Source organism: Rhineura floridana, chromosome 3 (genome assembly GCF_030035675.1).
Source record: "Rhineura floridana isolate rRhiFlo1 chromosome 3, rRhiFlo1.hap2, whole genome shotgun sequence".
NCBI lineage: Eukaryota > Metazoa > Chordata > Lepidosauria > Squamata > Rhineuridae > Rhineura > Rhineura floridana.
The window spans coordinates 64,782,686-64,854,774 of record NC_084482.1 but is presented as its reverse complement, the minus strand read 5'-3'; the positions used below and the strand labels follow the sequence as shown (position 1 = coordinate 64,854,774).

General features: G+C 43.7%; 1 long non-coding RNA gene across 2 annotated transcripts; it reads left to right on the top strand.

Annotated features, from left to right (window-relative positions):
- The first annotated feature begins 16,805 nt into the window (after positions 1 to 16,805).
- On the top strand, positions 16,806 to 44,292 carry LOC133382157 (uncharacterized). Of its 2 annotated transcripts, XR_009761816.1 has the most exons (4): positions 16,806 to 16,911; positions 21,081 to 21,142; positions 23,462 to 23,707; positions 43,603 to 44,292. It is a non-coding gene; the product is annotated as an uncharacterized LOC133382157 (long non-coding RNA). The 2 variants fall into 2 exon arrangements; XR_009761815.1 differs by lacking the exon at positions 23,462 to 23,707.
- Positions 44,293 to 72,089: the final 27,797 nt, after the last annotated feature.

Genomic DNA, 72,089 nt, shown 5'->3' with positions numbered 1-72,089 from the left:
AGTACAGAGTATGGCTTTTTTTTTTTTTGCCCATGGCAGCCTTTTTATGCTAGGACCCATGACACTTTTATCAAGATAGGAGTACCAGCACTAGTAAGTATTTTTTATGTGAGAGCATTCAAACATTAGGTACAACCTTCTGCATTTTTTATTATTTGTAAGATATAATGTGGTAGTAAGAAAGACCTTTTTTGGCTCTGGAAAAAGACACATATCTTATTTATTTATTTATTTATTTAGTTAGTTAGTTAGTTAGTTAGTTCAGGGAAGCAAACAAAAACACTAAAAACACTCTAAAACATCTTAAAAACAAAAGACTTTAAAATATTAAAACATCTTTAAAAACATATTAAAACAAAATATCTTTAAAAACATATTTTTTTAAAAGCTTTTAAAACATCTTAAAAAGTAATTCCAACACAGACTCAGATTGGGAGAAGTTCTCTGCTTAAAAGGCTTGTTGAAAGAGGAAGGTCTTCAGTAGGCACTGAAAAAATAATAAAGATGGCGCCTGCCCAATATTTAAGGGCAGAGAATTCCAAAGGGTAGCTGCCTCTACACTAAAGGTCTCTTGTGCAGAACGGACCTCCTGATAAGATGGTATCTGCAGGAGGCCCTCACTTTCAGATTGCAGTGACCAACTGGGAATATAAGGGGTAAGATGATCTTTCAGGTATCCTGGTCCCAAGCTGCAAAGGGCGTTGTGCACCAAAACCAGAACCTTGAGCTTGGCCTGGTAGCTAATGGGCAGCCAGTGCAATACTTTCAGCAGAGGGTAACATGTTGGTGATACCCTGCCCCAGTGAGCAGTCGCATTTTGTACCAGCTGCAGCTTCCAGACCATCTTAACAGTAAAATACTGAGCTGAAAGCCTCTTTGTATCTTAGAAGGAAAGTATCCCTTTGATTTAACTGATCACCTTTGAAAATAATGGAGAGGCAGGGGAACTGTTGCCCATAGAAGAGATGGAGAATTGGTGGTCCTCCAGATATTTTCAACTAGAACTCCCATCATCCCTGGTCTTTGTCCATGCTGGCTGGGGCTGATGAAAACTGGAGTCCAACAACATTTGGAGGACCACATGTTCCCCATTGCTGCAGTATGGTCCCAGGACAGGGGCAGTCTATAAAGAAGGCCTAGCTGAGTGAGCCTCCTTGGGGGACATTCAGGACATCCTTCACAATGAGGAACTTTTGAGAAGTATGCTGGAGCAAATAGTTCCTTCTCTACTTGCAACATTTGTAAGGTGTCTCTGCTTTACAAGTGGTGTCAGCCCATTTCCCCTCAAAACATATATCTTTCTCATAGAAAATGACACAAAGGGAAACTGCGCGCATATAACCTCTTAGTAAGATTGAGGCAGTGGATCTTCTCCCTCCCACCCCACCCCCATTGACAGAAATATGATAAACATGCAATTACTTGAATTTATCCTTAAATATCCCATTTAAGGTAGATTTACATGCTTATGAAATTTCCCTGACTTGAATCCCGGTGCTGAGAGAGCAATCCATGTTAACAATGGCTGCAAATAGATGAGAGATGATATAATCTATTGGAAATTTCCTTCATTATCCCCCTAATCAAGCCCTCTATTGGGCTCCTTTCAAAAGGCTGCTGGAGAAAAAGAAAATGTTCAAGTAAACCGATGCTGGAGATAATTAATTAACTTGCCATCATCATCGCTCACAGGCAGACTCAATTTAAAAAAGAAGATGTGTCCTTCTCAATTACTAAGCAGCAGTTTACCATTGTGCTGAGAACAGCTTGCAAAATCTGATGGGATAAATCACTTCACTAAACTTCAGGCTTTGTATTCATCAATGTCTAGGTTTCTGAGTGTTTCCCCTTGCTTGCATTTCCCCTAGATTTTAGGTTAATGGTCATGATATTTTAAGAACCGACTTTTAAAAATAAAAATAAAGAACCATTACATCACAGAAGTACAGTTCAAGGGTAGATATGCAAGGGCTGAGTGCCTCAAAAACCAATACAGTTTTTCCCCTACCTTGTATCTAGTGTAGAGCAAAGCTGCTTTCACACCTGGCTAGCCATCCAGCTCCTCCTGCTGTGGATGGCACAGCTGCTACCTTTCTTCAGCATATTGTGTCACTCACCGTATGCTACTTTCCGATTCCTCCTGTTTATGAGCCACTATGTATGTAGGCAATCCATGGGCATGCCCGCCCCGCCACTCCGCCCCACACCATGAAGTCTACCCTCCCAACAGCTCAGCTGATACTGAGTGCTCCCATTAGAGCCATAGTACAGTACTGCAATTGGGCTCCTCCCTCCCTCCCTCCCAATCCACCACCCAACAGTGAGTCCATGAAGGCTATTATAATTTCTTTATAGGTACTTCTAGGGATTGCCTTCTGTGAATCAAGCTGTTTAATAAGGACTCCGTCTTAAAAGGTGTCAAGTAAAGCATTGTCCCTTGTGTGTTGCCTGAAGGAGGTTGGTTACGAATAAAACATACTTATTTACTTTAAGAACAATTGAAAACAGAAGCTTACAGTCTTTAGATGTCTCTGGGCTTGCTTGTTCTCTGCTGAATCCAAGTCCTTGCCCTGGACTCCTGCCTCCCATCCATGTAGGGCCAAACTAAAGTGTGATATTACATGTATGACTGTATTGTACATGTTTAGGATTCCACACACACACTAAATAACATCAATAAGGTCCAGCAATCAGGGGGAGTTAATCTTTTCCCTCCTGCCATGCATGGTCCAGTTGTCACAACCCCCCTCCCCAACTGCTGGCCGGGAAGCTTGCATTAGTGCCAATAGAAGTTTCCACTCCCGGGATTCATAACAGCTTCTGGGGGTAGTATCCATTGGGACTTCAATGGGTGGGGTGGGGGCTAATCTCTCTCCCATGCACCACAGTCCCAAACCTGATCAGGCCCTATATCCTGCTGTGATTTGGGAGGGAGGGGACTACATATGTTAAAATGCATTTTGCATTCATGTCTAGTTTGGCCTTGAGAGTGTGTAATTCACTACTCTGAAAGAATTAATCCTTTCATATAACTATGCTACATCCCTCGGAAGTTTTCACCAGGGTATAGCTTGAAATCTGTGGCTTGAAATCAAGCATCCAGGTCTTCTCTGTGGCAGTTAGGTTATCCTACAGTTAAACATGGATATAAACTTCAGTGAAATCAAAAGATAATTATGGGTTCCACACTGTACTCAGAATCACAAGCTCCATTGAGTCCTGTCAGTTCCTACCATTGCCACATTCACCCATAATGCTGTGCCAAAAACTGTGGGTCACTAATTGACACTGTTTAGGACACATTTCACTCAGCAAAAGTGCTTGTGGAGAGAGTGAGGAGCGGCGAGGTAAGGGGGGCTGGGCAGGGTGCAAGGTCTAGGAGAGTTCTAAGGGCCAGATAGAGAGGCTTGGAGGGCCACATTTGAGCCCGGGCCAGAGGATCCTCATCCCTGAGGTACACAGAGGTGATAGCTCAGTGTTACATCTGAAACTGGGGTGGTGGCTTGTTTCACCCTGAAAAAACCCTCACTTGCTAGCCAGACTGACACTATGCTTTGCTGCTCACTTTGAAATCATGGGTTAGTTAGGGTGAAACTAACCATGATCTGGAGCTTGGATGGTTTGTTTACCTGCTTGTGTGAAGGGAGGAACAAAGCAGGAAGGTTTGGGCTGCATGTGGCAGCACATAGCTTATGCACAGTATGTTCTATTAAGCCAAGATTTATAGCTAAGTAGTGTTTTGTGCAAACGTGGTTGATGTTTCAAATGGTTTTACATTCCTAGGGTTTTTGTCAAACACAAGAAGTTCTGTTTTCACACAGTTTGTTGCTCTTAAGTATTAAGTATCTTAACTACACTCAAAGCTAAAGCAAGGAAATATTGAAAGCTTTGGCATTACAGCTTGGTGTGGTTTCCTCCCTTTCCCTGGCTGCTTCTTTCTGCAAAAACAGACTGTTCTCCCCCACAAGAAAATGGCTCTTTTCTCCTGCCTGGCTTTAATGATAAATAATATCTAATGTTATCAGAATGCTCCAGGCTAACATCTAATAACTCAGAATCTTATCTAGTTCCCTAGAGCTAAAGTCAAAATTCATATCAAAATTGTGTTTGATGAACTTCCCTTCTTTCTTTGGGAAATATCCATAAGCAATTTACTATTTTCCTGTCAGTTAATGCCTGCAAATTACCTTTGGCTTATGAGCAGGATTTATCCATTTCAGATTGAGCTCTATCTTTGGTAGATACGGTTATTGTTGTTTTTAGTCACACACAAATGTCTTATAATCTGGTATAAAAATCCAGACACTCAGTACAGCAGTACCTGTGGCCTCCAGATGTTGTTTGACTCCAACTCTCATTAGCCAGCAGGGTCAGGGATGATGTTGGGAGATGTCTAGCAACATAGGTGGGGAGGGGAAGGCCTCACCCCTGCAAATGGACCCTGGCATTGCTCCACACCATCACAGGAAATTTTATTTATTTAATTTATCTAAAATGTTTAGATACCACTGTTCATCAAAAATTGATTCCAGAGTGTTTCACGTTAATAAAATATAAAATTGTGGGTTATTGTTTCCAGGTAAGCACATGATCCAGACAGAGAATGGACAAGTAGTTGGGAGGGGGCTACCTGACAGCAGTGTGCCAGGCAGGGGCTCTATCCTGGCATTGCAATGGCATCAGTTTTGCAAGCCGTAAAGATTATCCTGAGATCGTGGGGTTCATGCATGGTGGATCCAGCCATGAGGCTAAGCAGGGCTGGGTAAATGTAAGCCAGGACCAAACAAAAGGGATCAAGTGGTGTTGGGAAGCCTGGGGCAAATCAGGATTGGGGGCTCCTACACCTTTAACACTTGTGTGAAAGAGGGAATTTCAGCAAGTGAAGCTGGCTTGGCAACCTACACCTGCTGAAACTGCCTCTTCTATAGAACTCTGAAAGGTGCAGGAGCCTTGTCCTCTTTTGCATCTAGCTACTCTAAGCAGAGCAGAGGACTCTTGGATTTATTTATTTAGGGTTATGCCAGCTTGGGGGTGGTGGTGGTAGAGAAGAATGTTCTATAGGGGCTTGAGAACATGCCTCCAAACAGTGGTTTAGCTAGGGCTGGACCTTGGGGCTAAGTCCAGAGCTCCACAGCCCAGGGGGTCACGTAAATGACTACTCAGAGACCAGTACCTGGGCTGGCATGGGCACACTGGAGTTGATCCTGGTCACTGCAGCATCCTTTCTTATTTTAAGAAAACATTTTCTAGTCACGAGGCAGCCAGTCCTAGAAGTACATGGTTACATATGCCTATTTTGTTATTTTCACTTTTAAAATATATTATTCTTTTCAAGGACAGCATTGTGTATGTGTAAATGTGTCTAACATCAGGGCAGCAGAAGCAAAGTCCATTTTATTCCTATAATGATGATTTAAGTATTTCTTTTAATTAGAGTTGGTATATTGTTTTGTATATCTTTTGGTTTAACATATCAGGAATGTAGAAGCTGTTGAAAGGCATGGACTGACTGTGAGGGGAGAACAGAAACATTAACTGTATGCTTTCACAACTGAAGTAATACACATGACTGTCTAAACATGGTTTACAGTTACCTAACTGCACCGCTGCTTCCAAAGCAACACTTGAGCACCCTTTTTGTAGTCGTAGTGGTTAAGGAGTTGGACTACGACCTGGGAGACCAGGATTCGAATCCCCACACAGCCATGAAACTCACTGGGTGATCTTGGGCCAGTCACTGCCTCTCAGCCTCATGAAAATCCTATTCATAGGGCCGCCATAAGTCGGAATCGACTTGAAGGCAGTACATTTACATTTTTTTCTATGCAATGCAAAGAGGCTGACACTGTCAAAGCTGCAGGAAAAGCATCCATTCATAATTTCCTAGCTGAAGCCTTACCCTGAGCTTGATCACATAACTGAAAACCATTGTAGGACTTTTTGTGAGATATTTTATATTATGGCCCCAACACTGTCCAACAGGGAGACTATTGCCCTCCTTCAAGATGCATACCTGGAGGCCAATGGATTCTTCCCCCTGAACTAAACAGTGCTAGATCAGACAAGTTTGAAATGAAAGAGCCAGTGTTAAGTGCCATAGGTGGTATTTAATGTTAGTCTTAAGACATGACTAACTTTGCTTCATTAATTTCAATGGGTCTATTCTGAGTAGGACTTAAAATAGAATACAACCCCATGAGTCTATGTTCCCATAATATTGTGTTTCTTTGATTGTCCCTATAAGTAATCCAAAAATTATTTATCAGCTATATAAACTTATTTATGTGAATATGTACATGTTGTTATAGTTCTGTACTATCCCTGATCGTAAGTGTTCAGCAAACCTTTCAGATGGCTGTATTGTGAATCAGTCATCTCATTGTTTTGTTTCACATACAGCCAGGTTGGTTCTCAGTGTGTGAGATGAGGTAGAAAACTTTTCCCCACACAAATCTCACCATGGGAAGAAAATTGATCAGCTTTCACAACAGAGAAATAAGATGACCATTCTGTAGCTATGATATCAGCTGCAATGTACATTGTATTTATTGCACAGGCAGAGCTGTTGTGCCTTTCGACTCATTCTTTAAGTACAGCAAACTGCAGCAGAACTGGGAAAGCCTTCTGAGCGGGGTTGAGCAAGGGAGCCAGAGGCAAAGAAGGACAAGGGCTCCTGTATCTTTAATAAATGTGCATAAGAGGAAAGTACAGGAGCTGCTCCTCCCACCCCAACCTGCTTGATGAGCTATCACCTGCCAAACTGCCTCTTCTACACAACTATGAAAGGCACAGGAGTCTTATTCTCTGTCATATCTGGGCACCTTATGGGGGTACATATTGGGAGAGTGGCATCTAGAATAAGGGAAAAGACTGATGGCTAGTTCACAAAAACACCTGTGTATGTATACTTGTCTTTGGAAATGCTCCTAGGGCCACCCAGAGTATGTATCACTTGAACCAGATCTACACTACTACACAGCCATATCTTGTATGTGTGTGGAGAAGAAATTCAATTCAGTTTGCATTTAAAGGTGAATCTACCAAATTTGCACTTTCCAAAAAACACACAAACTGAAACACAGCTCTCCTTTGAAATTTGCACTTCTCCAATTTTTGCAGTGCATTTCTCTAACCAAATAATGTATACAATAATGTGCTAAAGTGTGCATATAAATGCACATATTAGTGAAAATAACACCAGAAAATGAACACAAGAAGAGCCTGATGGATCAGGCCAATGGCCCATCTAATCTAGCATCCTGTTCTCACAGTGGCCAACCAGGGCACTATGTTAGGGGAAATTGCTTCGCAAAAACATGTTAGGGGAAATTGCTTTGCAAAAACATGTATGTTAGGAAAAACTGCATACAAATATTAATTTTTTTCTGATAAATTTGCATTAGAATGCTGATGAATTTTCTTGAGGACTAAAGAAAAGCAGTTTGCAAACTGATGTGGAGAACTGAATTTTAGACTGGAAAAATGAAAAACCAGAATTGACAACTTCACCCACCCTCGTCTGTGAGAGATGGGAAATATTTTTGATCTCTTCAATCACAGGGTTGTATTCAGCTGAGTCCTATTTGGAGTCCATTCATTTAAATTAATGAACCTAAGTTAGTCATGTCTATTAACGTCAATAGGTCTCTATCCTAAGTGGGACTAGCATTTAATACCACCCATGTTAATGAAGTGCACTAATACTTTGGTTCATATGAGGCATCCTTCACATACTGTGCCAGATGCACATAATCCCATGGTGATTGTGTGGTAGTCACAGGTGACTGAGTGAGGCAGCCACCCTTCTGGCTGCTGTTCTACTAAGCCGTACTTCATAGCAAGTAAAATTTATTGAACTCAGTGAAATTTGCTTCTGCATAAATATGGTTAGGATTGTTCTGCAAAATATTTTCAGATATTGGCAAGAATTCGTATGCGAAAACACTGGCCAATGAATACAGCTGCTGTTGCCTTAGAATGAGTACCTCCTAAGCAAATGTTTAATTTAAAGGAAGATCATAATCCCATTATCTTCATCTTCAACAAAGCTCCCTTTGTGCTTAAAGGTATATTATATACCGCTTTTCTGCATGGCTCCTCTTGCAGGGCTGAACCCTGTTCAAGTCACCTTTCTGGCTCCATTTAGCTTTAACATGGCAGTGTGACATGCCAGCTCGAAATAGATCCTGAAAGAAGGAAGCTGCTCTTTTCACGATCACCAGGCAACCATGAACCACCTGGCTGCTTCTTGTTGATTATTCTGGTGAGAAAACCAATCTTCTTTTCATTTTCATCTGGAGAATGCTGAATTCAAAGTGATAATGCTGAAACTGTCATCTCCCAAATAGCTCCACAAATACCTTAAAACAAAACAGCATCAAAGCATCAGCTTGTAAATACCTTTAACCTCTCCATGGAATAAAAATCATCTCTGTTGTAAGCTATAATTCATCCCTTTGGCCTAAAAGCACTGAAAAACTCCTAATCAGTCTCCTTTCTCACACTCCTTTATATCACAGCAACTGCTGTGTGTGTGTGTGTGTTTTAATACAGCTGCTAATTAATTTTAATCCTCTATGTGTTAAAGCCTAAGAGAACTGAATTTACCTAGTACTAGGGAGCCATCTGGTGCAAAAGGACTATTTCCTTGCCAAATTATGCCAACTTACCTGAGGGGCAGTTAGTAGGTGGGGTCCTTGGATAACTGGCAATATCCACTTGCCTGAATTTCTGTCACAATTCGGGTTGGTTTTGTTGTACATGCTAGCCATGGCGGTTCTGGGTAGATTGTTTCAGACTAGAGCCAGACTAGGATAGGTAAATATATTCAGGGTTTTATGGGAGAGTGGTAGCTAGGCTGCATTCTGCCAAGCATCTGCAGTTGTTAGATCAGTGCTTGGATTCGGTAATGGGCTGGAAGAGGGCCAATAGACTGAAGTTGCATCCTGACAAGATGAACGTGCTGTGCATAAATCTGTGCAGGTGTATATCCTGTTCTTGATTATTTATTTTATTTATTAGATTTATATCCCATCCTTCCTCCCAGTAGGACCCCAGGTGGCAAACAAAAGCACTAAAAACACTCTAAATCGTCATAAAAACAGACTTTAAAAATATATTACAAAACATCTTTAAAAACATCTTTTTTAAAAGGCTTTAAAAATATCTTTTAGAAAATTCCAACACAGACGCAGGCTGTCTTGATAGGATTACAGTCTCCTTGACAGAGAAGATTAGGGTAGGGTTGCCAGGCTCAGGGGCTGAGACTGACCCCGTATCTTTAGGAGAAGAGAAAGTCAGCCAAGTGCAGGTGTTCTTGCAACACTGTAATGGGAAAAACCACAAGGTGGAATTCTCTCTTCCCCTTGCACAACTTTTAAAGATACAGAAGACCTCTTGGTTGCCAGGCCCTATTGATCCAGCACTATCACTGTGGACTCAGTGACACAGAGAGCCTATTACCAGTTTCTGCTGATTCACAAACTACTTGTTCCCAGTGGCACTACTAGGCCAGATAACAGGTTGCAAGACAGGCCCCCAAACAACTGCATCCCATCCACAGCAGTCACCTACAACATCTTTCCTTTGTTATTTGTACAAAGTTGGTGTGCTGTGGAGTGAAGCTTTGGCCAGTTGCATCTGCCATCTTGGTTTGCTCTACAGTGCATGCACACCCTAGGTGTTTTTTAAAGGAAAGATTGCCCTGCCACCTGGTAAGGGGGTGGGAGGGTGAAGACCAGCTGGGAGGCACCTGGTTGGGAAGGAAACCATGGGTCCCTGTTGGTTGCTTCAAAACACTTGATATGCTGGGCAAATTAGAGTCTGACAATGTCTGTAACTGGCTCCAGGTGTTGCCCTGAAAGCGTAGTCTCTGTGTGTCCCTTCTTCTTTCTTTGCGAAAAATAAAGAAAAACTGACTTACTCTCTCCTCCCCATCCCAAACCAAGTATAGAAAGGGGGTGGGGACTCATTCCCTTCCTGCTCCTCCTACATAGCAGGCAGCAGGAGGAAAGAAGCTGTGGAGGAGAGCAAGCAATGCAGTAGTGGGTACTTTCAAATATGAGTAAGTTTCTGGTTCCTAAGATTCCTTTTCTCAAATAAACCAATATCCATCATTTTGGTGAAAGCAGACTCAATCTGTAAAAAAATGAGACTTTTGGTATTGAACTATACAGTGTTAAACCACCCTGGCTTCTTTCTTCGGGGGGTGGGGGGAGAATGGAGTTATGCATATGTTGGCAAAACAAATGTTTGTCTTGATTTCTAAGTGACAGTGACCAAGTGTGAGATCTGTTAGCGTATCTTACTTTGCCTGAGCCTACTCATCCCATGGCAAATGTATGAAGCAAGATCACAACTTTTAAAGGTAAAAATAACTAGACTGGAAGAAAAGATTGAGAGCATGCATGCATTTTTTCCTTCTCTAATGAAAGGACTGTGCTTACATAGTATCTCTCTCCACTCCCCGCTCTGCTGCCACCACTAAGACATCAGAACTCCCATCAAGAAAGATAGCAAAAGCTACTCAAGTCTGAAGCATAATGGCAACCCAGCACAACAGTCTTGAGAGCATCTGGGGCCTCCACAAGACTCATGGCTCGTGTGGAGACTCCATTTGTGAGAACTGGTGCTTCTTTATGGGGCCACTGTGATTTCCATTATTGTGGCAACCTCAGTGGTGTAATGGTAAATTGTGAAGTGCAGAAGTGGATTATGTCTCCAAAAATTCAGGAAGCTGTGTGTGTAATCACAATACATACATTCACAGAAAGAGAGTGAGAGAGCAGTAGCAGCAGCATACAGTGTAATGTCCAGTGTATTAGGATCAGCATGACTGCAATCCTGTGCATAGTTTCCCTTGGAGTACATTTTATTGAACTTACTGGTGCTTTCTTCTGACATCATATGTAGAACTTACATTGAGCTTTAACAAAAGATCTTCACCAAGCTGAAATACATAATATTAGCTTTTAATTAGAAATGCAAAGCATCTTGCAAGAAGTGCTACTATTTAAACTTGGGCTAGCTAACCCATGGATTACATCTGGCCCCCATACCAGGTTTTTTTGGGTAACCCCAAACCTCTCAACATCTTTAAAGTTTACATTTTAGACTGCTAGCACAAAGTAGGAACCCTGAAAGGAGAGGAGTATCCAGCCCCTGCTCTATCCCCCCCCCCATTTTCTGACTTCCTGTATCCTCATCAGTCACAAACACACCTGAAAGCCTCATTATAATCTCCTTCACTGGCCAGAACAAGTTGGCTCCATCAGCTAACCTAGTGAGCTGGTATTGCTCCTGTTCTGAAAAAAAGTCAACATCTTCCTTGTCCCTGAGCACTCATTTGCTAACTTCTCCATTATAATTTGGTTCTAAATGCTATTGTTTATTGATTTAGATAACAATTGTTTTACTGTTTATTGCTTTAAATAAAGTAAAGCCAGAGAGCTTACAAATATCAGTAATAAGGAAAGGGGGTTGGGAGGGAGGAAAAAAGCAGAGACTGCAATCCAATACATGTCTACTCAGAAGTAAGCTCCATTGGGTTCAATTGGACTTACTCCCAGGTAAATGTGTATTCGATTGCAGCCTTGGGAAAATGGAAATGGACTGCCTTCAAGTCGATCCAGACTTATGGCGACCCTATGAATAGGGTTTTCATGGTAAGCGGCATTCAGAGAGGGTTTACCATTGCCTACCTCTGAGGCTAGTCCTCTCCAGCTGGCTAGTGCCTGCTCAGCTTGCCACAGTTGCACAAGCCAGCCCCTTCCTTGTCTGCAACTGCCAGCTGGGGGCAACTGGGCTCCTTGGGACTCTGCAGCTTGCCCACGGCTGCACAGGTGGCAGGGCACATAACCTCTGAGTCACTCACTTTGGGAATGACCTTTAGCTGGCCCTTTACACCCAGGAGACATGAGCAGGGATTTGAACTCACAGACTCTGGACTCCCAGCCAGGCTCTCCTTCCCACTGTGCCTTGGAACTAGATCTGAAATAGGAGGAGTTCAAGGAGGGTGGGGCGCCAAAAGTTGTGGGCCTCTCAGCTGAGCTAATAGAGAGGCCCTACAGTCTTATATCCTCTTCTGCTATAGCCTCACAGAAAGGCTGCTAGTAGACAACTGTTGAGGGATAAGCCTGCTGAAGCTCTTATTTCAACCGATCCAGCGGAGCCCTGTAGTCCCATCTCTCCCTCTGCTACAGCCAGCAAGTTGCTTTTCAACCAGTTTTTCAACAAGTTGAATTTGTTTTACTGGACCTTTTCAATGCCTTGGTTCACACATAATGCTAAGAGAAACCATGGCTTGGTTGTTTTGCTGCTCCACTGAGCAGCCACGGTTTGGCCGAGTGTGGTGTCCGAACCTGGGCTTATGGTTTTGCTCTCTTCAAACAAACCATGAGATGTGAACCATAGGACGAGCCAACAAGACTGGGTTCAGAAGATATGATAACCATGGGTTAGCACAGCAGAGTGAAACAGCAAAACAACCAAAGAGGAGCAAATCAGCTGTGATCTCCTATGTTTGCTTATTTGAGCTAAGCAGTAGTTTGGCTTAATGTTGCATGTGAACTGGGCCAATGTGTTTTTATTACAATCCTTGTAGCTATGAATGATCATGTTATTCGATATTTATATATTAATCCTCATGTCCTTCTCTGTACATTCCCATTATTGCCAATTTAGGTACTTCGTTACAAATTGTTTGTGATTTCTGATGCAGTATTGGTCACATCTAACAAAAAAATTATATTCACGACATTCCTGCCATGTGTGATAGAGGGACATTCTGTACAGGAGAGATTTTTTGTTTTAGAAATTTTCTAAATCTTTATTTTATTTATTTAAATATTTATAAACCACACTTTTGTAAAAATACAAGTCAGTGTACACCATACAAAAATTACAACCTTAAAACCGAACCCAGGCCTGAACCCAGACTGCCACGGATTCAGATAATGTCTCATCTAGGAATGTCTGCAATTGTTCCTTCACAACTCTCTCAATCATCTTATCCAGAAAGAAAGTATATGTGACCTGGATGATAATTGTTGCAAAACAGTGGGTCCAGGGCTGGTTTCTTCCATAGTGGCTTAACCACCATCTCTTCCTTTAAGGTAGCAGGCACCACCCCCTCTTGCAAAGAAGCATTCACCGCACCCTGAACTTTATGGTACTTGGTCCCCTGTCGTTAAATCTTACAGTTTAATTCTTGTATTCAGGGGCTTACAAACCTTATTGTACCCGTACTTTCCCATACTTTTTAAAATCAGTTTTCTCATTTAAATCTGTATCCCAATGAATCAACAAATGTTCCACAAAAATAATCCTAAACACACTGAAGCAAGTTCCAGTGAAAGCAGTGGGAATTACTAACAACAAAATACATTTACAGTGGAGTCCTATGCATTACTATTCAGAAGTAGGCCCTGTTGGGTGATATCCAGCTAACAAGATAATTTTTTGTTTTTAAAAAATCTCTTATGCCAGGCTGTGGGGGGTTTGGTTTAAGCCACCACTAATGGAGCCACGTAAACATCACTCCATCAGCACCACCCCTCTGCCTGACAAACAGGATCCACAATCCAAACTTTCACCCCCTGCCAATGATGCTTTACAGATCACTGGAGCTACTGCCACATCTACAGACTGGCTGTTCATGGTGGCCATGGACAAAAGTGTGTGGGGGGAGATGATTGGGTCTGAATTGGACCCAGTGCCATTGCTGGGCAATCAGACCAGCTCAGGATCCAGGAGATCCTGGGTCATCTCAGCCCCGCCCCTCTGCCATCATAAGGGAAAGAGGCCAATACAGTTGGCAGAGCTGAGTGGAGAGACATCTTCCCTCAGTCCAAACTCCCCACAGCCCACCATAAGGGGAGGTTGCATTTCTCTGCCTGATACTGAGATCCATTGATTTGAGTGGGTTACTCTGAGTATGATTAACAGTGGATATCACTCAATGAATTTAATGGGACTTGTTCTCAGATAAGCGTGTATAGGATTGCACTTTTAGTTTTGCACTTAACATTGTTGCAATGAATAAAAGTTGGAAAAAGTGCTTTTACATTTGAATTTGAAGCTAGTCAGGCATTTAATTAAAATGTTTATCTGTTTCAAGCAAACCCACCCTTGCATAGGCATTCTTAACAGAACTGAGTTGATGGAAAAGATCTAGCAGATTATTTAACGAACTGAGTACTCCACCCTTTCCATTCAGTTAAATTGCTTGAACTGCCCAGGTATTGCACCTGAGCTGCTTGGGAACACCAAAGATTGCCTCTCAGGGTACAGTTTGGCTAGTTATGAATACAAAATGCCCCTCCCCACCTATTTGGGAGAATGAGGGGAAAGATATTAGAACTCCATAAAATAGATACCACAGTATTCTTCTTATTTTCAAAAGGTACAGTTTGGCTAGTTATGAATACAGAATGCCCCTCCCCACCTATTTGGGAGAATGAGGGGAAAGATATTAGAACTCCATAACCCCGCTTCGCACCCGGGACTTACCGGTTGCGGGGCGTGTTTGCGGCCCGGGTAAAGCCTGAGCCTCCATGCCTGGAGAGGGCAAGCGCGCCGGCTGGGGTGACGCAGTAACGGCGCGCTTCTAGAGGGGGCGGGGCATATGAGCTTATTTAGGCTCGCGCCATCCGCCCCCTCTCCCTCTTCATAATTGTGGAAAACTGCTGAGTTCTACAAAGGCAACACTGAGATGGAGGATGCTGACAGGATGTGCCACCAGCTCAACTGATTGCAATGTGAAGAGAGGAAGAATGACGGCGTGGGACAGACGGAGCTGCTGAACAGCGAGGGACAGAGAGCGGCAGCCATTTTCTGGCTGCATGGTCGATGCTTGGGCCTGATCAGCCCATTTAAGGTTGCAGCCATGAGGGCAACGACTGTTAATGCTTCTGTGTGGCTGCAGGTGGCCTGGTGGTGAGGCCTGGCCAAGTTAAGCAAGATTACACAAACATCCTCCCCCCCTATACAGGGAGGAAGGAGTGGATGTTAAACAAGGATTACAACCACATACATTTAGGCAGTTAAAGGGAGGGAGAGAGAGAGAGAGAGAGACGCATCCCTGTGGGTTGCTGATTTCTCCCCCCCCCATAAAAGGGGAAGGGGGTGAAGGTAATATAAGAGTACCACTTAGATATATTGAACATTCATATTAAATATTAAATAATTAATGATAAATAGATATGAACCCAATGCCTCCTAAGAAGGAGAGCGTTGGGCCAAAAGGGGCATGTGCCTAGCCAGCAGGCCTCATTAAAAGGGCCTAGCAGGCAGGGTCTGGGCTGATAATGGTAAAAGAAAGAAACACATTTATAAATAAAGTAAAATACAATAAACATATCAAGCTAACAAACATGCTATATATGTATTTGGCAACCCCTTGCTCCCTAGGCCTTTGGGCATTTAAAACCACACAGAAACCCTTAGCCCAGGGCAGATTGTGGGAGAAAAGGTGGTTTAGTATAGTGGTTAGGGTGTTGGACTGCGACCCAGGAGACCAGGGTTCGAGTCTCCCCAACTGCTGTGAGGCGCATTGGGTGACCTTGGGCCAGTTACTGCAGGCTCAGAGCAAATTATGGGAGGAGGCTGTGTTATAACAAGATTCTTTACACTTTCCACTTTTTACAACAAGCCAGTAAGACAGCTGCACAGGCTTTTCGAGCCTGCCAACACAGGCCCTATTTCCCCCTTTGATTGCCAAGGCTGGGTGTGAGTTCAGCCTAGGTAGGGGGCGCCACACAGTGAGGGATGTGGGTGAGGCCCTGGCAGCCTCTATTGGCAATTGTGCGGGGCTCTTTGATTAGGCTTACAGTTTTTTCCTAGACCCGGGCCTATATTAGGTTGCAGGTACTTTATTCTATTAATTTATTACATGGTGGCTGTTGGGGGATACGGAGCTCTTGGCTAAGCTTCCGACTTCTTGCTAGGCCCAAGAATATATTAGGTTGAGGTAATTAATTCTATTATCATTACATTATATGGTGGCCTTGGTGGGGCCGGGTGAGCCTTCTAGGACTTTGTGCCTGTCCTGTTTAGATACTAGTGGTGTGCACAGATGACAAGGTTTTGCTAGAAAATGTCTAAATCACCATAACTTAGTTGACAGTGATCCTTTTTCAAGTGTCAGTGCCACGCTAATTGTTACCTCTGAGACAGAAGTTGCATTTATTTGAATTTAGTCTCGTATCAAAAACAGCATATGGCATTTGTTGTATTAAAGAAGGACATGCAAACTTCTGCATGGAATTGAAGGTCTAGCAGATTATAATGTGGCTTGATGGGAGGATAGGAATAACAAGGAAAGCCAGACTGCTTATAAGGCTCTTATCCTAATTCCAGGATCTTAGACTTTACTAAAGCAGGGGCTGCCTTGACAGGATTTTAGATTCCTGTTGACATAGAGGCTGCCTTTTAAGTTCCAGGCAGACTGTTTACCCTTTCCTGATGATTTTGTAACAACAACAACAACGACAAAAAACAACCTTCTTTGTTAGGATTTCTGATATCATTTACCTGCAGTCATATATAGCATGCAACTTTTATATTGGCACTTCTATTTTGATATCAGTTACTTAAAATCAATGTAGCATGCACATTTTGCATTTGAACATTTATTATTACGGTTGTTTGGAAACCCACTAGGAGAAAGCTGCAGTGGGTCCAAATATTGGTGACAGCAGCATATCCCCAGTCTCTGTGCTTTAGGGGAACTGGATTAGCTGCCAAGGAATAGTAGTTGGTAAAGTGTACTTACTCATAAATGATTTACTTCCTTTCTTTGCAGAAGGATATGCACAGCAGTGAGATATTAGGCCGGAGGCCTTCAAGGGGGTAAGAGGAAGCCCCCAGCTTAAGCTGCTCAGGGACATGTGTCCCTCCCCAGTTAGACTTGAGGTACTACGAACTTCGCTTACTGGCTACCCGGTTTAAAGGGAGGTTTGTCTGTGTTACGGTGTTTTTCTTTTGGTTTCCTGATCCCAGATTCCAACTACCGGCTGGCCTTCAGGGCATACAGTCTTAAATCTGTCATAGTTATGGCCCTAGGATGCAGAGGGCATATTACACCTGATTCACCACCAGTCCTGTTTAAGGGGTCAGGCAGTGATGGGTTTATACTGGGTAGTCTGGGATAGTGCACTGCACTTCATTCAACATGGTGCACGCCTATGATAGAGATGCCTTATGCATTTTTATGTGGCAGAGCATTATCTATGGACTGCTATATTTCTCACATGGAGTGCTTCAGCTCCTTCTGGGAGGGGCAGTCATGGCCTCCAACTCCCAGCTGGCCTTCACGGCCTACAATCTTCAGTCTGTTTTAGTTATGGCGGTAATTGCCAGGGACAGAGTGTAAAGATGTACAGTTGGGCAGAGTTCTTGGCCCCTTCCTGGCCACCCCAGTCGGGTAGGGCCTTAAAAGGCAGTGGGCAAATTACGCCTGATTCACAACCAGTCTAATTTAAGGGGTCAGGCAGTAACGGGTTCATACCTGATAGTCTAGGAACGGTGCTCTATGCTTCATTTAACATGGTGCGCACAGTTTCAGAGCATTGCCTATGGACTGCTATATTTCTCGCATGGAGTGCTTCAGATCCTTCTGGTAGGGGGCAGTCAGGAGACAAGTGGACTCAGAAATAGTGGGGCACTATCTGTATGATGGGCTGTTCATTGGTAGGGCAGATTTTGGGGTGCATGTTAGCACCTGAGGTCACAGCTTATAGTATGGGTATGTAACTGGGGGGTTCCCTTGAAACTGGGAATATGGAGGATCCTGTCCCATTGTTCACCTTTCTGGGTATCAAGATTGGCTCTTTGCCAGTGTTCTGTCACGGAACCAGATGGAGAGATTTCGCCACCTGAAGCCGTGGGCCAAGGCTTGGCCGGACATGGTCCCGCCAGATCTGTGGGAGATTGGCAACTTGAGTCGGAGAGAGCGATAAGCCTGTCCATTGCGCCCAGTACTATGGCCAGCTACCAGAGAGCAGGTAGGGAGCTATTGGCTTTCAGGGTAGAAAGGGGTTACGTACAGCAGTGGCCCATCCCAGTGGAAGACCTCATAGAGTTTTGCGTGGAAGGCAGGAGGAAGGGCCTTGCCGTTAAGACTATTCGAGGTAAGCTCTCTGGCCTATCCTTTCTGGCCAAGTCCCGAGGTTTGCGGGACTTTTCTTATGACTTCTGACTTCGTAAGATGTTGGAAGGCTGGGCAAGGGAACACCCCGCCACTTCTGATCCTCGCTCCCCTATTCACCCAGAACTTTTGCTAGGGCTCTTGTCCCAATTTGAACGTATATGTTCATCATCTTTTGAGGCCCTGCTTTTTCATGCGGCCGCACTTACACTGTTCTTCGGAGCTTTTAGGATCAGTGAGGTGCTGGTGGGGTCCAGGACTGACCTATCCTCCCGTCCCCCTTTTGCTGTCTGAGTTTAGTTGGAGGGAGGGACAGGCTACCCTCCAGCTGCGCTGGTCAAGGACTGATCAGCGCAAGAGGGGACGTATGGTGGTTCTTTCCCCCTCACGGAGGCACGAAATTTGCCATGTAACAGCATTGGCTAAGTTCTTAACAGTCCGTGGACAACAGCCAGGATACTTATTTGTTCATAAGGATGGCCTCCCTCTTTCTAGATTTCAGTTTTGGGCGGTTACTAGGTTAGCCCTTGGGCATATGGGACTCGATCCCAACAAGTTTGGGACACATTCTTTTCGTATTGGCGCAGCGTCTACGGCTGCCTGCTTGGGTTTTTCCCAAGGCCAGTTACAGTCCCTGGGCAGATGGCGTTCTACAGCCTATAGGTCCTATATTCGGCCTTTTCGAGGGGTTCCAAAAACCAGTTTGTGACTTGTTTCTGTCACTGTTATGAGTTTCCATTGTTTGTTTTGACAGGCCGCTGGAAGGGAGACGAAAGAGTGCACATCCTCCTCTGAGGCCATGGTATGGTCTTTTGGGCAGGCCGCAGGGCGGCGAAGTTGCGTGTGGGCAAGCAGCTTGGGCTTAGCCGGTGGGCTAACATGCAATGGCTGGGCCACCGTGGGATGCGCTGGGACGTGCTCCTTCCAGCGCTCTTCCAGACGGCAGTAGTTCGGAATGCGCCACAGTTTTTGGTCATTCACCTGGGAGGGAATGACCTTGGCATGTTGAAGGGCAGAGCCCTTATTGAACAGGCGACTGCTGACGGCAGTAGTTCGGAATGCGCCACAGTTTTTGGTCATTCACCTGGGAGGGAATGACCTTGGCATGTTGAAGGGCAGAGCCCTTATTGAACAGGCGACTGCTGACTTCCGGGCCATTATGCAGCGTTGGCCGGGGGTACACTTGATTTGGTCCGATATTTTACCCCGTAGGCACTGGAATTATATGGGTGACCCTAGTGGGATAAATAGGACCCGCAAAAAAGTAAATAGGCAGCTCCGTCTTGCTCTATTGGACTCTGGTGGTTTTGTCATTCACCATCCAGAGATAAGGCGCAGTAAGGTTGAGCTATATCGGTCAGATGGCGTTCATATGACCGATGTAGGTAATGATATCCTTTTAGAAGACCTGCAGAGGGGCTTGAAGGACATCTTGTCTGAATGTGGGGTAAAGGGTGACTAAACAGAGGTTTGTCCCCTTTCTGTGGCGAGGAAGTGCGGGAAAGGTTGAAGGTGAAGGGCAGCTAGGTGACACCTTTAGGCACCTTTGGAGGTGATAGGCGGTTCCGGAGGCCTGCAGCTCCGGGTTTTACGGCCTGAGGGCAGGATACGGGTCGCCTTTGGGGCCAACAGGTCTCATCCACCCGGAGTTTCACGGCACCGGGGCCGGTGATGCAGGTTGGCCTCCCTACGCACAATTGGAGTGTGGTCAGGGCAAGGGGTTGACAGATTGCACCCCTTTGCCTGACAGGAGTTTGGGTCGCCCGAATAGCTGCAAGCAGGCTTTGCCTGACTCACCAGTTGAATCCCGCACTTATGTTCCCCTTTGCAGGTTCATTGTCATAATATGAATTTGGTTTAATAAAGTGGCCCGTTATTTAACCCATCATATTGTGTCTGCGTCTTATTTCACCCCTGGGTTGCAACCCCACTTCGCACCCGGGACTTACTGGTTGTGGGGCGTGTTTGCGGCCCGGGTGAAGCCTGAGCCTCCATGTCTGGAGAAGGCAAGCGCACCGGCTGGGGTGACGCAGTAACGGCGCGCTTCTAGAGGGGGCGGGGCATATGAGCTTATTTAGGCTCGCGCCATCCGCCCCCTCTCCCTCTTCATAATTGTGGCACCCGCCCTACCCTCCCTCTGCTGCAGTGTGATTCATTTGGTCGCCTCCGGGGCCGAGTAGGAATTTTTGGATTGCCTGCGTTTTAGCCGGCAGGTTTCTTTTGCCTACTCCATACTGTGGTTAGCAGGAAGGGCATTCAGGGTTAATACGGGTGTTTTTTCTGTGGTTATTAGGTTGATTTGGCTGTTTGAATTTAATACTTAATGGTCGCTTTATTGAGGAAGTGCGGGAAAGGTTGAAGGTGAAGGGCAGCTAGGTGACACCTTTAGGCACCTTTGGAGGTGATAGGCGGTTCCGGAGGCCTGCAGCTCCGGGTTTTACGGCCTGAGGGCAGGATACGAGTCGCCTTTGGGGCCAACAGGTCTCATCCACCCGGAGTTTCACGGCACCGGGGGGCGGTGATGCAGGTTGGCCTCCCTACGCACAATTGGAGTGTGGTCAGGGCAAGGGGTTGACAGATTGCACCCCTTTGCCCGACGGGTTTGGGTCGCCCGAATAGCTGCAAGCAGGCTTTGCCTGACTCACCAGTTGAATCCCGCACTTATGTTCCCCTTTGCAGGTTCATTGTCATAATATGAATTTGGTTTAATAAAGTGGCCCGTTATTTAACCCATCATATTGTGTCTGCGTCTTATTTCACCCCTGGGTCGCAAAATAGATACCACAGTATTCTTCTTATTTTCAAAAATGTTGCTCTTGCAACCTTCATCAGTGATACTATTAGCCAAATGTAGAAAATTCATCATTTACTTTTAGGTAAACTGTATATCTCTATGCAAGCTGGATATTATATTTTTTCCCCTCTTGTCTTTCAGCAACAAATAAACCATCAGATAAGTCCTTGCCAGAAGGCAGCCTTTGAAGGAGTCAAGAGCAGGTAGGGATTTCATTGAGCGCGGCATCAAAGTGACAGGTTCGCTTGTGTGTTTTATGATGACATGGGGGCTCGAGAACTTCTTTGTCCTGTCATACTGTATAATATCCCATCATGATTTAGCCTGCAAGGTTTACTGTTTTAGAATAGAGATAAAGGGCTTCTGTTGGCCTACTGGGAATTTTTAGCAAGAAATTATCATTTTGAAGATACCTGTTAGAGAAGGTGAGTTGGGAGAGCTCTCATTCATATTTCAAAGTGCACACTGAGTCATTAACTTTGTGTATTTGGATGTGATGGGGACACGAGAGATGGTGTCAGGTTGAGGGCCCATGTGCTGAACAGCAGCATAATCTCTTCCTAGGGGCCTGAAAGAGGAGTTCAAGGTGAGCCCTCATATCCCAAACTCCTCCTCCTCCCAACTCCATGCTGCTTATCTGGACCATTTAATTATCTCCAAACCAGTGAAAACTCACAACACTGCGTGAAAAGGTTTTGTTTTGGTCACCTCAGCAGACTCTGTGAGCTATGCATTTGTCATGTGAGATGCATGCAACTGATTTTGCTGTTGCCCATCATAAATTAGAGTTTGCTACAAAGCCCCCTTAAGCATTGGCATCCTTCCCTGGGGCCACAAAAGAAACTGAATTCGATATTGTGTGAATGGGCTATTGTGTTCCTAGTAGTGCTCTTGGATAAAGCTATACTATGCAGATGAAACTGTGCCAAGCCTATTTATAGTCTGCAAAACTAGATGCCTATGAATTTTGACATTCATTTAAGAAAATCACATTTCTAGCCCTCATGGTTATGGAGAAAGGTTTGTCAAGTGTACATGCAATTGTAGCTGCAGCCTTAAGTGTGAGGGGCCTTGGTGTAGAAGTGAGAAAGAGCTACAGGCAGGGATGCCATCCAGATATTGATTGATTGATTGATATGTGCACGAGATCAGTTTTTAAGATGAGGGTGGAAAAGGCATGGGAGAAGTTCAGATGCTGGGAGCTGTCCTATGAGCAGGGTGTCAGTGGCCTGCTGCAGTGGACCAGCTGTAAAAGGTGGATAGAATGAGGGAAAGCAGCTGGCCCATTGGCATTAGGTTTCCATGATGAGCATCAAGACGGCAGAGGGAGTAAACAATATAGTCAGAGCAGGAACAAGGGGAGCTGAAATATTAATGAGAAAGAGAAGTGTTAAACCAACAAAGGTTTAGAGAAGACTGAGAGACTTATATAATCATTAGGGATAGGGGAGAAATTTGATTCAGATCACATTTAAAGCCAAATTTATCAAACGCACACTTTCCAAAACAATATGAGAGCTGAAACACAGCCATCCTGCGAAATTCGCATTTATTATAATTTTGCAACACAGTTCGCCAGCCAAGCAATGTTTACAAAAATGCATTTGTTAGGGGAAAGTGTGCATAGAAATGAATATATGAGTGAAAATACTATACAAACATGTATTATATGATGAGAAATTGCTTTCAAAAATGTGTATATTAGTCAAAAGTGCTTACAAAAATGTGTCTATTAAAAATTCGCACTAAAATGCTGGAGAATTTTCATGAGAATTTTTTTAAAAAACACAAATTGCTGCAGAAATGTGGAGAACTGAATTTAAGATTGAAAAAATGAGGAACTGAGAGAAACGAAATTGACAGATCTTTCCATCCCTAATAGCCATTGCCTGCAGCTGGGTGACAATTTGTAGCTGTATCTTTTTCTGCCTTCTGAGTAGATCCATCTTTCCAAATAGACCCTTCCTCCTGAGTAGACTCCTGCCAATACAGCTGTAGGGTGGCCCTTCTGTGACTTTGGGTTTCCCATTTGAACTGCAGCTACTGCTGTTACTGAGGCTGAGGGGATGATGAAGGTGAGTTGGGGATCAAGGCACAGAGTGTGGGATGGTGTCATGGGGGGATGCGAGGCATCACTGAGATGGGGCCCTTCATGCTCCCTTTGGACTAGTGTGGATTTCTCCATGTTTTCAGTGGAAGCAGTGTGCTGTGTGGGGCCCTAAGCCTCTCCAGGTTCTGGGTCAGCCAGGATCTTGACATTAGGAACCCTTGAAGGATGATAGCTGATCAGTGATTCTCACATATGATTCTGACATATGGTCAGAAGCTGTGCTTAGCCTGCCAAGAGTGTGTTGGCCACATGGAAAATTACCTGTTCTTTCCAATAATTTGTGCTGCCTGGGAAAAAACCACTTTCCATATCTCGCTGTACACAAGGTAAATTTTCCTTCACAAAATGCAAAATAGTCCTTCTGGTTTCTTCTTGTTATGACTCTAAGGACCTCACAATAGACTATTTTCAGTCACTTTCCAGGAAAAGAAAAAGTTTTAAGACCCAAAGGAAAATGCTTGAGTGCAAAATATCCAAATCAGCCTAAAACAGACTGAAGCATAAACAAATTCCCAAGAAAGGGCTGAGTGGAGAGCTGACTGACCCATTATTTCAAGGCAGTCAGATTCCCAGACAAGGAAGCCCAGGTGAACTGGACTACAGCCCACTGTTTGTGCCGTCTGAACGATGAAGCCCTGTAATGGTTGAAGATGGATGGGTAGGTTCTACCTTTATGGCTCCTGTGGTTGCATATGTCTGCAATGTGATAAATGCCTTTGTGTTGTGTTGATTGTCTCCAAAAGGTGAAGTACATTACAAGAGTTGAAAATCTTTCTTAGTGGATTTAATAATAATAAAATCTATAAGAGACTCCTAAATGAGCTCTAATTTGAGATGAGTTGAATAAGATAAACACACATGCAAATAACGATCCTCTTTCAAAATGCTAAATTCTGGAGCAATGCCTGCAGTGAGGGTTGGGAAGAAGATGGGGTGGTTAAGACAGACTCAATTATGTGTACCTGAAAAAAGTGGGATGGTTGTAGATCAACCTGAAAAGGTGAGATGGTACCCCACCCAGGCCTGTAGCCGGGTGAAGGGGAGGCAAATGGGGGCACCACCCTCCTTAGAGCTGTGCTTCCCCCCCCCCGGAATGTTATGGGAAATTGTCTTCTTTTCCATTTTTGACATGACAGACAATGACAACCTCCATTTAAAGAATGACAGCTTGTTGTAAGAACAGGAGCAATTTAAGAATGGAGATCCTCTGAAAAATTCAGTGAATGAGGAGGGGGAGGGGTACACAACAAAAGCCTAATCTGGAAGAGCCCCCTGCCTCCTCACTCAAGACTTTCCCTTACTGAGGGTGGATTTTTCAGGATCACAGTTGCCCTATAATTACTTAAATGATCCTGAAAAAAACAGCCTGTATAGTAACATTACCCTTGAAGAGTTAAATATTACCTTGTATTATACATAATACTTTGTATTATGGGCTAGAGTTAGACTCCACCCCTTGGACTTTCCTTTGCTCTGCTTTTCAGTTTCAGTTCTACTGCCTACCCAGCCAGCAATAAAGAAGCATGTTTGTTTGCCTACTGTAAGAAATAAGAGTTTATTTTGCAGTTATTATAATGAGTAGAGCAGGATTGAGTGTTTATTGCTAAAGCGTGAAATAAAGAGATAACTTGAAGTGATATGACAAAATGGCTACCCTTTACTCTTTTAAAGCACTCACTATACTCATAATAGCTGGTTTTTTTCATGATTACTTGATGGCAAAGGATGACAACATCCCTAGAGGAATAGAAATATTGCTGTGTACACTACAGTTAGCTGGCTGTAACTCAGGCCTAATTTCTGATTTTCCTAATACGTGCAGCTCAGCATGAGGCCTTTTCAAGTTTCTGGACAAAAAAAAAGCAACCCACCAACCAATAAAAAGAATCCAATTGCTTTCCACAATTAGTTTCTGATTGCTTTGTTAGTCTTTTATATAGTAGCCAGTTAAAACATTTTCCCCTTTATAGTCCAACAGGGAGGAAAATCTAAAGGCCAGAAATAAACTAGAAGAAGGGACTCTCAAGAAGGAGTTACAAATACACCATATAGTATTTATTTTCTCTGTGCCCTTTCCTAAACTTGTAGTATGGACAAGTTTGTTTTTCAAGTGGAATCTAAAACTGAAATACCTAATGCAGCATCAAAGCCTAAAGAGCTTGTTGTCTTTACCAAAGTAGTTCAGTTCATGAAGACTCAGAACACAGGAACAGGACACAGGTGAAAGGGGACTATAGCTATAGGCAAAGTCAAGTTTTTGAGTCTGGCATTCCTGGAGATCTCACAAAAAAGGGTGAGACAATATAACAGATTAAACTTCATTCATGAATGTAAACACACTCTCTGGATGGAGGAATGAGGGAGAAGGTCTTTCGCTTCGCCTGGCCTGGCCTTCACATCCGCTTCACCAGTGGGGAGGGGATTGGCTGGCACTATGCTCCTCTCCTCCACAAATGACCCACCTAGAAATGTGGCTGCCCCACCTAACAAGGAAGGCTGGCTACAAGGCTGACCCCACCCCATTCTGAGCACTATTGTGAAGAAAGTTTTTATTTCATAGCTTGTGTATGGTGGTCAGTAATATCCTCAAAGGGTTGGGTAGCTGACTGGGAAGAGTGGCAAATCATCCTGTGCAGAGAGATGCCTTCACACAATTATGAGGTAGCAAAGTAAATGAGGGAAAGGTGTGAAGTGGAAAAGAGATACTACTAACTGTACGTACAAACACAACAATCAGTGGCATTAAGTGCCTTCATTCTCTACTTTTTTCAAAACAAGGCAAGAAACTACAGTACCTTCAGAGATTACCGGTATGCATCCCTATTTTCCTTCATAACAGCTCAGTCCCTAACTCAGAGCAATGCTAATGCAAAGGAGAAAAGAGACCCACTCAAACACTGCAGTCACGATGCACGGCCTTCAGGGATGTATGGTAACAGGTTGGGAGAGATCGAGGATAGATGAAAGGCCTTGTATTGGTGCATTGACCTGTAGGGCAATGATAGCTAATATTGTTCCATGTTAACAGCAAATGTTTCTACCAGAGCCTTTGGTAGTCCATCACAAAAGTGGAAAGGCTTTTCCCAGGTTTAGGTTATAGAATGTTCTGCAGTTTCCTGTCTAACCATTCACTGGCTTATTATTATTATTATTATCTTTATTTATACCCCGCCCTTTTTCCAAACTGGAACTCAAGGCGGCTTCCAGATAAAAACAAGTACACATCATTAAGAACCTATAAAAATATAAAACATATAAACATATAAAATCAGCATTAAAACAGGATTAAACTATTAAGATGTTAAAACCAATTACTCTTAAAATACTGCAACCCAGTTTAGGAGCATATAAGTAAAACAATAACATACAGCATCCTCTTCAGTCACTACCCTTAAAACCTTCAGTTCCAAAGACCTGCCCGAAGAAAAAAGTCTTTAGCTGTCGGCGGAAAGACTGCACAGAGGAGGCCATTCTTGCCTCCCTAGGGAGGGAGTTCCAGAGCCTAGGGGCAGCCACCGAAAAGGCCCTATCTCGTGTCTCATGGGATCATGAGAAGGGTCTCTCCTGAAGATCTCAGGGCCCGGGCAGGTTCATATAGGGAGATACGGTCTGACAAATAGCCTGGACCTAAGCCGTATAGGGCTTTATAGGTCATAACCAGCACTTTGAATTGTGTCCGGAAACAGACTGGCAGCCAGTGGAGCTGTTGCAGCAGGGGAGTTGTATGGTCCCTGTAACCAGCCCCAGTTAACATTCTGGCTGCAGCTCGTTGCACCAACTGAAGTTTCCGAACAGTCTTCAAAGGCAGCCCCACGTAGAGCGCATTACAGTAGTCTAAGCGGGATGTAACTAAGGCATGTGTCCCCATAGCCAGATCAGACGACTCCAGGAACGGGCGCAGTTGGCGCACTAATCTTAACTGTGCAAAAGCATTCCTGGCCACCGCAGAAACCTGGGCCTCCAGGTTTAAGGCTGAGTCCAGGAGCACACCCAAACTGCGAACCTGCGTCTTCAGGGGGAGTGCAACCCCATCCAGCACAGGCTGAACTCCTATTCCCTGATCTGCCTTTCGACTGACTAGGAGCACCTCTGTCTTGTCTGGATTAAGCTTCAGCTTGTTCACCCTCATCCAGTCCACCACTGCTGTCAGACACTGGTTTAGAACCGAGACAGTTTCCTTGGAATTAGGTGGAAAGGAGAAGTAGAGTTGGGTGTCATCTGCATACTGGTGGCACCGAACCCCAAATCTCCGGACGACCTCTCCCAGCAGTTTCATGTAGATATTAAATAGCATGGGGGACAAAACTGAACCCTGAGGGACCCCACAGGCCAATGGCCAAGGAGTCAAACAGGAATCCCCCAACACCACCTTCTGGGTTCGACCCTCCAGGAAGGAACGGAGCCATCGTAAAACGGTGCCCCCAAGTCCCATCCCGGTAAGGCGACCCAGAAGGATACCATGGTTGATGGTATCGAAAGCCGCCGAGAGGTCCAACAGAACCAACAGGGACACACTCCCCCTGTCCAGTTCTCTGCGTAGGTCATCTACCAAGGCGACCAAAGCCGTCTCTGTCCCATAACCAGGTCTGAAACCAGACTGAAATGGATCTAGATAATCCGTTTCATCCAGGAATCCCTGTAGTTGGGAGGCCACCACACGCTCTATTACCTTGCCCAGGAATGGGATATTAGACACTGGCCGATAATTATCCATAATAGAGGGGTCCTGGGAGGGCTTTTTCAACAAAGGCCTTACAACTGCCTCCTTTAGGCACATTGGAACTCTGCCTTGTTGTAGGGAGGCATTGGCCACTTCCTTCACCCACTCGGCTAGGCCCCCTCTGGCACTTTTAATAAGCCAGGAAGGGCAAGGGTCTAACAGACATGTGGTGGGCCTCACCTCTCCAAGGATCCTGTCCACATCCTCGGGTTGTACAAGTTGAAAAGAATCCATTATTATTGGACAAGCAGGAGCCAAAGTTACATCCACTGAGCCTGTATCAACTATAGCATCCAAGTCGGAACGAATCTGAACGATTTTGTCTGCGAGTTTGTCGGCTTATATTCACACTGTGGCAGAATAATCTTTGGGCTGGCCAGTGTACGATCAACTGTTTATTACAGATCAACTGGCTATTATAACATATGCACTACATGGGTCCAGCTGGGTAGTAGTAAGTAACTGTTACCAAAGGCAGAACCCAGGTATAATTTCTCTGAACCTGCTATAAACTTGTAATATTGGCAATATATGCAAAGCAAACACAAAAAAGCCTGTTTAAGCAGCCATCAGACTACAGCATCCACTTGGATGTGTGGAAAAACTTGGGACCTTTCACCAACTCTGTTTAGAGCCTCCAGTTTAAAAAAAAAACAATGTTTTCTGTTGGCAAAAGCTGTCACCTATAACAATTATGCACGTTAAGCAAACAACACATTTATTTGCTCCTTGTGCTCTGTTCTGCTTCTCCTAATCATTGGGGGAGGAAAAAGAGCTATGAATGGCCCTGAAGATCTACCCCTTATCAAGCAAAGATTTGCTTCCCCTCCTCACACCCTGCAGACTTCTGTGGTTTCATCATGCACAGCAGGATACTATCAAGCTTATTTTTGCAGCCTTAGGGGTTATTTTTTAAAAACACCCCCCCCCACAAATTATATTTTTAGGATTCTGAATTCTGTGCCCAATGCCAATTTATGTGCTTGCTCCAAACAATCACGGAATCCATAATGCATTGCTTTAAACAGAGGTAAACCATTAACAGAATTGAACAAACAGGTGGCTTTTCCATGGGAAATTCACTGCTTGCAACTTGTGAAAGGAAACTGAAAAAGGAATAGCACCTGAGGCTGTCACTTGTGAGTATAGGCTACCTTTTACTCAGTTGTGTACACCTATGCACACTTACTTTCATAAAGGCCCTCCTGCCATGAAATGATTCATTATCATGGTCCCTAAGTTCCTGTGATGGTAGGGCAAAATCAGTGAGTTTCCCTTTTACATTATCAGTTACTCTGAGGTAAAACACAAGATGAGATTCTTCTTATTAAGGGGCTCTCATACCTATTTACCCATTGATCCTGCAGCAAGCTGAATCAGATAGCCAAACAGGACACATCACAACATGTCTGAAAAGTCTTTCATTTCAGGATTTGTGTTTATGTAACTAACTCCATCTCTGTAACAACATCTCAAAATAAGAGACAACTGTTGAATTTGAATCTTGCAAGCCATTTTGAACCTCTAGGACTAAATGCTGCTTAGACCATGTGGCCATCTTTTAAGTAGAAGGTTCTTGGATTTCCTAAAGCCCAATCAGCTGTATGTTGCATTTCAGGAATGGGGTGCAAATAGGTATAGTGAAGACATTTATCTGAATAGTGTAATTCAAAACCACAATAAAAGAAGTTCAGCTAGAATGTATAGCACCGATCAGGAAAGGTGCCATCAAGTTGAAGAGGATGCCAGTGTCGTTAATGAGCAGAGTTAAGGAAGCTCTTACAGGCTCTTTCAGAAAATGGAAGGCGTGCCCAAATGAGAACAAAAATGGATACATATTTTGGCAAATGAAATGCAGATAGACAATGAGGGCTACAAAACAAAACAATCCCTTTTTTAAAAAGGTTGGGGAAGGAAGGAAGGAAATGTTCGGTATTATAAAGATACCAGAGAGAAATAGGAACTAATTTGGTTGGTCCTATTTCTTAGCAGAGATATAAAAATACAAGCAGCAGAATGAGAATGTAAACCAGGCCCACCTTTCTCTATATAAATAACAACAGACACAATCTTCTTAGGTAAAAGAAAAGAATGTTTACTTACGACCTCATCTGTTAGGAACATAGGCTCTAGCTTAGAAGAAAGAGAATAGGAGTCTCCGTTCATTTTAGTGGTTTAGTGTTGATGCTCTCAGAGAGAGCATCTGTGCCATGCGGCCTCTCTCAATGGTGGATAGATCAGCAATGGAGAATATTCATAAATCCCCCAGGGCAAAGGAGGAGGAAGTCAGGTAAATAACCCCACCCATTAGGAAGTTACATCATGGTAAAACAGGTACATGGGATATTTCCCCAAATATCCCTTCAAGGGAACATGCAACATTTGCCTATTCCAACACTCCTCAAATTTGCATACATTAATCTAACAAGCCCATTTTGACACGAAGTCTCTGGAAATAGTCTCTTGGTAATGGCTTTGTCAAGATGTCAGCTGTCATCTCTGCAGTTGGACAGTAGTTCATCTTGATGAATCCTTTCTCTGTCAACTCACAAACAATATGGTATTTTATAGCTATATGTTTAGTCCATGGAGTGATTCTCTCAGTCTGAGAAAGTCTAATACAACTTTGGTTGTCTTCCATCACCTGGATTTGCCTTTGTACTCTTATTCCAAAGTCCTTTAGTAGTCTGTTGAGCCAAATGGCTTTGCAGGCTTCTGCAGCAGCTATATCCTCAGATTCTGTGGAAGAAAATGCTATTATGTCTTGCTTGTGACTAGCCCAGGAGATAGGTCCATCTCCATACATAAACAGAAAGCCACTAGTTGACTTGGAGTCTGAGCTATCTCCAGCCCAGTCAGCATCAGTGTAACACACAAGCTTTGGATCACTATTAGCTGGCAATCTCTGCTTAAAGTCCATAGTCCCTTTCAAGTATCTAGCCACCCTTTTGACAGCAATCCAGTCCTTTTGTGTGGGTGTGCTAGTTTTTCTACATAGGATCCCTACTGCACTTGCTATGTCATGTCTGGTGTTTGTGGTCAAGTACAAAAGCTTCCCTATTGCTGTTCTGTACTTGTTATTATTTGGTAAAGGTTCACCTACATCATTGTCTTTAAGAAAGTCTGTTGCCATAGGCGTTGCTACAGGATAGGAATCCTTGAGTTCTAGAGTCTCTAAAAGATCAACAATCTTTTGTTTTTGGTTGAGTAGATAGGAGCCATCTGCTTCCCTTTCAATCTGGATGCCTAGGTAGTATGTTGCAGTGCCTAGCTCTTTGATTTCAACTTCTTTGTTCAAATTATGTACAACTTCTCTGTAGTCTTGATCTCTTTGCGTCACCACAATCAAGTCATCGACATAAATCAGAATATATGTCAAATGTCCATCTTTGCTTCTGGTGTACAGGCATTGGTCTACCTCACCTTGCTTGAAGCCTAGCTCCTTGAGAATTTTATCCAGTTTCTCGTTCCAGGCCCTTGCAGCTTGCTTGAGTCCATATAGGCCCCAAGATGTGCTTGCTTCTGGTTCACGAAACCTGGAGGTTGTTGCACGTACAACTCCTCTGTTATTTCTCCATGCAGAAAGGCAGTCTTGACATCGAGGTTTCTGACGTGCATCTGTTTGGAGGCTGCCACCCTTAGTAGCATTCTTATTGTGCTTTGTCGGACAACAGGAGCAAAAGTAGCATCATAGTCCTCTCCATATTTCTGCAGTAAACCTTTGGCAACTAGTCTTGCCTTGTAGCATTCAATTTCTCCTCCTGCACCTTGCTTCACCTTGAACATCCATCTGCATCCTATGGCTTTCTTGCCTAGTGGAAGTTCTGTCAGGGTCCAAGTCTTATTCTTGTGCAGTGCATCCATCTCCTCCTGAGCGGCTATTCTCCACTGAGCGCCCTCGGATGCTGGCATCTGCTTGATCTTGCATATGGACTATCACCCACACCAGTCTTTGTGCAAGGGTGGGAAGACTCACATCACGAGTTTCCATCTGAAGGCGCACATTTTGGACTATACAGATGAGAAGCCTTATTGTAACTGAATTAGTTTTTATGTTATTGTTTAGCTTTCTTGCTTAGTGTTTGGTATTTTTGATGTTTTATATGTTTTTTGCTTTGTACATCGCTCAGAGTGGCTGGGTAGCCAGCCAGATGAGCGACTAAGAAATCGAATAAATAAAATAAATAAAATCTCCTCCCAAGTCGATGGTTCTCTGGGTAGCACTGACTTTGTGAGGTAGGACAGGCGTAGAGGTGGTACACCTTTGTTGGTTTGCGATGAGGATCTGGGAGCTTGTTCTGGGATCTGGTCTGGCTCTGCAGCATCTTCCAGTCCAGTCATCTCATCATTCTCATCTGCATCTGTACCTCTCTCAGCCTCATCATCACTTTCTGCAATCTCTGCCTCTTCCTCTTGTTCAAGGCTTGGGCCAGGTTGTGCAGATATCTGTGATGTCACTGGTATTTCGTATGTGGGTACTGGCATATCTATAAGAGATTGGACGTGGTGTCCTTGCTCTTCTGAGAAATCTAGCACAGTCCCTCTTTTGTCAGCTCTGCTTCGTTCATCGAAGTAGACAACGTGTCTTGTGCTGACTTCACCTGTCTTTAGGTTCATAACTCTGTAGCCTTTGCTACCAGGAGCATATCCTATCAAAATAGTCTGTTCTGGTCTAGCATCTAGCTTCTGCCTCGTTTGTTTTGCTATGTAGGCAAAAGCAATGCTTCCAAACACTCTGATATGTGCTAGGTTTGGAATTCTGCCATGCCACAACTGGAATGGTGTGTGTGTGGTGCCCTTGGTTGGCAATCTGTTCTGGATATACGTTGCAGCCACGATCGCATCACCCCACAGCCTTTTGAGTAGATCAGCGTCAGCAAACATGCATTTTGTCAGTTCCAGAAGAGATCTAAGTCTCCTTTCAGAAATCCCATTCTGCTCTGGAGTATGACTGACAGTCCTCCTGTGCAAAATGCCTTGTTCCTCCAGGAAACTTTGTGTTTGGTGCGATATAAACTCACCACTGTTGTCACTTTGTAGAGCTTTCGGCTTCCTTTCAAACTTTGTGCTCACCATGAAGATGTATTTCTTCAGCAACTCATGTGTTTGACTCGTGTCCTTCAATAAGTAAGTCACACAGTACCTTGAAAAATCATCCACAAAAATTAGAACATATCTATTCTGCCCAAGTGAGGGTACATTAAATGGTCCACAGAGGTCACTGTGTATGAGATCTAGCACCTTGGTGCTTCTCTTTTCAGTCCTTGGTGGAAATGAGGGCCTAACACCCTTTTCTTCAATGCAATTTACGCACCTGCTTGCTTTATCATGGTTCTGTTGGTTTACCTTGATACCTGTGGCAAGGTTCTGCTTTTGTAGCTGTAGGATCGCCTTTGGATCACGATGTCCCAGTCGCCTGTGCCAAAGTTCTAGGCTGGTCTCCTCCTTGTCCACCATGGTTGTGTTTGCTTGTTCAGCTGTGAGACTCAGTTCATAAACACCATCATTTTCATAAGCTAGTGCAAGCAATTCATCATCTTTAGTCACTGTACACTTTCCATCCTGGAAATGTATTGCAAATCCTTTCCTGACTAAAGCTGAGACGCTCAGCATATTGCAATTTAAGTCTGGGACATATAAAACATGATCTGCCACATTTACTATGGTTTGATCGGATACCTTGCACCAAAGAGCAATGGATCCAGATCCATTAATGTCCATATATTGACCATTGGCAGTCTGGATTCTTCCTTCAGTATCACTGTTTATTTCATCAAATAAATCTTCATTATAACAACTGTGGTTTGTACATCCATTATCTAAAATCCAATTGTTTGATTTTTGCTTATAATTATTAGCAACAAGACTCTTATGAGTTGGAATTTCTTCCTCTCTGAGGTTCCTGCTTTTCCTTTGAGAAAGCATGCTGCCTTTGTACTCTTGGTTTAAAACTTGGAGAGCTGCCATTGGCTGTTGACCTTTTGGGTGAGTCACAGTCCCTAGCCAAGTGACCGTGCCTCCCACATGAAAAACAGCATTGTGATTGGCTCTTGGGAGGGGCTTTTCCCTTCCCTTTATCTCTGCTAGCCATGTAATTTGATCCATTATCATTTGAGTCTCTTTGAATCACACATTCCTCTCTTAATTTCGCGAGCTTCCTCAAACTGAATCTCAGGATTGTGGTTTAAAAGAGAAATAAAAGGATCAAATTTCTTTCCAAGAGATCCCATTAGGAAGCCCAATTTCTGTTGATGATTAAAATCAAGTCCAGCCAATTTCAATTTGTTGAAAATAAGCAACAAGGAAATGATATGTTTTTCACAATTTTCCTTTGTCTGCAATTTTAAATTCAGTATCTCTCGAATCAACATTGTCTGACATCTAAAACTTTGAAGTCCAAAAGCTATCTGGAGTTTGTCTAGCATCTCCAAGGCAGATTTACACTCATTCACATAAACAAGCTGATCATCCTTCAGAGAATCAAATATTATAGCTTTTGCAAGAGAATCTTTGTCTTCCCAGATGAGGGGAACACGGGATAGATGTGTAATACCCATCCCATGTTCCGGGTCTGTTCAGAACCAGACGACAACTGGGGGATGCAGGATTCCTACCGACCTTCGATTGTTGTTGTGTAATGCCAGGTCTGTAGTACAAAAAACATCGCATATCCATGATATAATCTTGGATGGGCAAGCAGACCTGGCATGTATTACGGAGACCTGACTGGATGAGGCCTCAGCTCCCATTCTTGAGGCCATGTGTCCGCCGGGTTTCCGTTATGCACAACAACCGAGGGTGGGAAGGCGGGGAGGGGGTGTGGCAGTCATCTATCGGGAGTCTCTAGTTTTTACCAGACCTCCTCTTCATAGGACTAAGTTTGTTGACTGCATGTACTGGAGGTTGGGCCCGAAGGGCAGTTTGGGGATCCTGCTTGTGTACCGCCCACCCCGCTGCACAGCAGAATCCCTGGCCGAGGTGCTAGAGATGGTCTCGGCTGTACGTGCGTTGTCCCCAGAGCTGTTAATTCTCGGGGACTTCAATGTACATGCTGAGGCCACTCTCGTAGGAGCCCCTCGGGATTTCCTGGAAACCATGGCTTCCTGGGAACTGCACCTTAGTAATATTGGGCCCACCCATGTAGCCGGTCATGCTCTCGACCTTATATTTGTCCTGGGAGGGGAGGGAAGTGTTCTGAAGTTGGGGGTGGCTTCTTCCACCCCTGTGTCATGGTCAGACCACTATCTGGTAAATATAGACTTCTCGATACCACACACCCTCCGTAGGGGAAAAGGACCTATTAGAATGGTCCGCCCCAGACGCCTAATGGATCCAGAAGGATTCCTGACTGCGCTTGGGGAATTGGAACCTGCTGAAGGCCGCACGGTCGATACCCTGGTGATGGAGTGGAATGAGGGGATCACCAGGGCTCTGGATCGCGTGGCGTCCTCTCCCCCTGAACAGAACTCAGTTAGCACCTTGGTATACTCCACGGTTGCGAAATCTGAGACAGGAGGTGAGACGACTAGAATGCCGGTGGCGGAAATCCCGTTCCGAAGATGTCCGGACACAGGTTAGAGCAGCAGTAACTGCCTACCAAGTGGCAATAAAGGCAGAAAAGAAGAGGTTCTTTGCTGCCTCTATTGCATCCGCAGAGTGCTGTCCCAGGAGGTTGTTCCAAGTGGTCCGAAGCCTGGTCGGTCCAGTTGCTCAGGAACCCTTGGAACAGTCTAAGGCCTCCTGTGACAAATTAGCAAAGCACTTTGCCGACAAAATCGAACATTTACGGAGCTCAATTCCGTACGCCGTGGACACAGTAAATGAAACAGAGTTGGCCAGTTGCAATCCGGTCAAATGGGATCGGTTTCGACCTCTTCCTTCTGAGGATGTGGACAAGGTGCTCTCGACTGTGAAGCCTACCACCTGTCTAACTGATCCTTGCCCATCGTGGCTCCTTGTGAGCTGCAAAGAGAAATTGGGCGAGGGGATTAAGGCGGTGGTCAATGCATCCTTGGAGGAGGGTGTAATGCCATTAGCACTCAAGGAGGCAATTGTAAAGCCCATCTTAAAGAAGTCTTCCTTGGATCCCCAAGTTTTGAATAACTTTCACCCAATTTCGAATCTACCATTCCTGGGCAAGATCATTGAGCGAGTGGTGGCTAATCAGTTGTCGACACACTTGGATGAAACGGATTATTTGGATCCATACCAATCAGGTTTCAGGACTGGACATGGAACTGAAACAGCATTGGTCGCTCTGGTTGATGATATGAGGAGGGCATTAGATAGGGGAGAATTCACCTTTCTTGTCCTCCTCTATCTCTCAGTGGCTTTTGATACTGTCGACCATAGTATCCTTTTACATCGCCTGGAGGAATCGGGAATAGGAGGCACTGTACTACGGTGGTTCCATTCCTTTCTTTCCGACAGGCATCAACAGGTAGCATTGGGGGAGGAGGTTTCAGACCCTTGGCCTCTCAATTGTGGTGTGCCACAGGGCTCTATCCTCTCTTCCATGCTATTTAATATCTATATGAAGCCGCTGGGGACAATCATCAGGAGATTTGGGCTGCAGTGTCACCAATATGCGGATGACACTCAGCTCTATCTCTCATTTAAATCTTCACCAGAGTCTGCTGTGGAGACCATGTCCAAGTGCCTGGAATCCGTGAGTGGATGGATGGGAAGGAACAGGCTGAAGTTGAATCCTGATAAGACTGAGGTGCTACTCGTGGGAGACAAGGGAAGGTTGGGAGATGTTGACCTGGTGTTCGACGGGGTGAAATTGCCCCTGAAGGACCAGGTCCGCAGCCTTGGGGTTGTTCTTGATTCCAAGCTGTCCATGGAGGGTCAGATTTCGGCAGTGAGCCGGGCAGCTTGGTATCAATTGCACCTCATTCGTAGACTGCAGCCCTACCTTCCTGCTCATCAGCTCCCACTGGTGGTACATGCCCTGGTCACCTCTCAGTTGGATTACTGTAATGCGCTCTACATGGGGTTACCCTTGAAAACGGTCCGGAAATTACAACTTATACAGAATGCTGCGGCTCGACTGCTTACAAACTGTCGCCGCCGGGAACACATCACCCCAGTGTTGTTCGACCTACACTGGCTTCCAGTTATTTTCCGGGCCCAATTCAAGGTGTTGGTATTAACCTTTAAATCCCTATACGGTCTTGGCCCAGTTTATCTGATGGAGCGCCTCCAGCGCCACCAACCATGCCGCCCAACAAGATCAGCCACACAGGGCCTTCTCTCAGTCCCGCCAACTAAAACAGCTAGGTTGGCGAGGACAAGAGAGAGGGCATTTTCAGTGGTGGCCCCCACTCTCTGGAACTCCCTCCCGTATGACCTTCGACATGCCCCTTCCCTGAATGTATTCCGCCAAGCTTTGAAGACCTGGCTCTTCAGACAGGCCTTTGGGACTTACGGGGAGGGTTAAATTTTTACGACCAATAGCCTACTACTCTGTACTGGAACTGTTTTATTGTTTTATTGTTATATTGTATTTTATGATGTATTTTATTATGATGTAATGTATTGTTGTTAAATTGTACGTCGCCTAGAGTGGCCATTGGCCAGATAGGCGACCCACAAATTAAATTATTATTATTATTATTATTATTCCCAAACGCTAGCTTCTTGGTCATTCCCTTCTGGTTTACATTTTTCGATACAGCTTAGAGCTTTCTCTGCAGCTAAGATAATCCTGATTCTACTCCTCCACTGGTCAAAGTTAGCAGCAGATAGTTCAGGCATTCTTGAAAAACTTCTATTGCCTTGCTGATACATGCTTCCTGGTCTGAGAAGAGCTTTTGTTATGCTAGAACAACTCAAGGAAGTAACAGCAGCAAAAATAGTCTCTTTTAACGCTGGTGCCTGATACAGAGCAAAGGGGGAAAACAAAATACACCAAAAAATACTCAAAATAAAACCTGAAAAATCTGGTTTAATTCTCAACTATTTCTGGGCAACATAACCTGTTCAGTATTATAAAAATACCACAGAGAAATAGGAACTAATTTGGTTGGTCCTATTTCTTAGCAGATATAAAAATACAAGCAGCAGAATGAGAATGTAAACCAGGCCCACTTTTCTTTATATAAACAACAACAGACACAATCTTTTAGGTAAAAGAAAAGAATGTTTACTTACGACCTCATCTGTTAGGAACATAGGCTCTAGTTTAGAAGAAAGAAAATAGGAGTCTCAGTTCATTTTAGTGGTTTAGTGTTGATGCTCTCAGAGACAGCATCTGTGCCATGCGGCCTCTCTCAATGGTGGATAGATCAGCAATGGAGAATATTCATAAATCCCCCAGGGCAAAGGAGGAGGAAGTCAGGTAAGTAACCCCACCCATTAGGAAGTTACATCATGGTAAAACAGGTACATGGGATATTTCCCCAAATATCCCTTCAAGGGAACATGCAACATTTGCCTATTCCAACAGGAAAGAAAGAAGGAGCACATGCTGAGGCCTGGTGGGCGCCTCCTTTGCCCCATGCTCGGACTTTGTTGTTGTTGTTGTTGTTGTCTGTGTAAGGTTGGAGAGAGAAGGGAGGAGTGGTGGGGCTATTTCCTCATGCTCAGGGTTCTGTTGTCGGCCAGCTAAATGAAGCTGGTAGCAGGTGCTTCCTTTGCCCCAGGGAGGTGCTCTTCTGAATTGGGGTGTGTGTGTGAGAGAGAGGGATGGTGTGTAGGGGAGGGAGGGACCTGTATGTTGTCTGGGTGCATATGAGAGAAGAGGTGTATATGTGTGATTGCGGGGGAGAAATACACTTGCATGGTTATATATATATGTGAAATGTGTGTGTTTAAGAGTGACAGAGAGATCATGTGTGTCTGTGGCCTGTATGTTTATGATGAGCATGCTTAGAATGCATACGTGTGCTCTGTGTGCATGCAAAAGTAGCTGTGGCATGGCCACCTTGTATATTTTCCCTGGTACTGAGAATGGTACCTTTTGCTGTTTCCTGTGGGCTATTGGGCTGGTAAAGATCTCGGGGGGGGGAGCAAGGATACAACCTCAAAGAACTGGTTTGTTCCTTCACCTGCTACCTCTAAGAAAGCAAGAAGAATCTGCTTTGTATGTAGAATAGAGTTGCCAGGCTCAGGGCCTGAGAATGATTCTGTATCTTTAAGAGAAGAGAAAATTCAGCCAAGTGCAGATTTTCTTGCAACACTGTAATGGGAAAAAACACAAGGTGAAATTCCCCCTTCCCCCTGCACAACTTTTAAAGATACAAAAGACCTCTCTTCGTGTTTAATGGGGCTTACTTCTAGGTAAGTGAGTACAGGTTGGCAGCTTAGGCTTTGGTTTAGGGTTGGCATTGGGGTTGGCACTGGAGAAAAACAGGGGGTTTGTGACTTTAACAGCTGTATGGCAGGCAGAAATTCAACAAGTCAAGCCTTTTCTAGTATGGAAATACAATTATGAGAAAAGCTTTACCATTTTGTGAGTGGTATCCCCAGCGCTGTTTCAAAATCTGTTCCAAAAGGTTGGCGATCCCTGCTCTAGGGCATCAGAAAATATTCTGATACAAACTGAATTTTTTCCTATGCAATTTATCCTAATTTGCATTGAGAATTCCCCCAGAAAATTAATAGTGTTGATCAGAAGCCAGTTCTGTCAATTTCCTATTAACATTTTAATGCAGAATATGAAACATTGTATTGTAAATATTGTAAAAACCAACGTGAAGCTTACCAACTAGATGTATTCTCAAATGTCACCTTTGACATTCATGCTGTTGCTAATATAAGACATGTAACTGAGCTATAGACACTTTACTGCTTGATCTTGTGTCCTTCACTGTTAGTGTCTTTTTAGCTTCTGATGACATTATGGTGTATGTAGCAAACCCAGCCCCAACCCAACAATAGCGAAAGATAGGAATTTTGCTTTTAAAATCCCTATGAAATAGATTTCAGAAACTAGTAGGTACTAAATGCTACTAGAGAACTACTTGTATGTGTTTATTTATTATTTATTTATTTTATTATTTGATTTATATCCCGCCCTTCCTCCCAGCAGGGAGCCCAGGGTGGCGTGTGTGTTTGTGATGAGTGTGTGGCCTTCATGAATTTGTTTTGGTCAACTCCTCAAGTATAGAATGGAAGTAATAAATAGAGAATGAAAATGTGTAAATTGTAATAGTTAATGTATCATGCTTAATGGCATCAAAAGGCATCCTCTAAGGTTTTGGCCCTGAAATGTCAGGGCCTAGGATGCTCCTCGCTTGGCAACCCTAGTCCAGAGGATATCCACCCACAAGTTGTTCAGGAACTCAAATGTGAAATTGCTCGTCTTCTAATAAAAATATGATTAGCCTCTAAACAGGACTGGGCAGTGGCCAATGTGACACCAGTTTTTTTTTAAAGGGATCGGGGGGGTGTCCAGGAAGTTATAGGCCAGTTAATATCTGTTCTGAGAAAGCTGTTGGAAAGCATTTTTAAAGATAAAATTATCATGCATATAGAAGGACAAGAGTTGCTGGGGAAAAAAACAGCATGGCTTTTGCCAAGGTTAGTCCTAACTAACCTTTTAGAGTTCTTTGCAAATCATACAGCCGCAAGAGTGGCTGTATACTATAGCCAGCATGGATTTTCGCATTCCACAAAGTTAAATTGAAAATATCCCCATGCCATTCTGATGCTTCCCATAAGCTAATTTCAAAACAAAATCTTACAGAACGTATAGTCCTGAACTCAGAAACGCTTGCTTAACAATCCTCTAAATTTTCATGGCAATACACAAAACAGTCAGAGAGAATCAAGAGTTTAAAGTGTAAAACAATAGGGAAAAAATCCAGATCCCTATTTTTTCTGACAGTGGTCTCATAATTTGTTGAAATTAATTTAAAATCAGCCATGTTTACAGAATACATGTAATCCTATCAGTGACCTTGCCCCATACTCTGACCTTCATCTTCTGCAGTTTACAATCTAAAAGTAATGCCTGGCTGATTTTTACTTAATTTAAGAAATTTAACACTGACATCTATTATAGCGCTGGGCATGCGCAGTAAGAACCGTTAATGTTCTAAAAACCAGGCTCACAGCTGTTTGGCTTGGCTAATCAGGTGGTCACACCCACACCAGATATTTAGTTCACTTTAGATAGTCATGGCTTCCCCCAAAGAATCCTGGGAAGTGTAGTCTGTGAAGGGTGCTTAGAGTTGTCAGGAGACTCCTATTCCCCTGACAGAGCTCCAGTGGCCAGAGTTGTTTAACAGTCAGCCCCTCTTCCCAGAGAATTCTGGGGATTGTAGCTCTGTGAGGGGAATAGTGCGTCTTCTAGCAACTCTCAGCAGCCTTCACAAACTAAACTTCCCAGAATTCTTTGTGGGAAGCTATGACTGTCTAAAGTGAAATAAAGGTCTGGTGTGGATGTCGCCAATGACAGCTTTGGTTTAAATGTGGGTGGGAGACTATATGTGCCTGCTATAGAATAAAAAGGTGGGGGAAACCCTGAAAAACAATGATACTGTTCCCAATGTTTTCCTTTTGGAAAGGAAATGAAATGAAATGAAAGGGGCTTTCCCTTTGCCCAGTGCTTGCCCACCCAATCCCCTCCCTCCCCTTCTCCCCCCTTTCCCCTCCCTCCTTCCCCCCTTTCCCCTCCCTCCTTCCCCCCCTTTCCCCTCCCTCCTTCCCCTTCCTCCCCTTACCCCTCTCTGCCCCTCCCAAGGTCAGTTTCACCTATCCTAAACAGGAGTAAATCCCACTGAACTCATAAAACATTCAAATAATCACACCTCCCCTCCCCTCCTCCTCCCTATCCCCTCTCTTTTACCCCTTCCTTCCCCCCCTTCCCCTCCTGTCTCCTCCCCCTTCTCAATGATCAGTTTTATCTATTCTAAGCACAATTGCATGGGAGTCAATCCCATTGAACTCAATAAGCATGCAAATGATCAGACCTGCCTTTTCCCTCCCGCTCTCTCCTCTCCTTCATTTTATTTATTTATTTAAAATATTTCTCTCCTGCCCTTCTACCCTATAATAGGGCACTCAGGGCAGCTTACAAAAATAAAATCAAACATGTACATAATAAAATTGTAAACAGTAAAATCACAAAAACATTAAAATAAATTTAAAATACATAAAATACAATTAAAATTTCCTTCCCCTCCCCTCCTTCCCCTCTTCCTTCCTCCTCCTCCCCTGCCCTCTTCACTCTCCTGCAAAGTCAATCAAACTTATTTAAAGTGACTATCTGAACTGTATCAACTGTCTTAATGTTGTTGCTTCCTCCCGCCTAAAACAAGATCAGCACAGCACATTTCTTGTTTCTGTTATTTGGGCTGATTGAAGGTTGCCACCACTCACCATATTCTCAGAGGCACATTTTACCAACTTCTTCCAAGCTACACAGGAAGTAGATTGGACTGTGAAAGACCAACCTAAATTGTGTTTGCATTTTTACAAATTTGTAGAGCAGTACAATGGGTTTACCCACATGGGAGCATACCTTTGTACTAAAGACACTGCTTTTACTGTCATGATAGATTTGCAAGCTCCACACTTGATAGCTTCAAATCCACTGTTTCCCATTCACACCAGTAGGCTTCCTCTGGGAAGGATTAGTTTGCTGTTTCCTTGTGGCCCCGCCCTCTAATTTTACATGTGTACTCCCTCTGTTCAAGGCTGAAGCTAGGAGAGCTCCTTGGTGTGCAATTGACAAGAAAAAATGAAACTGACTCGACCTCCCTCCCCTTCTCCATTGCCCAAGCCTGAGTGAAAGGTGGATGGGAGGGGAATGAGTGAGTGAAAGGCAAAGTAGGCAGCAGCTGCAGCAGCTTTTGTGGGTGGCAGAGAGGGAGGGAGCAGGCGATGGAGCATAAGAGAGCCTGCCCACTAAAAAAAAAAATCAAAGCAAAGCTCCTGCAAGGAGGAGCGCAATGCAGCTGAGATGTTTTTTCCTTTCCTTTTTGCATTATCAGTGCATTGGGTTAATATGGATTTAAAGGGGGAAACTGCGTGATAGCTTCTGCTTGCCTGCAACGTCATGTGAACCATGCAAATAGCACCACACACACACTAAATCGCTGTGTGGATGAGCCCAATATCTCAGAGAGGAGGGCAGGTCTCCTGCTCCCCTGGTGCATTCACTATAGCTGCCCAATTTTCCTGCTTTTTAAAGTTTGATAAAAATATATGTTGGCTATAGGTACATTCTTAAACTGCAAGATTTTTGTGCCTTAAGTCAATATTGATAAGCACGTTGATAAGGGTAATCCAGTAGACACTGTGTTCTTGGACTTTCAGAAAGCTTTTGCAAAAGTTCCTCACCAAAGACTCCTGAGTAAACTTAGCAGCCATGGGTTAAAAGGACAGATCTTCTTACAGACTGACAACTGGTTCAAGAGCAGGAAGTGGAGAGCGGGAATAAATAGGTAGTACTCACAACTGAGGGATGTAATAACTGGGGTCCCCCATTAATCTGTATTAGGACCAGTGCTTTTTAACTTGTTCATAACTGATCTGGAGTTAGGGATAAGCAGTGAGATGGCCAATTTTGCAGACAGCAAGTTACAGCTGTGAAAAAAGTGAGTTCCATGTTAGGGATCATTTGGAAAGGGGTCAAAACTAAACTGCCAATATCATAATGCTTTTATACAAATCTATGGCATGATCACACTTGGAATGCTGTGTTCAGTTCTTGTCCCTGCAAATCAAAAAGGGCAACCAAAATGATTAAGAGGGCAGATTATAACATTTGAAACTTTGGGAAAAGGGCAAGCAAGAGGGGACTTGATAGAGATGTAATAAACTATGCATGGTGTAGAGAAAGTGCATTGAAATAACTTTTTCTCCCTCTCTCATATTAATAGTATTCCAGACCATCCAATGAAACGGAATGTTGAAAGATTTGGGACAGACAAAAGTAAGCGGTTCTTCACACAGCACATAGCTTTGTATCCAAAGATGTATGCCCAGAGTTCCACTCATGCAAGGGAATTTCCCTTTTCTCTCCTTTCCCCATGTATCCTCAAATTCTGCTCTGCTTTTTGTTGCACAAGCTAGTGGAACAGCAGCGTTGGATACAATCCCATAGAATTACTACTATGGAACTCATTTACTCAAGATGAAGCGATGGCTACCAATCCGGACTGCTTTAAAAGTTAATTAGAAAAATTAATGGAGGATAAGGCTATCAGTGACTCCTAGTAATTATGGTACCAGCAATGTGCTAGAATTCTGCCCAGTACAGATCTGGTACTGGATTTTCCATTAATTTGTTTGTTCTGTATAGTTGCGGATCAGATCTCTATATAGTGATTTTCTGTGGCTGTTTTCAAAAATGGATTTTTAAAAATATGTATCTAAAAAATCAATATTAAGAATGATAATTGTATCCATACTTCTTTTAAAATATCAGTATTTCCTTTAAAAATATCCTTATTAATAGCAATTTGTTTTGTGAGAGAAAACCCTTCAACCTAATTTGGATTTGAGTTCATTATTTGCCCACTAGCCACTGCTTTTACCGATCCATTTTTCCCCAAAAACTAAATAAAAACTGAACAAAACTATATATCAAGATAAACCTTGAGTAGTGTACAAAACAGTGAATGAAATATCAAGAGACAGAGTCCAGGAAAGCTTGGGTAAACACCATATATGTTTTATAGTGTTGTTTAAAGCTCATTATTATGTCTGCCTCAAAGATTACCTGAGGGAGGGCATTTCAGGTATTCAAAATAAGTAATCCAAAGAATTGGTTTCATCTAGGAATATATTTGGATTCAGTCAGCTGAATTTGAGGTACTCAAGTCTCCATACCTGGGATCAGGTAGGGGTGGAGCTGCAGGGTGGGCTGCTGTTGCTTACCAGGAGGGAGAGGGGAGAGGACAAGATGGTGGGGAGGTTGGTATGGTGCAAATACACCGGCAGAGCCAATATAGTGCACCAGCAATTAGACATGCTTGTTGGGGCTGATGGGAGTTGTAGTTCAACAACATCTAGAGGACCAAAAGTTCCCCGCACCCGGTCTAGAGATTCATATCTGTAAGTGAGATTCAGGTGGGAGCTGCAGCTTTCCATGCCACTTTTTTTTAATGTGTAGGAGTGCTCCTGTTAGGTTATTTCTCTGGGTAAAGGTATTGCATTGATACTTCCAAGTCATTTCTGGGTCTTCAACAGTACCGTAACTAGGACACTATAAACTGTATCAGTACTGTATATGTTTTACACAAGGAATGGCTTTGCAGGAGAACCCCTTGGGGTCCTAAAATGTGTCGAGGGAAATTAGCCCTCAAATAAAAGAGATTTAGGAACTGACCAAATTCCCACTAAAGTCCTGAGACAGTATGAGATACAGAAAACTGGAGGCTCAAGGAAAAACCAGACAACAGTGATTAAATCAAAGAACTTCAAAATACAAGGTCACACCATTGTACTCCATGAATAAAGAACAAGGGGCCTGTGGTTGTTTTGGATTAACTAATATGATCACTACATTGGGATCAGAACCCTTGTCTCCCTTCACCATAAATATTCATTGAAAGGGCATTGTGAGTTTTGAAAAGGTGGTTAATAAAAAGAGCTCTTCAGTGAGTTATCTTTATTAATTGTTCTTTAGTATGGATCCCAGAAGGACATCTTTTCTGATGTCTGTGATCCTCTTTTCTGTCTCTACATTAGAACAAACATGGAGAGGTGTTTACTACCAGTGCTCTTTTTTTTTTTTGTTAAAAAAAGAAAAGAGGTGCTGTGCTCATATCCTAATAAAAGTGCTGTGGGGTCCCAGCACAAAATGGTTACCATGGGTGGCAAAAAAAGAAGGGATGGTACTTCTTACAGGTGAGTACCATCACACAAAAAAGCACTATTTCCTACTATTGCAATTGCAAACTGCCTTGAACATTTTAATTGAAGGGCAGTATATAAATGTTTTAAATACAAATATTTACTACTCTAGATTGAGAGGAGAGAAGGGCATATAAAAACTGCCAAAAGAGGAATGTATGAGAGCATCCTTGGTCCCCTCTTTCCATGCTTTATTGTTCCATTTAAGGTAAATACTCTGGTAAACATTACAGGCAATCCTATACCAGATTCCAGCACAATTTGTACAGTGCAACCCTGTAAGTGGCTACTCAAAAGTAAGCCCCATTGAGTTCAATGAGACTTACTCCCAGGAAAGTGAGCGTTAGACTGCAGCCATGAAAAAAGAAAATCAGCTAGGGGAAAGAGGAATTTAGAGTTGGAAAGTGGCATGGGGAGGGAGAGTGATTAATCCATATCCACTTACTGTTTCTCTCTTCCAACCAATTTTTCTCTTAAGCAGCAACCCTCACCCCACTACTGCAGAGGTCTGAGTGTTTAGAACTCAGCAGGGGAAAAGTCACTTGGAGGAGAAATTTTGAGCAAATAATAGCAAGTGGGGAAAGGGTTAAGCATCCCCCTCCTCTTCAGCAGAATTTAGCAGACATTTTACTGCATGGATATGTGTATATAAAATGAGAAACTGCACGTGGAAGTCTGTAGAAGGTTCAGTGCCTTCCCCCCCTTTTTAATTTCCATTACTGTATAGGCTTGACAAAAAGACACTCTTTCATTGAGTACCCATGTCGCAGTGTAATGCCTTCAGTCACTTTTTTTCCATTGAGGGATGCACTCTCTGGCTGATGGATGGGGCAAGGTTGTTGCAGACACATTCTATCCCATTCCATTGCCCCAAGGTGATAAGTAAGCAACATGGAAAGGGATTGAAATGGACCAAGAGATTCATTGTTCAAGAGGTAGAAGTGAAGGAACACAAAGGGGCAGAAGCAGTGGCAGAGACTTAAGATAGTGTGTGAATAAATAATAGAGTGGCAGAGACAAACTGCTGAACTGAGAGAGACCCCCTTGCTTCTTCCATCTTGGAGTGAGGTCACTGCACTGTCTGTTATCCAGGAAAGTGTGTGTGTGTGTGTGTGTGTGTGTGTGTGAGAGAGAGAGAGAGAGAGAGAGAGAGAGAGAGTGTTCCCCTGCTAGGGCTTAACTGCGTCCCTTTTGCTTTCTGCCACGCTGTGCCACATATGCAGATTGTACCAGCAGTGCAGCAGTGGGGAAAATGATTATGCAGAACTCCCTTGAAGGCAGTCCATCTATCCATCCCTCTAGGTATGAGCATGTACACAGACAGGCAGGGAGACAGACACACTCACACACAGCCCCCCTCCCTTTGCTTCTGTCGTTGGTGGGGGGCAGAGGGGGGAGAGAAGGGAGACCAGAGGGACCAATGAGTGGTACCAAAGGAAGAACACACTCCCCATAAACATCAGCAGGGAAGCACGGTTTGCATTGTTCTTTTCTTGCCCGTTGCCAAAGTCTGTCTGGTTTTAATAACCATAAATCAGCTCTGGCTCATGCACTCGCTCGCAGTTCTAGGGAATGGGGGAGTCAGGGGGGAGGGGGGAACCTTGCCTAATGATAATAAAAAGAGAAATAAAAAAAAGCCCCTGAGCTGCAAATATGAGCAAGAGAAGAAGACAATAGCAAGATGGCTTTCTCTTCCCAGCTCTGGTTGAGAACCTCTTGCATGCTGCCATAAATGAAGGGGAGCTTGATTCTCTGTAGCTTGGCGTGGCGTTAGGTAAAACAGCGCAGAGTGGGGGGGGATTAATTTGAGCCCAGCACAGACCTGCAAATATCAACAGAGAGAGAGAAGGGGGTGGGGGAGTGAGGTGTGCAAGCATATTGCTAGTTCAGAGGCTTCTTTAAAGGGAAAAAGAAATTAATCAGAGTCATTAAAGGCTTCAGATGGAGGGGTATGAATTAACTGTTTTTGGCACAACTAGCTTTTGCATGGCAATTTCATTAACAGCATTGCTAAAATGACAACTACTTTCCCTGCCACGTTTCGGGGCCAAAGCAGGAAATGGCTGTATGTGTTTATGAACAATCTATAGGACGTTGGGCCCAATGTCCTGTAGGACCCTGCAGAGTTGCGCTGCAGAACAGAGAGTATTGAGCGAGCTTATGTGTGTGTGTTTGAATCTTTGCTAAGATTCTACCTTCCCTGCAAATTAGTCAGACAGAGACTTTAAGCTTTAAAATAAGCAATAACTACTTTATTCTGGAAGTACATGTTCGATAGGAGAGTCCTATATCTAGCTAACTAGCTAAGTTGGAGCAATGAGCACTCAGCCCAGTACTCATGCTGGATGAGAGGGAGAGACAAAGGAAAGATGTCTGCTCCCCTCTCGAGAAAGAAGAAGACTGGGAAGGAGGGAAGGAACTGGGATCAACATCCTTTGCATATCAATCTAGCAGGAAGGAAGAGACAGCAAGAGATCAAAGGACAGGTATAGCCTAGCAACCAAGAGGTCTCCTCTCTAGCTACCCTTTTTAACCCCATGCAGCCTCAACCCACAAGTTGGAGTTGAACCTCATACATCCCAACACAATCCTCCTACATCTCCCAGTATAATAAGGGGAGGGAAATGGCCCTTTTCCATTGTTATGCACTGCTTATCAAAATCATTCCCTTGCTCTTTGGCTTTCTTCCTCCCTTTTTCCTCCCTCTCTGCTTTTCAGCTAGTTTAGTGAGACCTACTAGTTGAAGTGAGGTCATATCATGGTAGCAGGTGGGCTGAGGGCATTGCAGACACTCCTCAAGGCTGCCTTGAGCAGAACATGTTAAACTCCATAACCTCATATGCAGCTCATTAGAGCAATTGCTTTTAGAGCGGTCAAGGAAACCTGAGTTCATATCCCATGCTCAGATATGATATTGGGCCTATGCTCTCCTTCAGCCTAACCTGCCTCACAGGTTAGTGTGAAGACAAGGAAGAAAAAAAACTATTCTGTATGCCACCCCATGCCTCCTTTGAGGAAAGCCAAGGTTAAAATGTAACAAAAATTATATACAGTAGGGCCCTGCTTTTCGGCGTTCCGCTAATACGGTGGCTTTCAATTAGAGTAAGGCCCCATTCGTGCGGCGCTTGTTCTGCTTTTACAGCATTTTTCATAAGTCGGGCACCATTTTATTGATGGAGTTCCACTTTTCAGCGGGTTTCGCTTTTAGGCGGGGGTCTGGAACGTAACCCGCCGTATGAGTGGGGCCCTACTGTACTGCTATTAGCTGTTCTCCCAGAACATAGTAATAAAGATAAGACCATCAGGCCTGTTGCCATCTCACAGTATCCTAGGGCGAATGCTGGGGCCCTGGAATCCTGGCCCTCTGTTGCTGGGCAGCCACCACCATATGGCTTAACTGGGTGAGAAAGGAGGCTGTGGGAATGGCCGGACCCATGTAGTGCACCTCAACTATCCCTAGAAGCTAAAATGATGAAACTAAGATTATCATACTTTGGATACATAATGAGAAGACATGATTCACTAGAAAAGACAATAATGCTAGGAAAAACACAAGGGAGCAGAAAAAGAGGAAGACCAAACGAGATGAATGGATTCCATAACAGAAGCCACAGACCTGAACGTACAAGATCTGAACAGAGTGGATTATAACAAATGCTATTGGAGGTCACTGATTCATAGGGTCGCCATAAGTTGTAATCGACTTGAAGGCACATAACACACACACACATATCTTGTGGCATCACCGTGAGAATGCCTCTGCTCTTACTCCTGAGGTGTCTCCCCAAAGTCCCTGCTGGGATGGACATCCTGGAGCAGATCTTCCAGCCCAAGCACCTTCTTGCTGGTGCCACCATCCAAATGGCAGCACTCCCACAAACCACATAAGTACATCAGTAATGGGGCCAGTGACACTAGGGAGTTCAGGCATGCTGTGCAGACCTGTAGCTCTGCTTGGTGCTACCATAACAGGCGGGCAAACAGGAAGCATGGCACCGAAGGGTCAACCAAGGGCAATATGTGCAGGCACCCCCCAAAAAAACAAAAAACAAACTTGGAGCCAGGCTTGAATCTGAATGAAAAGCAGTAGAAGGAAAGTTGGTGTAACAGCCATGAATTGTGGGATTTAGGAAAACTGGTCAGATTCTGGTGGTGTTGCTTTTGTTTGCATATTGTTATTACCCACAGAATTTAGAATTCTACTCCTAGATCATAGATTTTGTATTCTGAATTTAAATTCCAATATAAAGAAATATGCATTTGGTTTGATCTCACTGTGGTGTATAGAAACTGGTGTCTACCTTTCTGAGAGTGGATCAGATTTCTAGCTTTCATGGCAACGGGAAACAAAAGGGCTTGAAAGTATATAGGATGTCTCTATGACCTAGCAAGTGAGGGACACTCATGGATGCAGATTTCTGCATATGCAGCCAATGCATCTTGATTTGAATGATAGATCATATGCACATTCAAACAACATTGAAGTAGCCAGACACATCTTTTAATGAAAATGAGAATGCTCTGCTAGGGTACCTAGTTATAGCACATGACAAACTAGATTGGGATTAGTGTCTGCTAAATGCTCAGAAACCAGAAGGTGTTTGGGGCTAGGGACAAGAATTCAGCAGCACTTCTTACGCCTGGTCCGTTGTTCTCCCTCCTAATCTTTTTTCCTGGCTCCTAGAGCGAGGTCCCAATCTACTCATGAAGCCTTTGCACTTCCCACAATTTATTCTGGTCTGTGCATTTGAACTTCATGTAGTGCCTAATTCCATGTCTAAATCTGCTAGTATGTATCTCCTGAAAATAGATCCATTTGTTTCTTGCTCAAGTGTGTAAACAGGAATGAACAAACTTGTTTTAGTTTTTATGCAGTAAAGGGAAGGTGACACTGGGTGCTCTACTGTAACCCAAAGGTCTAAAATACAATTTTTAATGCACAAAAACATTGAGATGACACAACGGATGTTCCATTTCAGGTTTTTATTCTGAAGCCTCCTTGGGAACTGTGACAACATGCTAGGACCCAAGGGAAGAAACTGCCTGACCATGCCTTACAAAGGGAATTTCACTCATCCATGGCAGAGCACTTGTAAATATAAGCTTGTTCCTGCAACTGTGGGGTTTTGCCAGATGTCCAGGCTATGGACTGCTGAGCCAGGATCCATATACAAATTTGGTGCACACCAACAGTGGGACAACTGTTATTATACATATGGCCTGTTGGAAAATAATGCATACTCTGCACAATATGGGAGGATTAATGACATATATTTTTACAGTTAGCTCCAAATGCCTCCCTAAACCATGCACATTTTCTGACATTATCATTGTGAGGCAATTTACAGAGATTCACAGCCTATAAGTCACAGAAACATGTGAATAAAAGGGATCTGGAGGCTACCTAGTTTAAGCTCCTAATCTAAAGCAAGATCCTTCATTTATTGATCCATATTTTTCCTACAGCATACTCACACAATCCCCTTAATGCATGGATGCTGCAGGAAAATGCTGTTTCATGCTCCCTAGTTTCCCCAGCAGTAGGGAGTTTTACAGACAGCTAGCAAATAGTATATTTTTAGAGCCTCCCACGAGCTAGGAAAACTCATATTTCTATCTTCTTTTCTGGCTGCATTTCAACTGCCAGGTTGTTTTACTCCAGCCCTGACACAAGGAGGTAGCCACCAGCCATCAAAAGCCATTAAACAACACCATCAACTGGCTCTTCTAAGAAACAGCAACTGGCCATTAGTGCCCATTAACAAGTAATGAAGTCACACCAAAAATGATCATGTCTTCACTTGATGCAGCACAATAATATTCCAATTACAATACTCAACCTGTGCTGTCTTCCAGCTCCGGCAGCACTTGCTGAGCTCTACAGTTATTTTCTTTTCAGCATGCCATCTAAGCTGAATATAGCCACCTTTGTAGTGGCATGATGCTGCACAAGCCAGTCCACATGGAGGCAGCCATTATCCTGCAAGCACATATTGCAAGGGCTGAAACTCATTGCAAGTTGAATATTTTCTGGCAGCAGGCATGCACTGAGGGAGCTGTGTGACTGGGACTTCAGTATCGTGCTTGGAGCTGGTTCTGAAGACCCTGTTTGGAGTGATCCAGAAAGACAGTTTGGAAACACAGAGATGTTTTAATCTTCCATACTCAGGAGGAAGGAGGGCAGGGAACAGCTCATAATCCTGTTGCACTGAGCTTCAAAGAAGTTTGCTAGAGGGGAAAGTTATGTCTGTGAGTTAAGGTGAGCCAATTTGTGTCAATGTAGACACAAGAGTGACCCTGGCTTGATTCAAAAACTTCATGGACTGATGCTGGGTTCCATGGAGGCATGTGCAACATCAGCAAGCAGCATGAAACTTCTGTACTGGCCAAGCATGGGTGTAAAAACTGGGAGCCTGACCTTTTTTCCTTTTCTGGTCAATAAAGCAGCCCCTTCTGCCTGCTGATCTTCGGGCCTCAGCTCAAGCCACTGACTTCAGAGACTCAACCTTGTGGTTTAGATTTGGTTATGGGCAACTGCAGCCCAGTGGTGCCAGTCATAAGAGATTCTAGCTAAATTTCCTCTGCCCCCATTTTTTTTAAAAAAGTTCCATTTCTTCGGTCAGTGTAATGCCATTTCAAAGCTGCCGTCAGGTTCAGGGGTGAAGCAGTCACACACATCAAGTTCTTCAAGGGCCAAAGTGTGACACAGATTGGCTTCACACAATCCGATTTGCTTAAAGAGCCATGCAGATCAGACCCCAGCGGTAGTGAGCGGTATGAGAAAAAGCCCTTTTGTCTGCAGCCTCCGTACGTCCTCTGCTGTGGCAGCAGTTCGCTAACTATGAATCCGAATAGCTCAGGGAGGTCTTCTTCTTCTTCTTCTATAACCAAAATAGTCAAAATCACTGATGATGACAGCGCTATAAGCTGAGCATCGGGAATGGGGAAAAAAAGCTCTTGGTGTCATTTTTAATGTGGGAGGCAGTTAGAAGAACCTATTACCAGCTCAGTTGCCTTAGGGGATGTTGGTGGGTACATAGAAGAGTAGAATGTCAGTGAGATGGGAGAGCAGCTTCCCTCCCCTCTTTTTGCCTTGTACACGTATCATTAACGTGGAAGGCATACATTGTCAGCTATTAGTCTGGCAGGGGGGATGTTGGGGGGAGATGTCTTCGTTTGGCTGCACTGGCTGACTCATCATGGCATCCGTGTGTGTACCTCATGGGATGTTATCTCTCTTATTCTCTTAATATCTTGTTAAAGACAGAATTTAACAACTTCTATGATTATGTTTATGGAGAAGGGGAGGGGGGAAGAGAGATCCTTTGCTCAACCTGCCTCATCAAATAAAAAAATAGCTACATATGTATTGTGTCACTGATGTTTTTATATAAATTTTGCCTCTGGCAGTCATGCCTGTGGAAAAATCACTAGCGTGCAAAGATTATCCTCCTCTCACTGCTCCTCAAACCTTTCATATAGCCTTTGACAGAATCTGGCTATGTAAGATTTAGCTACTCTGAAAATATTTGGCTTGTAGACGTTGACAATAGAACAAAAAAAAAAGGTTAAGATTAAGCTGATAAATCTAACCCAGGGAGGGGTGGTTAGAAATCATTGTTATGAACACATTCAGAATCAGGAATGTAGTCATGTAGGATCTCGGGGGGTCTTAGTCCTTTACTTTTTTGGGAGCAGGGTCCCAGCAGGGTCCCTATGTCTCCAGCACCCTACTAGCCAATCAGCATGAAAAGGGGGTGTGTTAGCCACCGAGAAGAGTCTTCTAACATGCTTCTTTGTCCTTTCCTGCTGATTGGAGCCAACCAGAGTAAAAGGAGGTGAGTCAAACATTGAGGCTAACACTTTCTTCTTTCATGCTTATTGGTTCCTAGGCAGTAACAAGGACCTCATTTTCAATCCCAGCAGCAAAAAAAAGAGGGGAGGGGGCATGGCTGTGACTAACATGAAGGGACCCTGCACTTCTGAATTTGCCACTACGTTACTGTTCAGAATGGAGTATGTTGACTCAATGGGATAATTGTATAGCTAGCTATCATTCTATTTTAATTTGAAAAAGAAGGCTCCAGTCCTCATCATTCAAGAAGAAAAGCTTTAGTGTGCAATGGTCAATATCTACTCTATACTTTAGGAAAATGTAGTGGTGGAAATAATGGATGCCTCCCCCCAATCAATTCATCTGCAATTTAGCAAATAACTTGTAACTTGGCAAAAAATGGTGGAATTGGTGGAAGATCTGCAGGATTGTGCAAAACAAGTTATATGTGTGAGCAGTGAGAATTTCAAGATAAACAGACTGTACTTGCAATTGCAAGGCAACTGGAAAGTTAGTTGTCTAGAAAGATATAGGTATAGATATAAACACAGGTGAAAGAAAGGCTGATGAAGCATATCTATTCCAAAGCTGGAGGGTGGGGTGAAAATCTGTCTCGAAGCAACATTATCAGAAGAAGCTGTGCATTTAAGAACAATCTTGCATCACCTTTTATTCATTCACAATGGGGATGATAACATTCCTTTTATGTGAAACCTCTCTATAGCTAGGAGAAGTACGCAGAGTCACAAGAGGAACTTGGGGATCATGGGCTTCACTTCATTTGCTATTGTGTGTAGCTAATATTCTGGTTAAATAAATACATTTTGCTAATTGTATTACTCAGACAGCATAATATAGTGCTGGATTTTCAACACGATGCTAATAAATTGTGTGATGAACTTAATCATGTTAGCTTCCAAAAGGCTTGTAAGAGATGAAATTAAAAAATAAGTAGAAGTTGACATCTACTGCGTTTCATAGTGTCTTTATTTTCTTCATCCTTCTCAGAGTTCATTGCCACTGTGGATTTGTGTGTGTGTGTGTCTGCTTGTGATTAGAGAGGCTGGGCTGATTGAATACGCCCCCAGAGGGTGGGGGCAATTGTCTCTCCTGCTTATGCAAGCTGATATCAAGGTAAAGAGAGTGAGACCTTAACTGCTGTCTTTGGGAGGCAGAGAGGATAGCAGCTTATTTTCCTGGACATATACAGATGGAAATGAGGCAGGGAGGTATAGAAGAGCAGTAGATGCTCTGAAGGAAACTAGAGGGCTTATCAGTTGTAAAAGGATTCAGAGCTGCAGCTTGGGTCTGCCATCCCAGGAGACATGGGTTCAAATCTCAGGCTAGGTCACATTTTTTAAAAAAAATCCCTGAATTGGTTAGTGCTTTTGAGATGTTGAGGCCAGCAGAGGCAGGGGGAGCATGAGGTAGGGTCATGCCAGAGGTTAATGTGCATGCATCAGCAAAATGATGGCCCAAACTTATACAGCCTATGGCTCTTGTACAGATGCCTCATGGGCAGTCCTGGCCTCCTCACTTTCTTAGGATTATATGAGGAATTTAAACTGTAGTATGACCATGGTAAATATAGGTGTGTGTATGTACACATGTGTACATGCGTACATACACACACACTTTTGCTTTGGATATGGTGGGTTTTACCCTATGAGCTGTCCATGGTTTCTTGATCATCCCAGTCACTGCACTGCCCCCCCTCTCCTGGGCTGTGACCTTGGAATCAGCAGCAATGTCCATGCCCCATGAGACTGTTGATTCAAGGATATCAACTTCTCTAAAACCCTGGGATCCTTGGCCTTGTAAACAAGCCCTGTAGGAACAGAGATTTCCATCTGCAGTTGCAAGTGACAAATGCGCTGTTGGGAACAGATAACTTGTAGCCCAGTCAATAGAATAACCCTGGGAGTTATATATAGCCTAGTATGTATTATTTATGTGACAGTTTGCTGTCAATGGCAGCCACTTCTTCTTCTTCTGGGAAATACAGACCAGAGCAAGGGCTGACTCACTCTACTATTTAAGTTTGTGCGCAAAATGCATCAGTTGTGAATTGGTGCATGCACATTCTCCCCACTGGCCTTCTCCACTGGGGGGTGTTGGGGAAAGGAGCACCCCCTAAATACTTAATGCTTTCACCGGTTCCTTGGATACCTGAACAAGGCTTTCGATTCTTAGAATTCTGTAACTAATGCAAGTATGGTAGAGATGTTTTTTGGGTTTTTTTTAGAAATGTCTTTAATGTGTTGAATTCCAGGTATCCTGATTTCCTATGAACAATCCCTTTTATTATATTTTGCCACTTCTGGATTTGAACCTTCCGTACCAAACTATGTGCTTAAGCCCTCTGTTATTTAGGTGGAACTGAAAAAAAAGATATTTTTCTTTGATAGGAAAAATTGGGGCATCTCCATATGCCTGTTGGGTAAAAAGAATGTACAAAAGACTTTCTAGAATAGTGGCAGGTGAATATTACCATTTTTGGTTATTTTTAAAATTGTAGCAGAAATACCCAGACGCCAAGGTGTACAGAGATATTAAAAAGCCCAACTCTGTGTAGAGTAGACAAAGTGTTCCCATAGGGAACTGACTCCTCTTTAGCACACAATGGTCACACAGTCCCTATTTTAAAAGCCCACTCATTTAAAAGATTCTTGTGCTACCCATGTATTAGACTCCTCCCCCACCAGTTTCTCCCCTAGTTCAATCTGGCAACCCCTCTTACCTAGTCTCTCAGAAGGGTTATTCTTACTTTTGTCCCTTCACTTTCTGATGCTAGTCCAGGACCTGAATGTTGAGCCTCTCAAATGAATTGTATAAACATGTAATATGCATCTTCCTCCAAGAGCTCACTTGCAGCCAGCCAAGCTAATTAGAATGTTCTGGCCACTTCCCCTGCTGATGATTGTGAGAAAGCACAGAAGAAAAAGGCTGTGTGCACTCTCTGTGTTCATGTGCATTCAGTGTAGGATGCAGGCACATTTTGAGGGGTGCTGTACACACGACGGAATTGGTGTGGCTGTTTGGCATTATAAAGGAGATGGCTGGAATCTTGGAAAATCATCACACACATGCACACAGAGCCCAAAAAAAGCATGTGACATACACACTTCATTACATTAACAGTGCACAATAGTCAGGAAGCACAGTGAATGACTGTGCCAATGTCTTCTCTTTTATGTTTTTGTGTGGTGGTTTCTTTGGCTGAGACAGCTGGTATAGCACAGTGGGGAGGAGATCCTGGCTGAGAGTCCAGAGTCTGTGAGTTCAAATCCCCACTCGTGTCTCCTGGGTGTAAAGGGCCAGCTAAAGATCACCCCCACAGTGAGTGGCTCAGGGGTTACGTGCCCTGCCACCTGTGCAGCCGTGGGCAAACTGCATAGTCCCAAGAAGCCCAGTTGTCCCCCAGCTGGCAGTTGCAGACAAGGAAGGAGCTGGCTTGTGCAGTTGTGGCAAGCGGAGCAGGCCCTAGCCAACTGGGGAGGACTAGCCTCAGAGGGAGGCAATGGTAAACCCCCTCTGAATGCCGCTTACCATGAAAACCTTATTCATAGGGTAGCCATAAGTCGGGATCGACTTGAAGGCAGTCCATTTCCATTTTTCTTTGGCTGAGAAGTGTTACTATGATGAAGCATACTCCATCGTGTTGCATCTATTTATAGTTTAGCTCACAGTAGGACTTAAACAAACAAAACAAACCCAGCCCCCTGGGGAAAAAAGGCACCAGCTCCTCAATAACCAGAACCTCGCTGAAGTACTAATCATGAGGTTTTGAAGCAGCTTTGTGAGTATTAATGCAAATGTGGTGGGTTTTTCCCTCCACTCTATCCAGGTTTAATAGCAACATCTTACTCCGCTCTAATTAGCATAACAAAATTCAGTGATGAGAAGTAAAATGCTTGTCTTGTTTGATGTTTCCTGGTAATTAGCAAGCACACTTTCAGCATTCCAGGTTCCCAAACCATAAAAGATGGCAGACATTACGTTCGGCAGTTAGTTTTTCATGTGTAATAATGGGGTGCAGATGAAGAGTGAAAATGCTGTCACACACACGCGCGCACGCACACACACATTCCTACAGGGTTGCAAACATTCTGGTGCTATTAAAACCCAAGGAAAAAATTAGGATAATACATGCATGTATGCAGAGTGTGCCATGGTACATGAACTCACAGATTTACATTCATCTATAGGTTATACATGTGGGCATGTACAATAGCAAAATGAAGTGCCTTAGAAGCCATCCTTAACCTGCTACTGATCTTGAGAATTGCCAGGATTCCAAAGATTGATTTGGCACATCTACATGCTTACCACTCTAAGAACCATTATGGAATATCTGTTAGCATTAATAAAGATAGAGCATTCTGATTTCACACTGGTGAAAATTCACAGAAGCTGCCACCTCTCTATGGTCTCAATCCAGCTATAGTGTGTAACTAGATGTGCGCAGCAATTGGTCGTCTCAGATGGAGATGGATGTTGTGCCCCCACCTTGCTAACACACTTCTTTTGGCAGAGGGAGACATGTTTTCTACTTAAACACACAAAAAATAGCAGTGTTGTGTTAGGAATTTCTTTCTATATTCCCCCAGCCCTGTTGCTATAATGGCTCAGTTATCGATACAAGCCTCATTTCCTCTGTGGCACTTTGACTCTTTAAAGCCCACAGCTCTGAGTTGGGCCCCTATAACCTGATACTGTATCATTCCTTCAGGTACTTGTGCCACCACAGATACGTGTATTTCATTCACCTTTAGCATAGCCAATGACAAGGCATGTTGTGTGTGAAAACAAATCAATATTTATCAAAGTGCAGATCTTATTGAAATGAGCAAGTTCACTTTGTATTCATAAGGATACGGTACTAACAGTAACATGTTCCTCTTAGTCTTTCATTTAAGTCACTGGAAGTTCTTTAAACTCTTAAAATCCTAGCTATCCTATCCACTCTACAATATTCGTAATCTATCTCCACCCCTCCTCAGTCTAAACCCAAAATAATAATCAAACCTATCCTGACTATCTACCACACTCCACACAACCCTGTTCACTCCCCAAGCATCAAACCCTAACCAAACACTATTCAAGCCCTATCCAACTGTCAAACTGCCATACACTCAAATATAGGACATCACCAAGCACCACCAATCAGTACACTCCAGCATTCTATTCACTCGTTCCTCCCTCCCAACACTCACCATTTACCTTCAATATTCTAATATTAATCCTTCCCATAAATACCAGAATACATAAGCATAAAACATTATAACATAAAAGTATGGAACATATGCACACAACATCTCCAGCTCTGGCTAGTTCAAGGAAAGCCAGATGAGAATCATAATGAAAAATAGCTAATGCCAGCACTGCCTGTAGGCTCTTCATTCCAAAGCTCTTCAGAGCATGAATCTATTTGTAACCTCTCCTCAATCAGATTGAGAAATGGAGAAATGTTTGAATATTTTTTGTAAAAATAGGAGACATCTAATAGGCAGAAGTGGCTATCTTTCTCTTTCACCCCATGTGTGTATGTGGTCTCAGAGGGGAGAAAACAAAGGGGCAAACTAGCAAGGCTATATGGGGGCAATGTCTCCCTTACCCTTACTTCTTATTTATTTATTTTATTTATTTATACAAGTATTTATATACTGCCCTCTTGCAAAACATTAGGGCGATGAAAACATTATTCTTCTTGCTTGTCAAACAACCTCTAGCTTTGCCATTAGATCTATGGCATGTCACAACTCTCTCACTTCAGAGACAATCTCCATGGGGGGGGGGACTCCAGTTAGGCAATACCTGTATTAGGGCCATTGTTATTAGCTGAATGATACCTTTATTAGGCTGATCCTAATAAAGGTTTTGCCCAGCTGTGGATTTTGAAGGGGTTTTTTTCTTATGGACCAAAAATGGCTACCTTTTGGCTTTTGGCATCTTCCTGTTTTACAGCTCAAGACCCATGAGGTTCTTTTTCACACTTCTGCACTACCACCATCTTTCTTCTGTGTTTTCTCCATAGTAATGGCCCCACAGTCTGTGAAATTTCTGTCTCTCACACAAGTGCCCAATGTATTACGCACCCACAAAGACATACCACAGAGGGCATTAAATCACTTGGGCTGCAGTAAAGCCATTAATCTGTGTCATGTATGGGTTTACTGATCCCATTTGGTTTATTGCCATGGCTGGATAAAACTAAACTAACTTGATGAATATTAATAACATTTCAAAATCTGGGGTCTATGAGTGGGTAAACTAAATGCTTTGGCACAGACAAGCTTCTGCTGTTGGCAAAGAAGAGTTTTCACATGCACCCACACAAACATACATATACCATCTTAGTAGCATGGCATAGCCAGTTAATGGTTTGTCTATAGGACAACTGCCATGACTGTAGCTCAGATATATGCATAATGTTGCCTCTGCAGACTGCCAGGCACAGCTAGCTCAACTCGTCTCCATCCTTCATTTCTTTGTACCACCTATTGAATGACATTCTGCTTTCAATAGAGGTCTCCTCCCTCCATCCCCAGCCAAGGAGCATTCTTTATTATTGACAGAATCATACCATCTTCAGAGGCAAACCTGCTTTAAGAGACATTCATAGATGTGAAGTGGGATTTGTCCCAGAACACTCTGCATACTGTTCTGGAGATGTGCTTCTTTACACTCATTCACATTAAGAAGCTTTTGCCAACTTGTTCACTTGAGTATCTAAAAGCTACTCTGTGATGAGATGAGAGTGCTGGCCTAGAAATATCTACACACTCACACAGTGGGTTTCAGATCAATTTGTACCTCTTATGGAGTTACTTTCAGTTGATTTTTCTTAGCCTGCTGTCGTGCTGCACCAAACATTTCTCCCATGTTTCCCTCCAACCTTTATCAATTAATGAGAAAAGAAATTGCATCCAAAAATTATGAAAGGGAAGAGAAACTTCTGGTGAAATTCTCATAGGTGGGCTTCAGAGTTTTTTTGGGTTTACCTTCATTTCAGGGTGGCTTGAGGAGTGTTTGTGAGTGACCTTTCTTTCGTTCTACAAATTGTCTCTCTGGTAGTCTGCACTCTATAGCCTTTTTGGGTGTTCACCTTTCCTGAAAAACTCATGACACCCTCGGCTCAGCTTTCTTGTTACCACAGGTAGGTGGGGAGTCTATGCAACTGACACGTGCTTGTTATTTTTTTGAGTGAAGTCTTTTTTCTTTTAAAGAAATTGGTATGGGATTTTTTTAAAAAAACAGAAAGTAAAAGGAAGGCCTTCTCATAAAAACAAAAACAGCTAGCACGTTGATCTCAGTCATTGGTATCCAACTTCCCTAACTTCCTGTGCTTCAGTTAAAGCTCAAGGGAAGATGTAATAAGGTAATTCCTCCCATGAGTTGTTTTCAGGTCAGGAATTCTGGGCAACTGGGGAGGCTGCAGAGTGCGGGAGAAATGTTTAATGGAAAGAGGAAAAACACATACACCACTCATGGCCACCTCCCATTGATAAAGTCAGCTCAAACCTGCAGCCATCAAAAATCTGAGGAAATTCTAAAGCACCCTGAGAATTATGGGGAAAACAGAAACAGGGGCAGAAACTGGAGGACTGGTTTCGGCACAGCACTAGCCTGGTGGTGTCACTGGGCATGTGATGCATCAACTTTCCTGATGCAAACAGGTTTGGTTCTGATCAGTGCCTGGATGGGTGATGTACAGGGTGGGAACCATTTTCAGCCTAAGGGCTGCATTCCCTTATGTGAAACCTTCAGGGGGGGACACATGCCAGTAGTGGGAGGTGCCAGAGTTACAAGTGGGTGTGGACAGAGCAATGGGTGTGACTCATACCTTCTACTGTAGGCTGCATTCTAGCCATGTAAAAGCTGGAGATTTCTGCACACACGCACCCCTCCATCCTCCATGCACGCAAGCAAGAGGCATTATTACAGTCCAATAACACATTTCAGCCCGGCAAAAGCAGGGAAGAGGGGGCAGAGCCAGTACAAGGTGTGTGCTGGGGAGAGGGGTGCTCCCTTAGAAAGGGATGTGATCTGGGTAGAGCAGGGTTTATTCTAAGCTTTTTCCCCCCACTGCACAAGCAGTCAGCGCACTGCTTGCTCCCAAACTAGTCAAGTAATTTGTCCCATAATATATTGTTAGCAGGTCTTTTTTGTGACAGTACTCACCAATACAAAGTACAGGCACCTCTTTTTTTTTGCTGCCCATGCCAGCCATTTTGTGTTGGCCCCCCAGTACTTTTATTAAGATATGAGTACCAGCACCTCAGTTTTTCATCAAAAAAGTGCTAACTATTAGTATAAGGTTATGAAGATTTAAACGGAACCAATATTTATCTTCATTTTTTATTTTGTATCTTTTCTCATCTATTTCTTTTTTTAGAAACTACCTAGCTCCTTATTAAATCCCATATGGTCAACTGCACAAAAACTTATTTCACGCTGCACAATTTTTTTTGACACTGCAGAAACTGCACATGAGAATAAACTCTAGGGCAGAGTCCTGAGGGACGGATAGAGAAGCCTGAAGGATCACCTTTGGGCCTGTGGTTCCCCATCCTTGCCTTATGTGATTGCAAAAAGGAGGTTTCCAAACCTACCCCTTAGATATACTATGACATATAAGATTATTGAAGAATATAGAATAAAAGCTAAGTTTGCAGAAATACTGAATGTGGTCTGAGATTCCCCCCAACCCCCTTTTAAAATGATTTTTTAAATTGTAGTTTCATTAAAGAAAAAGAAAGAGAAAAAACGAAAAAGAAATAATTTTTAAAAGAAAGATTTTACCACTTTCAAAATTGCCATATAGGAAGGGGAAAGGTAGTTATGCTTCTCTTACGAATGTTTACAGGCAACACATATTTGAACCGTCAAAGGCTAACTAAAAATCAAGACAATTATATATTGTAAGAAGAAAACTAATTCCAGACTATCAGTATTTTGCAGAACGGATTCAAGCACATACTGGAAATGTTGGTTTGCACAACTGAAGTGAATTAAAGGACTGTGTCACCATAGTGAAACAAATCCACTTTAAAAAATAATTTGACTTTATGCTTTATGGAAAGTGAAAGAAAAATGCATTGAAAAGTGTGGAATGAAAGAATGGTTAATGGAAAGACATGTAAACATCCCATAAGCAAATCAGGATGAATGCAGGATCAATGCACATTGTTGCATAACCTCTCCCAGTATTATTGTTGTTTTTTAAAGTGATGCGCCGGTACTCATGCTTTAATAAAGGTGCCATTGGTGCCAGCACAAAATGGCTACCATTGGCAGCAAAAAAACTAGTGAATACCATCACCAAAAAAAGGACTGACCTCTCCACAAACAAATCAGAACAAATGCTCAATGAAGACTGGGTGTAATCTAACTTCCACATAAACTTTGTGCAAGTAAATCAGCATGGATTCTCAATAAATTGATTGTCTGTGCGTGTGTATATACATAGCTTTTGAAATGCACGCAGGTCATTTTTCTTTAGAGTGCTTTTATACATGTTGCTTTGCAATTGTACACACCTTCCCATCATAATGTTTGTTAAAGCAGCAGCTGCTATCTATGCCATCTGTACACACTGGTGGGTTTACCAACTAGAGCGGATTAGTCTTCTTTACTCCCCTCCCCTCAATTAGTGTTTCCACACCCCCTGAGTGCTGCCAGAAATGATGTAATGCCCTGCTGCAGCTGTGCACATGCAGTTCTACCAACCGAAAAATATCCCAAAAGAGAGGGGCTGGAAACTGGTGTATTGATATATTGACACACTGATATACAGTTTGTTCCCTGCTTTTCCATGTCTCAAGCTATATGCCTATAATTGCAGTGACTGCTTCTAAGCTGTTATTGAATCTTCTCCTCCCCTCAAATATCAAGAAGGTTGAGGATTTCTTGTGTTTTCCATGAAATGCTCCTTCTCTTCCCATTTACCAATATACCACTGTCCACCCTTGTAAAAGCAGCAACCCTCAGCTATCCCAGAGAAGGAAGGGAAAAGGTGATTCCCAGGTGAACAGTCATGGAAATGAGAAGAAGGTGCACTGCCCTGCGACGTCAGAAGGTCCATCCCAATAGGAGGTCACCTGAGGATGTGCTGGAGAAGTGTATTCTCGAGACTAAACGGATTAGTCCTTCCGGTAAAAAGCACTTTACATCAATGAATAGTGTGAGATGGGGATGACATTGTGTATACAGCATCCCCAAAATGTGCTTATATTCTGTATTGAATGCACATTAACAAACAGTGTGTACACAGCCTGGGGAAAGGTACCCAAAGGCTATAATCCTATGCACACCTTCTGGGAGTAAGCTCCATTGAACAGTGTGGAACCTCCTTCTGAGTAAACATACATAAGATTGTGCTGTTTATCTAATAAAACAACCCTCAGCTCCCTTGCATGTGTATTAGCTGCTGTACTTTTTAGGGAGTTATAAGCTAACCATGAAAAGTGGCCATTAGAGGCAGTTTCAAAGTGGAAAGCACATGTGTATGTAAAATTGGCCTTCTGAGATTCTCCCGTGAGCCATTCTGATGCTGGAGATGGATCACTGATCTTGTAGGGAATTGTGCTCTACAAGGTTAAGCATGTTTGCCAAAGAAATATGCATAGTACTCTTATCATGTATGACCTTTACTATGTGTGCAGCACAGTCAGTGACAAAAATGCCATTTCTAAATGGTTTTCACACTGTGGTATCCAGTCATTAATCATGATGTATGTGAGTGACTATATTGTTTCACAGAAATTGCAGCATTAGATTACTTTCCATTCAGGCAGCTCGCGTGAATCGAACTGCCAGTTATTTTGAGCAAGGTTTTTATTTTCCTTGCCTCATGTCATCCTGGCCTTCCGTTTACCCAAAGGACTTGGAGAAAGTTATGTGACAAAGGGAAGGCTCCTTTCTCTCACTGCTGCAGCAGCCTCTTTGTGTTCATGTGCATGTAAATAGTGCACTTGTTTAAGACATCTATCTTACACCAGTGTTGATGAATTGTGTGTTTCAGACCCTTCTGCTGAGATTGCATTTTTAATGTAGACAAATTAGATCTCAGTTCTTACCTCAAGCCTGCCCCTCATCTGCCTCCCCCTCCCTCCCAGTACAATTTTCAGGGGGCATCATTGTTATTTCCCCCACACACAATGTTATTTGAAACTTTTGGTTTTTCAAATGTTTATCTCTGGGTTTTTTTCATTTATTTTTGCTGGCTTAATAAATCTCATCTTAAAAGGTTCATACATCGATCTACAATGACAAAGGTTGCTCTGGAATTTCATACTTAAATAGACAAGAGTCTTCAATCAAACAAAGCCAAGTCTTTTAAACACAATAGCCCTGTTCAGTTATTGCTTGCATGCCAGGCTGTGATATATCTGCCAGGCTGTGCCTTCAGCCTCATCCCCATTGTCATGGACATGGCTGCTGTTGGTTTTCCATGCATTCAGGGCAAACCCCTGGAGTACTGAGCTTGCTATACTCATGTAGGCTCCCTGTGTGACTTAAAGCACTGATCATGCAGGGGTTCTAGATTCTGCTGCAGGAAGTCTTTGTGAGCACAGCAGGCTCCCCAGTGCCCTGAACATGTGGCATGCCACAAGGAGCTATGCAACAAGGCCTTGTGTACTCGCATTGCCCTCTCATGTGAGAAATGAGTGAACAAGTCTAACAAATTGTTCAAACCGGGCAGAACAGGTCCAGCTGAAAAAAATGGTGTGATAATACAGGGACTGTTTTGCAGACGTCACAATTTATCTTTTCTTTTCTTTTTTTCCTTTTTCCTTTTCTTTTTTTTAGCATGGTCCTATCTATCTCTGCTTGGAAGTAAGTCCCACTGTACATAATGGACCCTATTTCCAGATAAATGTGCATAGGATTGCAGTTTTAATCACATATTTGTATAGGCCAGGGGTTGACAACCAGTGCCCATGGGCACCAGTAGCTCCTACGGTGCCCGTGGAAGTTCTCACTAAATATCCCATGTGGGTGCCAGTCACAAAATAACTGCTGTGAATAGGGTTGCCAGGTCTCCAGTTTTCTGCCGGAGTCTCCGGCAAAAGGGGGCCGTCTCCGGCCTCCGGCAATACTTTCTTTAAACTGGAGAATCTCCGGCTTTTCATTGGCCCCCTCAGCCACGCATGCGTGATTGACACACGCATATGTTGGGCTGTGGCTGGCCTCTTTCCCGCCCTTTCTCAGTCAGGCAGCCGCAGGCAGGGACTAGAGACGAGGACTGAGCAGCCGCCGCCCCTGCAGGGACCCCTCCAGCAGCAGTCCCTGCCCGCTTCCTCCACCCACAGAAGTACAGGTGAGGGTGATGGGTGGAGATGAGCGGTGGCAGTGGAGGCCAGGCTGGGCCGGCTCCTTCTTAGCCCTGGTCCGGAGCCAGTTCCCCTGGGGCTCAGCAGTCTCTGGCTGGGGGGGACCCATCGCGGCCGCTGCCACCCAGTGGCACCCACAGCAGGAGGGGTGAAGCCACCGGCTGTCCTTTCCTGAGCAGGGGAACCGGCTCCGGGGCTAAGAAGGAGCCGGCCCTGGCCGGCCTCCACTCCTGCTGACGCTGCCCGGCCGCGTGGGCCCCATCTCCTAGCAACCGCTGCCGAGACAGGGCCCACGCGGCCGAGCAGCCTCAGCAGGAGCCGTGGAGGGCAGGCCGGGCCGGCTCCTTCTTAGCCCCGGAGTTCCTGCTCCGGAAAGGACGGCCGGCGGCTTCATCCCTCCTCCCTCTGACTGGGGGGACCCATCGCAGCCGCTGCCGCCCAGCGGCGCCCACAGCAGGAGGGGTGAAGCCACCGGCCGTCCTTTCCTGAGCAGGGGAACTGGCTCCGGGGCTAAGAAGGAGCCGGCCCTGGCCAGCCTCCACTCCTGCTGAGGCTGCCCGGCCACGTGGGCCCCGTCTCCTAGCAACCGCTGCCGAGACAGGGCCCACGCGGCCGGGCAGCCTCAGCAGGAGCCGTGGAGGGCAGGCCGGGCCGGCTCCTTCTTAGCCCCGGAGCTCCTGCTCTGGAAAGGACGGCCGGCGGCTTCACTCCTCCTCCCTCTGGCTGGGGGGACCCATCGCGGCCGCCCAGCGGCGCCCACAGCAGGAGGGGTGAAGCAGCCAGGCGTCCTCGGGGCTAAGAAGGAGCTGGCCCCATCCGGCGTCCACTGCTGCTATGGGTGGCAGGCTGGAGAGAGAGAGAGAAAGAGAGAGGCTGGAGAGAAAGAGAGACTAACTGTCCATAGATGGGAGTAAAGTAGGTACATCAGGCTAGTTCTAATGACTTGGCCATCTAAAATCTGTTTAGAGACGTCCTGTAAGTATTGCCATAAGCCTTTCCTCTCTCCTAGTTCTAGAGTAATGCTTAGAATATTTTTTTAAACCTGCATTTCCATTCATTTCTGTGCTTTGCAGTGTATTGGAGGAAGGCTATAGGTAACTTCTAAACTAGATTATTGTTGGCCACAGACTAAACCTTCAAATGCCAATAAAAACGCAGTATAATATAATAATTTGGGATTAAGATGTTGTGTTGAATACCTGTTGAATGGGGAAGCTGATCCCAAAACTTGGCATTTCTGTAACATCTAAAGCAAGTTGATGGCAATATAGTTGGTGTAAAAAGGTGACTTGCTGTTTTTAAACTTCCTGTAAGTGTATTCATTGGCCTGTTCTGTAAAAGTCTAAATAAAGGTAGCTTTATATACTATTTTCTGTATTCTGCATTTACTGTTAAATAAAAAGCCCTTTATACCTGTTATTCGCCTACCAAAACCAAATGGTCTGACACAAACTAGAATTTTCACTCCCAGCCATAATCATACATTGAAAAGACACCAGAAGTCTCATGTTGTGTTTAATTACCCCTCAAAACATTTTAGTTGACCTCTCATACCTAACAGTGGAGTCATTAATCTATAGTATGGATTCCTGAATGAGGCTTGGGAAGGGTTTGTGTGAAGGGGTATAGTTTTAAATGTGCAAAAATATTTTAACACTGATCTCCAATAAGGTGGTTTATTTGTTTTTTACCATTGCCTTTTGAAAGTGTACAAGTTTCTTTATAGGTAGGGCTGCAAACATATTGGAAATCTTAATTTAATCATAGTTCCTAGGAAGCTGCCATTTGTCCATCTAACTCCTGTCTACAGCAGTGTTCTTCAACCTTGGGTCCCCAGATGTTTGTTTATTTATTATTTGATTTATATCCCGCCCTTCCTCCTAGCAGGAGCCCGCCAGATGTTGTAGGACTACAACTCTCATCATCCCCAGCCAACTTGCTAATGGGTATGGATGATGGGACTTGTAGTCCAACAACATCTGCAGACTCAAGGCTTCATACCCAACAAGTAGTTGATGGTAGTTTTCCAGTGTTTCAAATAGGTTCTTAGCTGTACTGAGAGATACTGGAAACTGAACCTGGGCCCTTCTGCATTTAAAACGTGCTCTTGCTGAGCTTACAGCCCTACTCACCACCCCATCAGATTTTGCATATGGGTAAAAAACTTTCTGAAGCAAGAAGACTCCTTTTTAGGGGAAGCATATGTGTTGGAGTAGGCAGCCAGTCCCTTAATTGTCTCCCTGGGCTCCTGCGGGAGGAAGGGCAGGGTATAAATTAAGTAAATAATAGTTCATGGTAAGAAAAGGGGAATGTCTCTAAAGACTGCACTTGTCATCTTCAGTTTTTAGGTACTTGCATTACATCTCTTAATCTGCTCATCTAGTTGGGTCACCTTTTTTAAGAAGTCAAACTGCATAGTCATGTAAAGAGAACAAGGCCAACTTTGTACAGTGGTGCTTATTCCCAGTAAGTGGGTGTAGAGTTGCAGGCTGAAGTATTTTTGCTGCATTAAACTTGAAAATACAATTTATTTTATTTATGTGTATTGTATCCCACTCATCATAGACCTCTAAGCAGCAACCAAATCTTAAAATCCATTAAGAGCAATTAAAACATATCCAGCAATGAGAACAGACAAAACAGCAGTAAACGTCACATACTCATAAAAGCCTGAGCAAAGAGGTGTGGTTTTTCCTGGTGCTGAAACGCCAACGTACTCTTGGATGTGGCTTAGTTTCCATTGGACAATGAGCCCCCAGTTCTCTAAGCTGTTTGGATGCACTATTCAAATGTTTTAAATGTACAAAGTAGAAAAATAAATCCAAATAAAACTAAAGGATCAAAATTAGTTTTTAAAATTTGGGGGGATGTTTCACCTAAAAGGTGGCAGAAGGCAGGCCTTCGTGGACTTTCCAAAGGCAGGGAACCACCACTACACAAAAAGCTTTCTTCATTTGCTACCTGCTGCACTACAAGCAGCAGAGGGATATGTGAAGAGGGAGGTGGATGGGCAGATGTCTCCAAGAGCATCTAACATGTTCTAGGTTGGATTTGGAGAGGGGGAAGGGCAGCTAGTCTTATCAGCTTCAACTGGTGTGCATCAAACTTGTATGCCCACACCAGTATTAAGCTGGCAAATTCTAGGGTGTCCTTACAACAGACTGTTAAGATAGATTTGTTCTCATACTGGAAAGAGTGAATGCAGAAACACTGAGGTGATATTTTAGCCAGGAACTTTACTCCTCACACTTAGTCACTATGCTACCTTGTTCATCCCCCTCTTCACCCCTTTTCTGTCTTACTTTGGAAGTAGTCCTTACTTCCTTATTCCTCAGGCCCAATTTGCTACAGTAGGTTTTACTTCATCAGGAATGAGTTGCACACTGTTCAGTAGCGTCGGAATAACAGTTATAAAGCTGACTGATTGATTCCACATAAATACCAACCACCACCACCCATGAGAGTATGCTGCTGTCATTAAAATGACCAACAGGGTCCAGTCACAGGCATAGGTAGTTTTATATTAAAAGAAATTGTTATGTGCCTTCAAGTCAATTATGACTTATGGCGACCCTATGAATTAGTGACCAACAGCATCTGTCATGAACCACCCTATTCAGATCTTCTAAGTTCAGGTCTGTGGCTTCCTTTATGGAATCAATCCATCTCTTAGTTTTTCCCAGCATTATTGTCTTTTCTAGTGAATCATGTCTTCTCATGATGTGTCCAAAGTATGATAACCCCAGTTTCATCATTTTAGCTTCTAGTGATGGTTCTGGTTTAATTTGTTCTGACACCCAATTATTTGTCTGTTTTGCCTAGAATGCCCTCCCTTGTCCTTAACATGGCTGCAACCATATCTACTCAGAAGTAACTCCTATTGAGTTCTATGGGGCTTAGTTCCTTAATAAACATGCTTACAGTTGCTGCCTTCAGGGGCATCCATCTGTGCTCCCATCTAACATCTCTGCAACACTAAGCTCCTTTCTTCCAATAATGGCCTGGCCTGAGGGTACGTAAACCCTTCTTGCCAGAAGCAAGTAAGCTAGATTAAATGTTCCCTAAAGGCATTGAACTGTGACCTGGCAGACCAGGGTTCGAATCCCCACACAGCCATGAAGCTCACTGGGTGACCTTGGGCCAGTCACTGCCTCTCAGACTCAGAGGAAGGCAATAGTAAACCACCTCTGTCTGAATACTGCTTACCATGAAGACCCTATCTGGGATCAACTTGAAGGCAGTCCATTTCCATTTTGCATCACCCTAAGCTTGTGAGAAAGAATGACCTTGTCACTTCAGATGGACCTAGGAACACCCTATTTTAGGTAAGATTTCTATTTTAATCTCCAGAGAATTTTTTTTTGAATGGTATGCTCCAAGCAACTGTGGTTGATACAATGTATCATGTTTAATGATGTCACTAGGGCCTGCCCCGTGATGTCACTAGGCCCCGCCCTGTGATGTCACTAGGGCCCACCCCGTGACATCACCAGTGCCCACCCCCGTGACATCACCAGGGCCTGCCCCCATTTTCTCAGGTTTTTGGATGGTTCCGACCTGGCAACCCTAGCTGTGAACCATTATCCACAATGCATGTAACTCTGTGCTCTTCCTGCTCAATTCCTGTTTGCACTGGCTCAGTCCCTCCTACTTTGAACATACCCCTATAAACATGCCCATATTTCATTGGATGCCAGGGCTGGACACCTACCTTCTTTTCTGTTCTGAAGAAGATATGCAAAGAGCTTCTCTCCGTGAGCAAAGGTGGCAATGGCTGATGTAGGTGCTTTTTTCCATTGATGGGCGGTAGCATGCCTGCAACATTATGTGTTCCTCTGGCTTTTTCTGCATTTTTATATGTGGCAACCACGTTGTGTTATGTCACACCCCCACAGCAGCCATTTTGTGTTCGGCCATACACTTCACAGCAACCATTTTGTTATTGACACCCATGCAGCCCTGTAGTGGGGGGGGGAATGGGGGCACCGCACCCCCGAGCTGTACTTTGGGGGAGACCCCTAGGGGTTTTTGGGGAAACTGTTTTCTTTTAATTTGTGGCATTACAGACTATGACAACCTACATTTAAAGAATGATAGCTTGTTTTAAGAATAAAAGCAATTTAGCCTCCAATTTACAGCCTCTAAAAATTCAGGGTGCATACACAACAAAAGCCTCATCCAGAACAGCCCCCAAACATCTGCTCACTCAAGAGTTTCCCTGACTAAGGGTGGATTTTTCATGATCACAATCACCCTATAATTACTTAAGTGATCCTGAAAAAAACAGATTGTATAGTAACATGACCCTTGAAGAGCTAAATACTAGAACTTTGTATTATGGGCTAGAGTTAGACTCCACCCCTTTCCTTTGCTCTGCTTTTCAGTTTCAGTTTCAGTTTCAGTTGTGTTCTCTGCCCAGCCAGCAACAAAGAAGCATGTTTGTTTGCCGGCAGTAAAAAGTAGGAGCTTGTTCTGCATTTATTATGATAAGAACACGGTTGGGTGCTTATTGCTAAAGGGTGAACTAAAGATATAACTGTAACAGTAAAGCTACCCTTTACTGTTTTAAAGCACTCACTATACTCACAATCATAGTGGGTACTTCTTATTTTTCTTGAGCACTTGATGGCAAAGGATGAAGTCAGCCCTAGGTGAATAGAAACACTGCTGTGCGCACTACAGTTAGTTGGTTGGCTGGCCACATAGGCTGTAACTCAGGTCTAATTCCTGATTTTCCCAATATATACAGCTCAGCATGAGGCCTTTTTAGGCAGAAAAATCAATTGTTTTCCACCATTCGTTTCCTATCACTTTTGTTGTTGTTATGTGCCTTCAAGTTGATTATGACTAATGGCGACCCTATGAATCAGTGACCTCCAGTAGCATCTGTTGTAAACCACTCTGCTCAGATCTTGTAAGTTCAAGTCTGTGGCTTCCTTTACAGAATCAATCCATCTCTTGTTTGGTCTTCCTCTTTTGCTACTCCCTCCTGCTTTTCCCAGCATTATTGTCTTTTCTAGTGAATTATGTCTTCTCTTTATGTGTCCAAAGTATGATAACCTCAGTTTCATCATTTTAGCTTCTAATGACAGTTCTGGTTTAATTTGTTCTAACTCCCAATTATTTCTCTTTTTCACGGTCCATGGCATCTGCAAAGTTCTCCTCAAACACATTTCAAATGATTCTATCAGTTAGTTAGTCCTTTATATAGCAATCAGTTAAAAGAATTTCCCTTGATTGTCCAAAAGGAAGGAAAATCTGAAGGTCAGGAACAAGTCTAGAAGGAGGGACCCTCAAAAAGGAGTTAAAATATTTTGGTATCCCCTTGTTCACTGTA